This window comes from Netta rufina (assembly GCF_964035555.1).
Source record: "Netta rufina genome assembly, chromosome: 9".
NCBI classification, from domain to species: Eukaryota; Metazoa; Chordata; class Aves; order Anseriformes; family Anatidae; genus Netta; species Netta rufina.
The window spans coordinates 23,624,680-23,696,768 of NC_140132.1; the positions used below are offsets into that span (position 1 = coordinate 23,624,680).

The 72,089-nt window shown below is 36.5% G+C and overlaps 1 protein-coding gene across 1 annotated transcript; it reads left to right on the forward strand.

Moving 5' to 3' along the window:
* Positions 1–9,084: 9,084 nt before the first annotated feature.
* On the forward strand, positions 9,085–56,854 carry SI (sucrase-isomaltase; the record flags this gene model as incomplete). The annotated part of the gene is made up of 47 exons (XM_084291897.1): positions 9,085–9,205; positions 9,989–10,068; positions 14,348–14,468; positions 14,555–14,664; positions 15,287–15,438; positions 18,263–18,434; positions 19,563–19,662; positions 20,467–20,579; positions 21,467–21,592; positions 22,451–22,582; positions 22,766–22,885; positions 24,357–24,470; positions 25,530–25,614; positions 27,007–27,124; positions 27,488–27,659; positions 28,376–28,492; positions 29,011–29,165; positions 29,657–29,741; positions 30,653–30,709; positions 31,357–31,481; positions 31,885–31,973; positions 34,217–34,266; positions 35,251–35,421; positions 36,373–36,522; positions 38,123–38,332; positions 39,194–39,348; positions 39,796–39,964; positions 40,799–40,895; positions 41,007–41,119; positions 41,214–41,339; positions 42,176–42,304; positions 42,419–42,526; positions 42,803–42,865; positions 43,108–43,242; positions 43,428–43,512; positions 44,510–44,648; positions 48,405–48,538; positions 48,994–49,028; positions 49,120–49,236; positions 50,640–50,788; positions 51,887–51,971; positions 52,075–52,131; positions 53,038–53,162; positions 53,464–53,552; positions 54,559–54,608; positions 55,313–55,483; positions 56,792–56,854. 47 exons carry the CDS (start codon positions 9,085–9,087, stop codon positions 56,852–56,854), a joined length of 5,439 nt encoding a protein of 1,812 aa, XP_084148023.1.
* Between the last annotated feature and the right edge of the window lie 15,235 nt (positions 56,855–72,089).

Consider the following 72,089-nt stretch of genomic DNA (forward strand, 5'->3'; position numbering starts at 1 on the left):
AGCTCTTGCCATTAATGTAATCAATCTGGGAGGAAAATATCTTGGTGAGTCCATCTGGGCCAGCAAAAACTACAACAGCCAATACTCTCCTCTTTAAGGCTGCTGGGGAATGGAGCCTTCAGTCCAGCCTCCAGCTAAATGATCTTGGCACTTAAGTGACCCTTTGCTGCACATGAGGGCCTGAACAGAGTTGTGATGTGGGGAGAACTGTGCACTTCTGTGTCCCACATGACCAGTAGTACACAGTGCCTCTTGAAAGAGAAAACTGCAGGTAAGACATGGAGAGAGAATGGAAAGGCAGGAGCAAGGGAACCAGGAAAACCGAGGAAAATACTCAATCCCATCATTTTTGCTGTGCTGTTTCCAGACTCCAGACCTTTGCTTAAAATCTTGCACTATTTGATGTTTTCATTCAGACTCCCACATGAGATTACAAGCAACTGTAAAATATCAGGTGTTAGGCTTTTAAAAATAAAAAAGGGGGGAGGGTGGGGGAGGAGTGGGAAACTTTCAGCTGTTGTGATCAGAGAGATCACCTTGGAACTGGTTTAAACAGAATCTTTAAAGGTTTGTAAAGATTCATGCATAAAGCAAAAGCATCAGATGGATTATTCATTTCAGGATTTTAATCCTTCATCACAGAGACAAAAAAATTACCACTAGGTGCAAGGCTGCAGCTTAGAGGTTATTGTGCAGGTTAAAAGACACAAATGGAGCTATGCTAATAGAGATCATAAGCACTTTGAACTTTGAAGTTTCCTGTATCCTGAACGATGTGAGTATGAGCTGATCCATCCTCTCTGCATGAGCCCTCGTGTCACTTCTGCAGACCGGCCTGACCACTGAGTGCTTACTAAATGCCATATAGAAACAGAGGCTGAAGGCAATGAGATTCTTGGCGCTGATGTAATGCACATTTTGAAGTTATTTTTATAAATATGCGGAATATTAACTTTTCACCTTTTTAAATAAAGCTCCTAAGCATTTAATCATTTTTTATTATTATTATGAACTTCTATTATTTTTATTTAAAAAAAAAAAAAAGAAAACAAAAAACCCAAAGCTGAATAATAAACTAATAAAATGTCTAAATAAGTAAAAAAGTTGGCTAGGAATCAGTATATAATAATGGTGGGTTTGCTTTGTTTCCTGCTCAGTAGCAGCAAGAAGCACAGGCACTGGCTGGAGGACCATCTGCAGCAAGGGCAAGGAAAGTCAGTAGACAAGCTTTAACAAAAAAAAAAAAAAAATGCAAAGGGTCAGAACAGTGATTTCATTAAGCAGTTGTTTTCAGAATTATTTTTTCCAAACTCTGAAAGCAGGGAGACAATCTGTCATTTCAGCTTTTATTCGATAATGACCTGAAAAAATATAATAGGTTAGGAATTACAAATAATTAAGTTAGAACTTATTAAAGTGTGTTTGGAGTGTTATTTACTAACTGATTTTTGCTGTTAGGTTATTGTCAGTATTGCATCTTCTTTATTTAATCATTATTGTGTATGTTTTTATTTATTTATTTACTTACTTTAAATTAAGTTAAAGTACCAACATCCATTTAAAGAGAATAACCAAAGTTTCTGGCCTTCATACTTGCAGAAAAACTTTTCATGTGCAAATTCATAATCTAAGAAGGTCAGAAAAAGTCCCCATCTTTTTGCCTTTGTTTTTGCTGTTTGTTTTCAGATTGCATTAGAAAACTATAAAAATTGCTATTTTGCATCTGCCTAACAAATGACTGAAAAATTTTAAGAGTTTGTAGACTCTTGGGCTTCCTAGTGGTTTGTGCATATGCGTCTTCAAAGTGCCACAAATAGGTAGTCATATAAGTATTTATTTTACATTAATGTGCATTTTGATTGCCAAAATGCAGAATGGGTTGATCAGAGTTCTTAAATCCAGACTAATTTTTGCCTTTGTTTTACTTGCTAGGCTATACATACTTTATTTAAGCACATATGTGTATTTGCCATATTCTAGAGAGAAAAAGATCATGACATCATGACATCAAAAACATCAGGAGGTTTAAGAGGCAGTTTCACCTCTTTTGTAGAGATTCAGAAAAGGGAGAAGGCCTATCTTTTTGAAGAGATTTAATACATGATACATGCATTTTTATTTTTGTGAAACTAGTCCATGATTTTCTCACTAATAGATTTCATATGAAGCCATATATTTTTTATTCAAAGTAATAAACTGTACTTTGAATGTTAACCTTGACATGTCCTCATTCAGAAAGTGTTTCCAGTGTCTCCAGATCTGTTAACAGAAGTGAAGCTTTCTTTCTGCAGGTACATTTGAGATAGGAAGGAATACAAAAGTAAATAAATAAATAAATAAATAAATAAATAAATAAAATTACACAAGGCTGAAGAACTTGAGAAAACGAAGACTAGAGAGTAAAACTAACAGCCCTTCCCAGTAATGACTCCAGAACAAGCAACTACAATGGGCTCAGTCTGTCAGCTTGTGACATGTCTCATGAATAAATCTGATCTAACATGCCGCCAAGTTTCCACTTTCAATAATGCCTTCTTTTTCCAAAGTCAGCATTTCTTGAAAAAAGCATCTAAGCTGTGTTAGGTTGGTTCTGCTCTGTGACTCAAACTGCAGATTCAGATATTTGAGGAGAGGTGGGGGACCCAAAGAAGTTGGAGAGGATGGCACAGGGGTGGCCTTACATGCCTGTGAATACCATCAGTATTCCCTTTGGATGACAGAGCAGAGACGTGAGAATGCGTATCTGAGAATTACTGGTGGTGTATTTTTGAGTATTATGTACTATCAGGAGCTAGCAATTAGCTGGAAAAAAATACTTATCGTTTTTCACCCTCATTTATAGGCAGCAAAGTATATCCTAAAGTTAACATTGTCAGCTACAAATAAAAGGTCTGAATCATTTGCTTGTAGAACCTTTTACAATTCCAAATATCCCTAATACAATCTCATTACAGTTTGAAGAAAAAAACAAAAAACAAAAAACAAAAAAAAGACAATAGATTTTGATCAAATAACTCTGTAAAACACATTTTGATATTTCCATGTCTTGAATCATGAATAGCCATATTTTTTAATTTTTTATTTTTATTTTTTCCAAGCAAGCTTGTATTTCCTTTCTCAGCTGAAAGGACAGATAATAAATATTTGCAATATATAAGATTTGGCTCTACTAGCACCTACCATTTGCTAGCTTGAAGAACAGCAGTTACAGATATGATCAGGTAATTTACATTCATGATTATGATTCAAGCTCTCATGATGCCTCTTCTTTGGACACCTTCTCAGTTTCTGCTTTCTGTGTTCATTAACTATAAAAGAAAAAAAGGAAATGTTAAAATATTTTTTCCCTGATTTCAGTTCTTAACAGCTATCAGATCATCTCAACCATCTAAGAAACATGTACTGCCCTGTCTACAGTAAAACTTTCAGTGGTGATTGTTATATTGGTGTATTTTACAGATCCACAAGTATTTTCCTCAATTGCCCTAAGAGCTGTGGAATTTCTTCCTCTTTCTACAGTATATGTTCAGTTGGAAATGTTATTATTGCAGTCATCATCATGGCTTTTACTGGGCTGTAACTTGAAATAATAACTTATAAATAACATTTGGATTCAGTTTTATACCATGTTCATTATCTTTGCCATACTTTCTTGGCTCAGAAGTATTATTTGAACCAGGATAAAGGCCCATGGTTTAGGTACACAGAAAGTAATTTAGCTATGAGAAGATAGAGTTTATACAATGTCTAATTGCATTTCTCTTAGAAAAACTACACATACTTTGAAAATGAACTTCAAACATATTCTGGTTTTCCATGAAAATTAAATTATTCAGTTGAACTTATTTCTGTATCTGGTTAATAAAAAAAAAAAAAAAAATCAAAATCTTTTGGCTGTCATTTACTATGAAATGAAAACTACTTCTGTTTGAGACTAAGCTCACGTGATCTGGTCTTGAACTGTGAGGCACTTTGTGCAAATGAGATTGCTTTGAATGAATTCAAATCCATTGTCTCCAAAGTCCCACTGGGGAAATAAATGTTTGTGATACATTTTGTGAGGCTTTCCCAGTTCTTTTACTTGCTTGGTTGAATTTTCATTAATTGTTCAATGTATGAATGAGACTCATGGGCAAGTATACATTTTTATTTATTTATTTATTTTTCTCCATTAGAAGTTTTCTTGCTCAGTTTCTCTTTAAAAATGTTTTATATATACATATATATTTGTCCTAATCTGTAGGAATTTTCTATGTCCTTTAGAGAAACCATTCTCAGGTCCAGAGGTCCAGTAAAATCTTCCCTGCTCTGGTAAGGCTTCTGCCTAGAAATTTCCACTGAAGAGCTGCCTAACACAGGTTTTCAACAGTCTATGCTCATCACTGTGCTTATTGAAGCTTAAAAGATCAAAAAGATGTCTATGGCATGGCATGCATTTACTTTGTTATAGGCATTAATGAACTTTCTGAAAATGTTTTCTTTGCAGTCCTCCACACAGAGCTCATGGGTGCCGGTAGAACCCTGGAGGCTGGTGATGCAGTAGGCAAAGCTATTCTGTGAACCACATCACTTGTTCCATGTGTTTGCTGAGGTCTTAGCAAAGTGCTGAAGATTAAGATGTGCAGTGAACCTTTTTGGGGTTGAATTCCACCAAACTCGTAACACTTTGTTTGGTAGTTTTCTGCAAAAGTCTGAGTTTCTATTTACACATCTGATAAAGACAATAAGGTACAATCTATAAAAATAAAAGGAAGGTATAAACCTAAATATTCATTTGCTTTTGTTTAAACACTGCCGTAGTCATTTAATATTTCCATGCCAATCAAGCTAGAGAGAACACTAAATGATTTGAGCTCAAAGGCTAAAATACTGAGATACTGTTTTCTAAATAAGGAGTCCTAGTCTCCAGCCTCTGCTTTAGCACCACATATTTTCTTCATTGTTTATGTGAAGTCAACGGTATAAACCAATTTACAGCAGCAGAGTTACAACAGGAAGAGATCAGGTCTCCTGTCAATAACCTGTTCTGTCACCAAACTGTCACCAAAATGTTGATTTTACCAAATTATTTTGTTCAATTTTTGCCTTTTGCTCAACAAGGATATCTGTTTTGTCTAAAGAAAAGCAAGCAGTTACTCAAAGTAAGCAGAGTCTGTAATGGTCAGATAGTATGTAGACATATTTAGATACAAACCATAGTACAACTGTACCTTTACTGTCATGATGGGACCTGCACATAGCCCTCTTGTCCCTGTGCCTAGGAGAGGAGCCCAAGCAGCAATGCCAATGGGACACTCCTACCAGAGCAGGTGCTTGGGGACCAGCACCTCAGGGAACAGTCCATAAGACCTTTGTTCAATGGGGTACTGCAGCCAGAATTTTCAGGGTGTGTATGGTTTCCTGAGATAGCAATTCAGCGACTTCTTGGAAAGGCTGGACACTATTCTGTTCTCTAGGTAAAACGCTGTATACATTGTAACCAAACCGTTTGAAGCATTTGAAGAACTATCATCATCTTCCTTATCCAGATGGAAAAAATCATGAAGCATGCAGATGAGTGTAGGAAAATCACCACCTGACACTCAGCTAATGAGTAACTGAGCTGGGAGTGGGGCACAGGCATATGGGTCTTTGCTCTGAACAGGCATGTGTGCTTCAGTACACAGAATGGTGATAAGGGCACATATCTCGTCCTGAAGGAACAAGGGCTGCATCTTTCAGATCTCCTTTCAGAGAAGGGAGGCATCTGCCTTATCACATGCAGAAGGTAAATCAAGCTAGTTTCTTTTCCTAGTCTTGAGGGATGTCTTTGAGCACAGGATTCCCCACAACTGCCTCTAAAAAGTGCTCAGACTTCCTCCTTCTTTCTGTATGACCATGGCTGCACTGAAGAGCTCCCTTCTTGCTGAACTGAGATTGCAGAGTGCTTTCAGCCATGCAAATGCAGCATGTGGGGAATACAGGAGGGCCAGCATGTTCCCATTGGATCTTTGGTAGATGTTCTTCCATGGCAGTTAATCATTATGTTCTCGCCTGAAGTGGTGATCTACAAGCAGCTTCTTGTAGGAATTAAGGGCTCCAAACTGTAACTTAAAGTAAATGTTTGATAATGGAGCACTGGGGGGGGAAAATAAAAATCTTGTGAAGGTGTAGAAAAGAACTTGCTCATTAGCACTACTCTCAGGGAGCCACCTATGACTGCCTAACAAGTTTTTTTCAAGTTATATGTGATTTAATTAAAAATGGTCCTGTTAAAAGCTGATAAATGAATGTTTCTTTCTAAATGACTACATTTTGAACAGTACCTAATTTCCTAGTTTTTTTCCTAGACTCTAGTCTAACCTATACTCCTGAGCTTCTAGTAATTCTTCTTACTGGCTGTCAGAAATGAATCGGCTCTTAATTCCTGGAAACTAAAGCAGGACACAGCAGAGACCATGCTGTTCCAGCTCTTGATTTAATAGAATTCTTGGTTTTCTTTATGGTCCCTTGGTGTCCCCGATTGAAGAGCCTTCTCCGTTCCTGCTTCTTAGAGTTCAATATCACATCTTGACCTGAAAGCCCCATTGTTGACATCCTTTGTAGGTAAATTAAAATATACTCAGCTGGGAAACCTGCTGGTTAACCCTCTTGTGAGACCTTTTTGTTCAGTGCTTTCATGCTCTCAAGTTGCATAGAAAATATGTGCTAGGTGATTGATAATATGAGATTGCAGCATTGTGAATTCAGGAAAGCACTTAAGCAAATGGTTATATTGATGGTAATGTGATTGCAGACATGCTTAAACGAAACTCATGGCCATATGCTTTGCCAAACTGAGTACTTTCTTGGAACAGCTAAATGAAGATATAAAACTTAGAAAACAGACATGCACAAAAAGCCCCTCCCCCCCCAGACCTCCAGAACCACTGGTATCTTCATAATTCACGTGAATTTGATATGTCTCAATATGCGCTCATAAAGCAGCATACTTAGCAATGTTAAGAGGGATGTTAGAATTAGATTTCAAGAGCTTGTTTGCACACATGCAGACATGCATGATGTTGTTACAGTGAAATGGAGAGGATGAGATAGCTAAATACCAGGGTGTGTCAGAAATGGTCAGTGAGAGTGGTGGCATTCAAAGATGAATGGTTCCAGGAGAGCCCTGTGTATGATTGATTTTGTGTCTTTTTAAGTACTGACTAAGGAGAAAGGAACCACTCACTTGGTGCTTAGAGGGGTCGCCAGTGGGAGGGGAAATATTCAGGAAATTGAATAAATTTGTGAAAAATTCAAACTACAAGTGACACTTCTCAGCCATCTCCTTATTAATGAAAAATAGGTTATAAGTACTGTAACAATATGAACTAAAAGTTTTCCTTTGGAAAATAGAGATTTAAGGTTATGATTAGATCTGTTGTAAGGAGAAGGCAAAACCTAATCCCACGTTAAGATTTCATATTAAGATTATGATTGAAGACTCTTCCATGTAAGCTCTTTTTCATGCTAATCTTTCATTGTTCTCTTATGATTTTGACATTTCTTGTTAGAATCCCATGAAATCTGTTTATATTAATATTAGAATTAATAATTCATGGTTCATTCCTGAAAAAGTTTCAGTGATCATAAATCTGATTCTTTCTTACAATTATTTTAATAAGTCTTTTCCTCATTTGGGAACATTTAATGACTTCATGGGGTGATTAAAGCAGAAATGATAGACAATGAGAAGGTTGCATGAAGGTTCTAGAAATAATGATATGGGAAAAGAACAGAATAAAACCACTAAGTCATGCAACACGGACAAACATATTGTCATTTTATTGCTGTTTTTGTCTTATTTGGAGAACATGCTGAGTAAAACTGAACCAAAATATTATTAATTAACTAGCCATTCCTTGGCTACAATAACCATAGTAACTATTTTTAGCCCAAAGAGTTTCTACAATCTGCCTGTAATTATGTATGGACCTGCTATTGGTAGATTGGTTAGCAAACAACGCAATGAGCTGATAAGAACAGAGAATAAAGCATTGATTTTGAGTTTGAGCTTTACAGCTAGGAGCAGCAGATGAAGGAAGCAGAGGGGCTTTAAGGTATGTCATCCCATTTATTGCATCCAAGTTACTGGAGACCTTTACTTCACTGCTGAGTACAAGTCATGCAGTAGAACTTTTATAAATTAGAACTGTTATAAATTATAAATCCATGTTTTTTAAGTCTCAGGTCTTGCGGGAGACCATGAAAATGAAAAAGCTGAAATAGAATGCTATGTTTGTGGGTGGTGGGAAGAGTTTGATGACAAGGACTTTAATAATATTCTAGTTTTCAGAAAAATAACTGTCACTTGTTAGGGCTCCTAGTGGACCTGTATTCTGACAATGTTAAAGGAAACTCAGGAGAGGAACTGTTGGAGTATCGTTTCTTCATTATAAAGAAAAGGCCTTAAATATATACTTCCCAATATACAGTGTAGTTTCAGACTTTAAATATGGTATTCCCTGACGAAGTAACAATAATCATAAAAATGGCTACCAATTTAGATATCACTAGAGAAAATATGAACAGCACTATGATATTTAGAAAAGCTTTTTAAATAATTTAAATCTTTTTAATATAATTATTTGTAATTAAGGAAAAGCACTTGTATCTAAGTATTGCCTTCACTATTCTGGGGATTGTTGGTGTTTCAGTATTGCTTTTCCTCTCCATTCATTCCTGTGGCTGTGGGATTTCCAGGAATAGGGATGCTGGTGGGGTGATAGTATATATTTGTAGGAAATGAGAGGTGATGAAGTGCAACAGATTTAGTGTTATTTCACACACACACACACACACACGCACATCACACAACTTTTACTAAAGTGGTATACAGTTGAATAAAACACATTTCTCAGTGATTTCCCATGAGTGTAATAATGTGGTACTCTCTGCTGTGTGAATCATCCTGAATAGGAGATTTATTTTTAACCCCAGTATTAGGGTTTTAAAACCTAAAGAATGTGTAAACATATATTAATTAAAATCAATAACGTAATTTGTAGAGTTTTCAAAGCTATTACTTTTGTTTTACTTATGTCAATGGTGTTACTCTGAGCCTAGATGGGCAAGAGGAAGTTCAGTGGTCTGGAAACCACCCTGATTGCCCTGTTCTGTCTGGTGACTGTGGTGGCCATTGTCCTCATTGCACTGTTGGCATCAGGAGAACCTGGAGTCAAAATAAGTACTGAACAAAATGGTAAGTACTTGCCATTTGTATTACCAGATGGAAACTCTTCATCAGGGGGCTGCTCAGCTCTCCTTGCCGAGGTGATCATGAATCCCATGCAGCTCCAGGAGCTGCCTATTGGCATCATTTAAATCACCAGTGAGTCAGAGTTTTCAAAAAACATGGACGTTCGAATGAAAACCAAAACAAAACAACAAAAAACAAGCAAACAAACAAAACAACGAAAAAAAAAGGAAACATTGTTCTGCTCTTCTTTTTAAAACCAACATATTTCCTGTGGCTTTCAGTGTTACAGTTATATTCTTAATGGAGGCTTAAGGTGCTTTTGTTTGATGCTCTAATTCAAGCTGCCTGGATGAGCAGTATTTCATGGGAAGAAGCATACATAAAAGCAGTTACACACCACCATATAAAAAAACAAAACATATCCTTCTGATTTTAATTTGGTGTAAATTTTTTACAAGAAGCGATGCATATTGAGTTATATGACTTACCAAAAAATAGGATTACTCAATATCTTAAGAAATAAATTTATCAGTGTTGCCCATATGTGCAGAAATTGAAAGTGAAGCTTTCCTATCTTTATCTGGAATGTGCAATGTTTCAAATATAAGGTAAATCACAGTAGCAATATATTAAATTCATCTGAGTCTATTTTAATAGCTAGAGTTTCCAGATAGTGTGAAATATTTAGCAGAAGCACTTAATGATTTAAGAGGTAATACAGATATTCCTAATTTTTGGAAATCCTTTTAATAACCCCTTATTTTATTTCAGTAACAGAATTTACACCAGTATGTCCGAACATATTAATAGAAGAGAGAATTGACTGCATCCCAGATCAACTAGCTACAAAGGTCTGAAAACATTATAGAAAAAATTACAAAATAGAATTTCTCACAAAAAGATTCATGTTTAATTATGAAAATTTACTTTGTCTCTACTATATTGGCGGTTTTATAACTTTTTTTTTGCTGTTTTTGTCTCTGAACATCTAAATGCTTTGTGGGGAAGCTTAACTCCTGTATAACCAATTTTAGCTCTTCGTCAGAAGGTCTATTTTTTCTAGTCACTGTGGCAGTATACTGTGAGGGGTTGAAGACCTCTGCCAATATACTTCCCAGCAGTTTGGCTTTGTGATAAGCAGGAACAAAATTAGGCAAACAAGATATGGTTAGAAAAATTGTTTTCAACAATATTGCCTAAGCAATTTATTTGTCTGGTAGTCAACCAGCATTTACAATAAAGCATATTTTAGAAATAGGTCAAGATGCACTTTACACAGATGAACATGATTTTTATAATGCAATGAACACTTCCAATTTCCTTTCAGAACTGATTTGAATCTCACTTTCTCTCTTTCTTGGTTGTTGTCTCTCATCTGAGCAAGCACAGAGTTTAGAAATGACCTTCTTGCTTAAGAATCCATGACTTTAGTTTTCCAGTGAAAAATAACATCTTAATATTTTAGTCCTCTCACATTCAGAACATTTTTATGGTGGCTGTTATAGGAAGGCTATTACTGAGGCTATTATTGTTATTTTTATAATCATTATTATTATTCAGTTTATGATGGATGTTCTTAATTTCTGATGGAATCTGATGGGTGCCTACCATCTTTCTTTTCTTCGTGGGGTGCAGTTTATAAGAAAAGACAGAGAGTATATTATGATATGTGATACGTACATCATTCACAGCGGTATAAAAAATGATTAATCAACTGTCTCAGTCTCTCAGTGAATTCCCAATCCAATTCCAGAAAATACAGTTGTTAATGCTACTGTCATGCCATGGTTTGTATTATGATATATAGTTCAATAAAGTCTGCAGGTTAACAGATTAGTAAAGGCTCAACTCACAGCACGTTCCTCTTCTCTTTTGGTTCCATGCCCCAGGAACAAGCACGCCATGATAGATGTCATGCAGATCACTTTAATCTTTAATTACAACCTTTGAACCAGTCACCCCACATTAAGTGCTGCACTTATCAGAACAGAGGAAAATAGTTTTCCTCTGGTTGTAACTGCAAGCCTTTTTGTAAATCTGACCTTGTCTTTTGCCCTCGGTGATTAGGAATAATTAAAAATAATCAAAATACAGTTACCAGAAAAAAAATGGAAGGCCAGGTGCAGATTAGAACACAGGGGCACTTGCTCTGGAATTAGAGGTAAAATAAATGATTCCTAAATCTGCACTTTCCTTGGAGAATACTAGGCAGCAGATTTCAGAGGATTAGAGTTAAGGATCACCTTTAATCTGTGCCCTGAGCAACGCTGAAGAAAGCCTGACAGAACCCAAAGTCCCACCCCGGTGTCTCTTCATTCCTTTATAAATTTTCTCCTGCAAGAATTGTCCTGCTTTAGACTTATCCTAATACTGTAACCAGCAGAGCTTTAAATCTACAGGTATCTGCTTAGGATAGAACCCTTCTGTAGTGGTTTCCATTAGTGGTTTTCAGAATAACAAGCATCTGGGAACATTAGGCTTTCCCTAAGCTCATGTAGCAGGTTAGTGTCTGTCTTGATTTCTTTATTCACTGACGGTGTCCTAGATGAAGCTGGGATTGCAGAATAGAAAGACAGGAGTATAGAAAGCTAGTAGATATTGATTAACCAGCCACAGGATTGCTGAAGATATAAATGCTGAAAGAAAGGAGACATTTATTAACTATGTACTGCTGTGGAAAATTGTTGCAAAGTTTTATTAGACAAGGAAAAAAAAAAAAAAAACAACAAAACTTTAAGCAGAGCTAGTATTGTTCAGTCTTAGATTGATCCCTCTGAAAGCTTGAAGGGAGACTGTACTGCTTGTTGTATCTTGTTTGCACAGGTTTGTTTTGATGCTCAGAAAAGAAATGTTTTAGTTCAGCACATAGCTTAAATATTCTTTTAGTCCTTGGTGCTGAGATCAGAAACCATCTCATTGAGTACTCCACCATAAAACATCTCCCTGTATCCAGGATTTGAAGAAAGCTTTGACTTTCTTTCTGATTTTATTGCATTGGTTTCTATTATGCTGTTTATAGCTCAAAGGCTGTGATAACCTCCCATCTTTGTTTATAGTAATGATAACTTTTATAACAGCCTCAACAGTATCTTTGTTTGAACTCTGTTCCTTCCCCTGTGCCAGGTGTAACCAATCTATTACTTCTGAATTTACTTCCTTATGCAGCAAGTTTGGCGTGCCACAAAATACAGAAATGTAGTTTACACATCTGTTAGAATAAGATCTAGCTAGAAGGCCATCACTGCACTGTAAAATAACTGCAGAAGATATTCAAATGGGTGTTCATGAGAAGTAGCTGGGAAAAAGAAAAGTGTATTTATGAAGTTGGAGAAGGAGATGCTTGAACTACCAGGCTTCAGGTTAATCTGTTGTTCAAGCTATTCTGTGTTGCAGGGGGTACCCACAGGTCTAGAAAGGGATAAGAAAATTCAGGTAGTAACTCTGTTGCTTTGTGTTTAGGATATTTCCCCTAACTACAACGGAAATTAGGTAAATAAAGCTTCTTTGTTTTGAAGAACAAAGCTGCAATCTCTGCAGTTGTGGAAGGGATGGGTGCTTCTTCTCATTTACTTTGAAATAGTTCATAACCTGGGAAGTAGGGAACTCTCATGGTGGGAGCTGAGAAGGTGGAAAATGAGCATGGTGTTTTACACAGATTTAGAAAGTGCATTGATTTGTGGATCATGGGGAAGAAATCGAGTCACTGTATCTCTCTTCCAACCATGCTTTTGTTTAAAAACTAATGAAAGTGACAGCATGCATGTTTTCTAATGTCAAAAGTCCATGACAGAGAGACAGACATTTATCTCTGTGGTGTATCTAGGTTTACCTTGAGTGGTTTTGTGGAGATTACTGTGCTCAGTGCAATCACTACGGAATAAATGCATAACAATGTCTCAGGCCAGTGAATCTGTGAGCTGTGATTTCTTTAGCACTTGTATTATTTCTGCACTGAACCTGGCTTATTTTTCTCTATTCAGAGACTGTATTTGACCTGTGCTGACTAAATTGGGCTCTATAACCCAAAAAAGAGTGGCACATGCACCAGCAGCAATAGTGATTTTCACACATCTCCACCTATATCATGCTGCAGAATATTTTAAGTAAATATGGCATAAAAAATATAAAAAAAATATTTGAGCACAAACAAACAGCTTCTGCTAGCACACAAGTGGAGACAGAGGTCTTGAAGACCTACATGTTGGATTTGGGTGCCTGAGATCACTCATGGACATGGCCCTTTGCCCTCAGTGGAGCTTCTTTTATCACTGCTGCACTTCGCCCCAAGTAATTTGTTGTTGTTCTAACATGAGAAAATGTGTGAATACTTATAGTAATCTATTACTCAGATGTTATCTTCAAACATAAAACTCATGCAGGCAATCTGTGAATAAGTTAATTTATAACAGCAAAGCAAAGGTATTCTAGTTTATTGGAATGCTGAGAGATAGTGTAAAGGTTGATGCCACTACACTGAAATACATGCTTTGAACAATAGGTTTAATTGCTCAGTCATTTTATTTTTATTTTTATTTTTATTTTTATTTTTATTTTTATTTTTATTTTTATTTTTATTTTTATTTTTATTTTTATTTTTATTTTTATTTTTATTTTTTAAGTTGATTTATCTCAATATAACGTTCCGCAGAAGCAATCTTTACATTTCTATAATTGGAGAATTATGTTAAAATATTTATTCTGTACCTGATTATCAATGGTGCATACGTGGTGCATTTTTTTTTTCCAACCAGATGTTTACTAGACCATAAATTTTATTGAGTTTCCAGTGTCTGTTGGTTTGTCTATACCACATCTGTCACAGCTCAAAGCTTTCAGTAGTTTTTTACAGGTTCTTTTGTCTGTGGTTATTCTGGTTTTAAGAAAAAATAATGTCTAATAAGCCTGTTTCTACCCTGAATACAGAAGAAAAAATGTTTGTTCTGTTCCATTCAAATTGACAATAGAATTTCAGAGAAAATAATAGATTTTCAGTTGGTCTGATTGCACATGTTACTAAGGTTTCTGGTGTTTGGGGCCAAATATGCTTCATGTGCGTTTTAACTGTTTTAGTATAGAAAGATTTATTTGTGTAAAATCAATTAATTTGTGCCCTTTGTGTCCTTGAATCAGAGCATCTGCACCTCTCGTGGCTGCTGCTGGAATCCCCAGAATGATACCAGTGTGCCCTGGTGTTTTTTCCCTAGTAACCATGGGTACAAAGTGGATGGGTCTGTAAGATCAACCGAGACAGGTAAACTGTGATCAGAGTTCCCTGGCTTTATGCACTTGTGGATATCTGATTTCACACAATAATGTTGCAACATGTTTTTTCTCAAGGATTTGAGGCCACATTAACAAGGCTGCCATCACCTTCCCTCTTTGGAAATGATATCAACACTGTCCTTCTTAAAGGAGAGTATCAGACATCAAATCGCTTCCGGTTCAAGGTTAATCTTTTTCATATGCTGTTTTAAGGTTTATGTTTTGTGCAAGATTTTAGGCTGGCTGTTATTGTGCAGTAAGTTTAGGAAGGCTGATTTAATCCCTCTGATGTACCCTCATGACTTACTGAGAAGAGCTCAGCTTTGCCTTTCTTTGTCCTCTCTGCTGTTACAATGCATAGGGTTAGCATTGTAAAAGCAGAGAGGACAAAGATTTTGGGGCCAGATGTATTTATTTCCTTTTTATATACGGCCTGGCCATATCTCTCAATATCTTTGTCAGACATCTTTAGGTCTTCCAAAGCTTTCTGTTCTTCATGGAAAATTCATCAGTTTGTGTAGTGAATGTGGGGTATTGATGGGATCTGGGGTCAAGCAGGGCTCCTGTGGGAGACCTTTCTCTTGTGGTGGGTTTCCCTGGAAACCAGGGAAAAACAGGGTCAAGTATAGTAGGGAACCAGTTGAAAATGTATAATGAAAGAGGGAAGAGAATAATGAAGGAAGATGGAGGAGACTGGGACAGGGGTGGGAATATGCTAAATCAGAGCCATATGTTAATGCTGGAAAATGTTTAAATCAGACATTAGTTTTTAAAGGCCTTACACTATTATTATTTAAATATGTGCAGATTACTGATCCTAATACAACAAGATTTGAAGTCCCCCATGAGCATGTGGGATCTTTCAATGGATCTGCCGCCTCCAATTTAAACTACAAAGTGGAAGTGAAGAATAATCCATTTGGTATTGTGGTGACCAGAGTGAGCAATGGAAAGGTTCTGTAAGTAACATTGGTATTTTTTTCTGGGTAACACTGATGTCACTGGTTTTCTCTGAAAGTTCATGTTGCCATATAAGTAAGGTATTCCCCAGATGTCGTGTGTAAAGTGCCCTCTTGGAGATGTAGTCTACTTCTGTTCTTTTGACGAATGGACGTTGTGCAAGGGCTCTTGTGAGGACTTTTGAAATAAATACTGTGATATGGAGAGATCTGTCATAAAGGTTTTAGGTTTGGCTACCTGTTCTCTTTCCACCAGCACTAGGGAAATCTTTACAGCTATTTTGTTCCATCAACACAGGGAATCACTACTATCCGAAGACAAGACCTTCTCAGTTCTTCAAATGACATGTGAATACTCTTCATTGCATCTTTTATCTTAGTTGTTACAATCGTGCTGAATCTTTGAATCACCAAAACCAGGTTGCTCTTTAGACCTATGACACAAGAGTAGCTGTTGCAAGACAGTGATAAGTTGATCATGTAATTCTGTAAAATATTTGATGTACTTATATATTGAAAGTTTTCATTCCATTTGTTTCCTAAGAATAAACAAACTTAGCTCTGAACTAACCGCATAGCTCAAAGAATGATTACCTGTCAGAGTTCTAAGATAGTTAAATTATCAGTGCTTCAAGTTTAATTAATTACCAATTAGTTTTATGCTATTATCAGTATTGCTTTCTTATATAGAATCCTCTATAATGGTTAATTTGCAATTCTATGGAGCACAAAAGATGGACATGGTATTCACTAGTCCGTGACTGATTAAGCAGGTATATGAAGGGAAATAAGCATTCTGGTTCAAAAGAACCATGTTGAAACATGGACATTTTTCTATATCCTCCCCTCTCCTTCCTCCCCCCCCCCCCCCCCCCTTTCTCTCCCCCCCCTTTTTTTTCTTTAAAGATAGACAATTCAACCACTTTTATGAAATTTAATAAATTATAATGATGCTCGAGTCCAAGTTGATGAGTATCTCAAAGTAAGCCAGTGTTAGTATGAGCTAAGAGCAGTCCCTCAGATGTAAATCCTTGATAAGGTGAGTGCTTTTCCCTAACACTTAAACAAGCAACTAAAAGAGAAAGATTTTTTGGAAAGGAAAGAGTGAGGATCATTGTCATTGGAAATCACTACAAAAATCCTGGTCATCCAAATAATTATAAAGCCTACTAGCCTGCATTATCATTTGTTACATTAGAGCACCCCCCTTCCCCCCCCCCCCCCCCCCCCGCCCCCCCGCAAAGATTTAGAGCTCAAATGAACTAATTACCATCATTATTTGCAAGACAATGTGAATGACTGCTATAGCTTCACTGGAAATACAGACAGACTTTCTCTCCCCAGAGTATTAGGTTCAGTAGAAAGCAAGCAGTTGGGCAAAATGGTGCTTATAGTCATTAAAAATGGACAGAAATATATCACATGAAGTCTTGACCTATCAAGGCTCTGTCAAACATAAATATTTTTAACTTTGTAAAAGAGAAATGGTAACATGGGAAATTAAAATTATAGCAAGCCTGAATTCCCCCTTTTCTGTCATTTGTTTGTGCAATGTTTGTAACTGATAGTAGGCTGTATATTTATTTTATAGGTTTTAATGGTAATTTAATATTTTTAAATTAAAATATTTTAATAGATTTTAATGATGGTAATATACTTATTCATGGTGATAAATACAGTGTATGAATACATCTGAAGTGATAAAGTTCCTGAAAATCAATGCAGTTGTGTTTGCATAAAGCTGAGAAAAAGTTGTCCTTTGACTCCTTCTTCATATGAATATCATGATTGTTAAATGGCACAGATATCACATGAAAATATAACTTTTAAAAATTTGTAATTAAAACTAGAGTGTGTAGGTAAAAGCATATTACTTTGAAACTGTGTATGATGTTAAAACTTATTGATATACTTTGCTTCCTCAAAGTAAGTCATTTTCTCTGCTTTTGGTGAAAATCTGTATTTCTGCATATCCCTGTAAACTCATGTTTTAATGAAGCTGAAGATAACCTTCAGATCTCAGGATCAGCTTCTTTCCAATTGCTTTGTGATATAAATCTAGGTTAACTCGTCATTGTTACAATTAAAAAAAATGATGAAAAGGTAAAGCTACTTCTGGGTAGGGGTCAATTTCCATCCATTTGCCAGGTGTAAATATTTAGAGTCTTAGAACAATAAAAGAAGAAAATGACTAAGTTTAAGATCAATATTAATGAAATTCAATCTTTCAATTGATTAAAGGACTATTGTCTGACAGTAGGAATTGCTTTTTACTGTAGTAAAATGCCTTGCATTTTACTCCTTTCTGATTCAACAGATTTCCTCAGTTTCCTGAGCCCCTCTGTAGAAAAAAGGAATAAATTTAGCTTTAGCTTAAGACTTTAAAGCTCTCCTAATCTTCATTTGGGATAAGAATTGTTTCTAATGAAAGGTATTGGTGAAAGATACAAAATTAAATTAACAGAAGAAACTTTATTAATGAAATTGACTTTTACTGAGCAGATTCACAATTCAGTGCAAAAGATGCAGGGTGGAAAGCTTTGGTGGAAGACGTGATGGTGAATGTATGTCCAAAAATAGATGGGACACTTGTATGAGAAGTTTCTATAGATCAGTTGGTACTGCTCTTCTCATCCTGTGTGCAAGGACATCTCTGTCTGCTGCAGCCGCACATTGTCCCCCTCCATGTGTGTCCCCTTCGGGCCTCTGGATGCCTATCCATCTCTAGCTAAAAGGAGTAGAAACAATTATTCTATCAATTCTTGGTGAAATCTCTCTTTTTTCCTTTTTTTTTTTTTTTTTTTTGTGTTAATTGTTTCACCAGGTTTAATACTAGCATAGGACCACTGCAGTATGCTGACCAGTTTTTGCAGCTATCAATCAAGCTACCTAGCAGCAACATTTATGGGGTGGGAGAGCATGTACATAAACAGTACCGACATGATGTCAACTGGAAAACCTGGCCCATGTTCAGCAGGGATATTGGCCCCTCTGGAGTAAGGACTTATTTCATTTTTCTCTATTCTTTGCAAATTAATTCTGGAATCCAAAACTGTTATGCAGTAGACATTATATATATATGTGCATATTTCATTACATATATAATATCTATATATTTATATTATATATTATATAAATATATATACACATATATTCATATTTATATAAAAATATATTTCATATTATATATATTTTACATTATATATTATTTTATTTTATATATAAGTATATTTTTATATAAATATAAATTTATATATAAATTTATATATTATAAATAATATATATATTTATAATATATTTATAAATATATATAATATATATTTATATAATATATATATAATATATATATTATATAATATATAATATCACTACTACACATTCAGCTTATAAACTGCCTGTTGTTAATGATTAGTACTTGAAAGTTTGAAGATAGTTCTTATCCAAATGGCTCTATTGAGTGTACGCTGATTAAGTTAAACTTAACAGTGAGCAAAATCAAGTTAGGGTAATTTCACATTGCTCAGGTTCTGTTCCTCTTTCATCATGTGTTCTGAGTTTTCAGCTGCAGGGGTGAAACACAGCTATGACAACAGCTGTGATCATTTTTATTTTATTTTTTTGTTGTTGTTGCTAGTAATAATGGAAAAAACAACAGAATGGAAATAAGGTGCTAATAAATAATATTTACATACATTAAATGTAAAAAATGGTTGTCTTGAAGGATTCATAGTGTCATACATGAGAGGTAAAATCTTGTACCACCTGTCAAGTTATATTGTTACTCAATGTGCACATATGCTACACAGAAATAGTACTGCAATGTATACAGACTTGCCCAAAGTTCTATCATATCTGCTTGTTTATGTTACCTCTGTATTTCAGGAAAGCTTAGTTGTAATTGAAAACATTCTCATAAAGGAGAAAAATGCCAGGCAATAGAAAATAAAACTTCAGGAAAAGTGTTGTGATTTTTCTTTCTGTTGTTTGCTATATTTTAAACAGTTTCAAGTTCTACATGTAATATTTTGAAATATGTCCAAAACAGTGTTACAGTGTTATTAGATTTTAACTCCTCTTTTATTATTATTTATTTATTTATTTATTTATTTATTTTCTCCTTGAAGTCAATGCATAACTTGTATGGAGTTCAAACTTTCTTCCTGTGTTTGGAAGACAGCTCTGGAGCCTCTTTTGGTGTTTTCCTGATGAACAGCAATGCCATGGGTAAGAAAACTTTCTCTGTAACTCTAAGTATTGCAACCAAGTATCTCTTTAAGTGATATGCAGGATTGAGATCAAAACTGCGTTAATGTAAATATCCCTTTTAAAATCCTATTGCATAAAATCCTAATGAGTGTTGTCTCCAATTATCTGATGTTAGTCATTGTAAGCATTTAGTAGTTTAGCAAATATGCAGTGTTAGCAGTGAGTGGCTCAAAGTTACATGCAGGTTCTGCTGGACACCCGAGTGTCAGAAACCTCTCTGAAACCTTGCACAGCTCTGAGCAGATGTGCAGGACAGCAGAATCAGAGCATAAACTTGGAGTGAGCATTACTTGAAAGTAAACAACACCCTTTTGTATTTGAAATAAACATGCATACATGCATACTTTAAGAAAACTATTCATTTCTCTTGAGTCTGGACAGTTGTACTGAGAAGTTAAAGAGAAAAGGTCATGCCATTGGATTTTTTTCTGATTATTTTCTCTTTGTGGGATATAAAGAAATGCAAACATGAGCATCTAAAAGAGTCTTCTAAATACATTTCCCTTTCACTACCAGTTCATGTAATGGTTTTGAGTTCCTTAGGTATTTCTGTTCTGTGTTTCTGTTGTTCTTATTGTTTTGTGTTTTTATTACTATCATTATTAAATAATCAATTAAATAATAATAATAATAATAATAGTAATAATAATAATAATTTTATTTGTCCTTAAAGTAAATTTTCTTGTCTTCAGTATTAGTATGACAAACTTATTTATATTTAGCTGGAATTCAGAATTGGGTTTGTACGTTCTTCTCTGGCAGAATTTGCAGTGCAGCCTGCACCAGCAGTGACCTATAGAACCATTGGTGGCATCCTTGATTTCTATATCCTCTTGGGGAACACTCCAGAGCAAGTAGTCCAGGAGTACCTGCAGGTACCTTTATATAGAGAGACTACACAGCGAACAGATCCTTAAAAGTTTTTGTTGTGTTGTATTATTTTATTTTATTTTATATTTTATTTTATTTTATTTTATTTTATTTTATTTTATTTTATTTTATTTTATTTTATTTTATTTTATTTTATTTTATTTTATTCCCTTCTTTATGTCTTTGCTATGTTATCTATTAATTGAAAATATGATTCACTATGTATTTATCTAAGAATAACTGTTATTATGTTGCTAATGTGACCGCTGCCCTTAGTAATAGCCAGCTGGGGTTAAACTGGGTTGTAGATGTTCTTAGCTGGCCTGTTACAGCCAGCTTAAACCAGAGCACTACTTTTGCTGGAGATACTGTTGCAGAGAGGATGTATCTGAGGCACAAGAAGTCTGTAGCTGCTAGATTGATTAGTCTGTACACCCTGACTGATCTCCACAGTGAGATAGAGGTGGTCTACACAGAACAATTTATGCTTCTGTGCTGAGGCTTACCCTTGCTATAAGGACAAATTCTTGTTCATATGGCAGCATTATAGGGTTGATATCATGCTTGCTGATACGTCATGAACTTCTGGTCATTAGATATCACAGACATAATTTATTGTGATCTGATCAGGTTTCAGTGACACCTTAAAGAAGAGACAAATGACAATGAACCCAACTTTATTGTCACAATATATTTGCCTTTCTTAAAAGGAAACATATATGTATATATATATATATATGTATGTATGCATACAAATATAGTTGAAGGCAGATAAATATATATATGTTTTGGAGTGCACTGCTTATCTTACACACTCAAGCTTAGTGTTCAAATGGTTTGGGGCACTGAGGTGACACACATGGCCACTAATCATTTTACTCTCAACTTGCAGCTTGTGGGACTGCCATTGTTGCCCTCCTACTGGAGCCTGGGCTTCCAGCTCAGCCGCTGGAATTACGGGTCCTTGGATGAAGTGAAGAAAGTTGTGGAGAGGAACCATCTGATTGACCTCCCTTATGTAAGTTCAGGGTTTGAGGAAGGCAACAACCTATCAAAGCAGAGTCCTGTGGGAGAAATTACCCAGAGATTATGACTGTGGTGTTCTACTGCGAGTTAATTTCACATAAATTCAGATGGGTAAATTTCTAATAAAATACCAAACATAGACTTCTGGTGTCAAAAGTTTTTATGTTTTTTAATGGCAGAGTCATTATCATAATGGGACACCAGGGGAGGCTTAATTACAATAAGTTTTATCTGTCCACTTTATTGTAATATCTTTTCAGTTATATTTTCAAACTACCCCTACTTATTTTTTAGTGTTAGCTAGAGCACTGAAATATTTTTTCAATGTACTGTGGACAGCTATGGAACCAGAGATTATTTTTAGTTGATAAGCAAAGGTAAGTAACAAATAAATTTTAATGAGATTCCAGATTATAGTAGCCTGATGGTGTACAAAAGATGAATACACCTTATTTTTAAGATAGGAGTTGAGGAAGAAATGTTTGGATTTAAAGGATAAGTCTAGAAGTCAGGCAATTGCAAAGAAATATTCACCCATCCAGGGGATAGTAGAAAGGATGCCATTACACATTCATTTGAATTCTGATAATGTGAAATACAGTTTCTTTAAGGCACAAAAGATGTGTCAGTACAATACATTTGGAGTATAAGTGTGAGATGAGATGCACATATTGCAGATGGTCCTGACTGCATGTTTTCTGACAGGCTTCAGTAAAGTCCCAAAAGTGAATTCACTTCAGGATGAACAGGAATTGTCGTAAGAAATTAAATTGTAAAAATATATATATATAAAAAAAAAAGTCTTTACATGTTACTTCACATGTTTAAACTGAAATTTCTTATCTTTCAGGATGCTCAGATCACTGATATTGACTACATGGAGAACAGGAAAGATTTTACATATGACAAAGTGCTGTTTAAAGATCTCCCTACTTTTGCATCTTATCTGCATGGCTTTGGAAAAAAATATATTATCATATTGGTAAGAATTTAAGTATTTCTTTTTGCCTTGTAAATACTATCATTATAGCTATATATCATCATACTTTGCATGTTTTTATGCAATTATTACACTTCCTGCTTAACATTCCACTATAAGTCATGGAGTGTATCTTGTTTTCTTATTATTGTATTGTATTTTATTTTATTTTTTTAACTGTTTTAGGATCCTGCTATTAGCACAGAAAATCTATCTGGCAATATTGAATATAAAACCTACACCAGGGGACAGTCTAAACAAGTCTGGGTTAATCAATCAGATGGAATAACACCATTAATTGGAGAGGTAAACATATTTTTATAAATTTTTAAACATGGTCAGTTTGGCTTAATTTGGTCAGAGGGTTCATTTTAAACTCTCTTCTTCCAGTGAAATTACCAGCCAGTGAGAACCAAGTTTATAAGATCCTACTTAGAATATGGTACATTTCAACCCTTCTTGATTAATTTTTATACATTTTTTTTTTTTTACATTATGTGTGTCTAATTTTGGTACAATCCTGTTTTATATTATACAGCTTTTAAGGAAAAATAAAAGTACATACCCTTTATAGTAGGGGAAAAAAAAGCACTTAGCCCTGCCAACCCACTGAAAATTTATGCAAGAAAAATGATATTGTAATATGCCACTGCTTCATTTGATTTTATCAGGCATATCACAATGAGAAGAACAAAACAGATTATTTATATCTATCTATCTATCTATATGTATGTATGTATGTATGTATGTGTATATATATATATAATTATGGACTTCAGTTAATGTAAATCTGGGATCTGCGGGCTCCAGCTGACAGTAGGCTCACCATGAGCCAACAGTGCAACTTGGTAGTGAAGAGGGCAAACTGTATTCTGGGGTGCATTAAACATGTTATAGACAGCCTGTCAAAAGAGATGATTATCCCACCATATTTAGCATCATCCGAAATACAGTGTACAGTTCTGGGCTCTACAGTTTTGCAAGGATGTTAAGGTATTTGAATGCATCCAGAGAAGAACAAGAACTATGTTTAAAAGATGAAAGAAAATGAAAAGCATGTCCTCTGAGAAGGGGTTGAGGACATTGGGTTTGTTAAGCTTGGATAAGAGGAGGTTGAAGTGTGACCTCACTGCTCTTTATAGCTCGAGTGATGGAAGTGGAGAGGTAGGTGTACTTCTTGTCTCCATGGTGTCTATTGACAAGACACATGGGAATGAGTAAAAGCTGAATGGGGGGAGGTTCATACTAGATATTAGGAAAATCTCCAATTTCCTAATAAAATACCAAGAGGGTTGTGTTACTCTGGAACAGGCTTCCTATGGAGGTGGTTGATATGCAGTGCCTGTCCGTGTTTCAGAGTCACTTGGATGCACTTTGGGTCAGACCCAAAGTAGTCTGACAGTTGGGCTTGATGATCTTTGTAGGTCCCTTCCAACTGCAACTACTCTACTCTACTCTACTCTAGACAACTCTAGACTACTCTACTCTAGACTACTCTAGACTACTTTGATACATATCCTCATATTCTGCCATGTACCGTAAAAGGCATTGAAGAAAAGGCTTAAAAGTGGAAAAAAGGCAGAGAAAATCTAAATAAAAGAATTAAAGAATTTTGGTTTTGTTCACATTTTTTCAATGTTTGGCCTAGACCTGGTTCAAATTATTATCTGGAAAACAGAACAAAACAAAAAAAAAGGAATTTTACTATATTATAAATTTTAATCTTCTTCTAATGCAATAAACAATGTAATCAATTATTTCCTTTTTAATGTTATAGGTGTGGCCAGGGAACACTGTATTTCCAGACTACACCAACCCAGACTGTACCAGCTGGTGGGTGGAAGAATGTAGTTTATTTTATAAAACAGTGCCATATGATGGGATCTGGATTGTAAGTAATTCAGAACTTTCATTTTAAGATAAATGTTTATCAAATTCAGTTTGCATTGAATTTGAAAGGAAAGTTTACTGTTAGTAACCTGAAATCATTGCAGGATGTTCACACCTTTTGCTGTTGGATTTGCAATTCAAATTTGATATCAATTCAAATTTGATATTCAAACTTTCTTCCCTATAGTCTTTTTCTGCTTTTCTGACTTCCTTTTACATAAAAATAAAGAATGTTTTTGAAAGAAAGCAAGAATCTACTGAATATTTGGACATATAGCAAGCTATAACAATTTTAAATTACCCTCTGTGGCAAAGTTATAGTCCTTTAGCTGCTACATGATTGAATGTGTAGCTCTCACTTGTTTTGCTGTGGTTACACCAGGTCAAGCTTTCAAGTGTAGACTGCACAGCTGTCTCACAGAAAGCAAACAATTTGAGTGAAGGAAAATGGTCACTAGACTACAGTGCTTTCCATCCTGACTTTGCTCTCTTCTTTCATTTATGGTTCTCCTTCAGTTAGTGCTGCAGGGTGAAATATGCGTGGAAGAAAGACAGCTAAGTTGGAAAGCATAATGGTTTGGAAAATCTTCTAAAGGAGATGTTTAAGAACATCTAGTCAACTTGTGTATTTTGACAGAAATCACAGCACACATTTGCTGGTTCTGCATTTCTCTTCACACACTCCCTACTTAGGACATTAACTTGACCAATGAGTCGGTCACAGGAACAATGTATACATGAGCACCTCATGTATATGGAGCTTCTTGGAGTTTCATGGAGCTTCTTCTGGAGGGATAAGGTATAGCTCTCACAAAATGATGTTCAACAGAACACAGAATTCCACCCAACAGTGAGACCTGTATAATACAGGAACAGATCGGTTCAATATCCAAGTGCTATCCAAGTGCTATCATTATTACCTAAATGTATGGTACTAGTACTAAGTATTCCTTAAAGGATAACAGAATAGTACATGAAATTTTCTGTTAGGAATACATGGTTGAGGAAACTTTATTACAATCTGAATCTGCGTCTTACTGTCTGCATCTTACCTTTTCAGGACATGAATGAAATATCCAACTTTGTTCAAGGCTCCAATAATGGTTGTGCACAGAATGACTTAAACTATCCTCCATTTACTCCCAGTAAGTCTATCTTTAATCATAGAGAAAAATATTTAAAAGAATGAATTACAAATTACTGTGCAATTGCCTACAAGGAAGCAAAGTGAATTTACTCTAGTTCTTATGGATGGTGTATGAACATTCCAAATGAGAGAAAACATACATATGTCTTGGCTTGATTCAAAAGAGCAGTTTATATGAATCAGGAGAAAATAATGTGTTTTTACCACTTTTCAAATTATTACCGAATATTTTTGCTGCCTTAATTATCCCTGAAAATATATTGATGTTCTTTCACTCAATAGTTTTACATTTATACACAACACTTATATGGAATTCATATTTGCTATTAAGTACTAACTTCAAGAAACCATTGCCATCATATTGTCCAATCATGATTCAGAAATTTAGGGTGCAGCTGTACAGTTCTTCTTTGCATGGGTAAACAGTCAGTTGCAGGACAAATGCAGATGGACCAAGGTTGAATTGTCAGTTTGAGCCAGTGTTTAGTGTGTCATTTTACTGTCAAATTTGGAAGTAAAATATTACTTTCTCTGACCTCAAATACAGATGAATGATTCAAATTAAACAAAAAGTGTTTCCATCTGTTCTATATTGCAACGATTTAGTATCCCCAGTTCTAATTTAAGATGGAAAATAGGCAATGATTACCTGTTAGTTGACTGAAAGTTAAAACTTTAAGTAATTAATTAGCTTTTGGGAGTCTCTTCAGCATTCGCAGGCCCCAGGTAGCTCACAGAGAAAATATGGGTCACTTGTGACCTTACAGGCATAGTCCGCTACCTTACAGTAAAGCGAATATTCAATACAGAGAATGCAGAGTCTGCTTACACCATCTTGTTGCTCTCAGACATATGCTTGGGCTCACAATAAAGCTGACAGTGAGTCCACTTGGGCATAGGTTAATTAAGAAAGGTGCCAGCAGAAAGCACTGGCATGGAAGGGATTAACTGTGGCTACCATTTAATCACACCTATGCAAAGATAAAGTGTTTGAGTTAACTATTTTATGTACTGAACAAATTGATACACATTTTCCATAAGTCTACTAAATTTCAGTCCCTCAGCAAAGCTGCATTTCAGGAGCTGTTTGCAGTAATGCATTATTTTTTTTTTCCTATTTGTTTGTTGATTGTAATGTGGTACACAAAGCTCAAGAGCAGAAAACAGCACAGTTAGAGCAAAGCTGAATAAAACCAGCAGCCAACAAAATAATTGTGTTCTTGTAGTAGTAATAGTGATATTTGTTTAATGCAAACAGTGAATTTGTTTAACAGAAACATTAAAGAAAGAAAGAAAGGCTTTAGTGTCATGAATGTGCACTAAATAAAAGGTTGGAATATTCAGAACCAAAACATGCTTTAAAACTAAAATCTATGTTTCTTTATTGAAGGTATTCTTGATAAACTCATGTTTTCCAAGACACTTTGTATGGATGCAGTACAGAAGTGGGGCAAACACTATGATGTCCACAGTCTTTATGGATATTCAATGGCCATATCAACAAACGAGTAAGGAATGCATCCTAATATCTTTACAAAAAGGTTTCAGGCTCGCATCTTCCAAAATAGCAACTTCTAAATGAACATGATTTCTGGACAAAATTAGACATTATTTAAGCCACTGCAACAAAAGCAAAATCTACTAACTAAAGTTCTGGGTCAGGCATTGGTAGTCAAAGACTTACAGAAGGGTTGTTCAAATTTAACATCTTGAACTTTGCTAAAGGATGCCTGTTTAACGGTAAAGGAGTCCAGGTCTCTGGGATGACCAATTATAGTAAATTAGTCAGTATAAATCTTCTTTATATAAAACTACTGAAACTTCTGTTATCTTTATTCTGTTGTATAGTTCCAGTCTTGTTTCTTTTTCAGGGCCATCAAGACAGTGTTTCCTGGAAAACGAAGCTTCCTGATTTCGAGGTCTACTTTTGTGGGATCTGGAAAGCACACAGGACACTGGCTGGGAGATAACGCAGCAACATGGGAACACATAAAATGGGCGATACCTGGAATGCTGGAATTTAACCTCTTTGGAATTCCTTATGTATGAAATTCTAGTTTGTGACTTCCTTTCAAAACCAATGGAAAAACATTACCTCTTACCTCTGTGACAATGGATTGCCTAATGAAAGGCTATTTATATAACCATCTTAACTCTTCAGCCATGCCTTAATCCTCTTTAGGGATCTTTTTTTTTAACATTTTTATTTTTTTTTTCCAATGACTGATTTTTGGTTTAGGCCATGTATTTTGGTTTCTGTGACTATATGTGTATGGTGAGACGTGCAGGTAACAAACATATATGCCAAGCTACTTGTTACCTCTAGTATTATTATATCCATTAGTGATTCATGTGAAATACTTTGGTGTTTTCCTTTCCATTTTTGAATGAAATGGAAGCATCCATTTATAAGTGAAATGACCAAATTGCTCTTCAAGGTTTAAATTTGTATGATTTGGCGTTGTTTTCCTATTATATGCCTATGAGTACCAAACAGGAAGGTAAGGGTTAGAAAGAAAAAAAGAATGATGGACTGTGCTAGGAGCCAATCAGTTGACCGATTGATTGATTTATTGATTGATTTTGTACAAAGCGTAGTTAAAGGAAGAAAGGTACAAATGTTTTCAATGCATTAGTCACCCTAGCAAAAAAAAAAAAAAAAAAAGGATGAATTGATACGTCCCTTAAATGTTATGTCTTGTGTAGAGATTAGAGGTGTGGTGTACTCTCTATGCAACAAATTCTGCTTTTATTTAAAGATTGGAGCAGATATCTGTGGTTTCTTTGATGACACGACTGAAGAACTTTGCAGGCGGTGGATGCAAGTAGGAGCCTTTTACCCATTTTCCCGGAATCACAATGCTGAAGGATACATAGTAAGTTGTACCTCCTCTTACAAACTGATTTGGATTCCACTGCCACACTTCCTTTGATAGTATCCCTAACGATCATTACCATCACTGGCAATTAGATAGCAGAGCAGTCTGAAACTGGCAGAACCCTGAGCTCCCTTTATAAAATCTTGCCTTCAAAAGATTAAGAGGTTCTGCTTCAGAAGGGTTAGTTTTATGTCCTTGAGGCTTCACAGATTTGGCAGCAGTTTCAGCACCATCAACATCTTCCAGTGAGGGCAAGCACTCACCATCACCCTGATTCTTGGGAGCACCCTTTAGTGTGCACTGGTGTGTGTGCCCAATGAAACCTGGGCTGACCCTGATGTGCTCTCCTCACAGATGGACAAGGAGGGACTGACAGTGCTAAGGGAGACTGGAGCAAGACCTCAAATCCCACCATCTGAAAGGCAGATACTGTGCAGACGCACACCACTGAATTTCAGCTCCCGAATTTCAGGGTATTTCCTGCACAATGCAAATAATGTAATATTTATTTTCAGCCTCAGGATCCAGCTGTGTTTGGAGCTGATTCACTTTTGGTGAAAACCTCCAAACATTACTTGAACATTCGCTACACCTTGCTGCCCTACCTCTACACCCTCTTTTACAAAGCTCATACTCAAGGGAACACGGTTGTACGTCCAGTTTTGCATGAGTAAGTGTACCAAACAGCCTTTGTGATGTTTTTATTAGGAAGAAAGGATTCAGACAGCTTGAATGTTGATAGGAACTATCCAAATAAGTATATAATTTGTGAAAATGCATGTTGGAATATATATAGAGAGAGACAACTTCTGAATTCATGAAATACCATTTTGGAGTAATCAGAAGAGTAATCAGAAACCATCTGTAATTTCTGTATATATGCATATATTATTGTCAGTCACTCTTAAGAGGTGTTATGAAATGTTATTGCCAGCTAATCAAATCACTCTGGGCCATGATCTGTATATTAGAATGTACATTTCCTTACCTGGAAAACTCTTGAACATAACTAGGTCAAGAATATGTCAAGAAAAAGAAGGAATTTTCACCTGACACTTTTCAGTCATGATTCTAGGCAAACAGTACTTTGAAATACTAGGATTACTGATGATGGTCTAGTTCTTCAAAACCAGTTAGTGCTCTGTCTTTCCCAACTCCCAGGTTCTACTCGGATGAAGTGACGTGGGAAGTTGATAGGCAGTTCCTGTGGGGTCCTGGTCTACTTATTTCTGCTGTCCTTGACCCGGTAGGTTTGGCTGTTTGGTGTGTGTCTCATAACCACCTCATGGGGAAGGGGGACTCCTGAAGTCACAAGTTACAACTCCTTTCTCTGGTGGGAGACTACAGCGTAAAATGCCGAAGTTATGTTATTGCTGTTCCTTTATTCTTCTGGTTAGAAAACACCTTCCATTTTTTTTTTTTTTTTGAGCTTTTGTAGTTTGTTTGTCTGACATCTTTGTTATTCAGCTTGAAGATTATAGCTCCTCTGCTGTGTATGTGTATTTCCTCCTGAAATCACATTCGCATTCCCATTTTTTGCTGAACAAGGTGAACCACAAAAATGGGCTCTTCCTATTTCCCAGAGGAGCTCAGGAAATGCCCTCTAGTCCTATTCTGGTCTGAACTCTTCTGGCTTGAGCAGACCTTAAGTGAAGTCATTTCACAAGAAAAATGCAGAGGGACTTGTCTATTAGCTGTAACACAGTTTGTTCTCTAGGGGAAGTATGTTTTTTGCTAGATGATTGTACATATTATTCATTGGTACACCACATTACTGACTGTCTTTGGACTCCTTGCAATTGTAAATTTGTTAGTCTTCTTTCCCTCCCCCTCCTCCCCTTCACTTATCACTTCCAGTGAGAGAGCACACAACATATTTTTGTCACCATTAAAATGGAAAATCTTACACTTTATGTATTAAATCCCATATAACCTATTACATTTTCCATCTCTCGTTTTCCTGGGGAATCAATCATCTGGAGAACCAGTCATCTGGTCTGATACACTGATTCAACTCATCTTTGCATCATCTCAGAATTTCACTCAAAATCAGAGCTTTTCTCATGTCACTTTATATTGTCTTACACCACACAGAAAGTTTAGTCTATTAATTAATTAATTTCAAATATGAGAGATGTTTCTTTATTCATGTTTCAGGGTGTGGATGTAATTCAAGCATATATTCCTGATGCAGTGTGGTATGAGTATGAAACGGTGAGTAAATGCCCAGGATACTAGGGGGTGATTGTCTAAAGGTCTATGAGGTAGAATAAGTTTGTCAGGCCTGCTTCAGTGACAGAGACCTGAAAGAAAGCCTGCAGGGAGGAAATGGTGAGACAAAGGATGAAGTATGGAGGAGGTAAACGCATGAGTCAAAACCTCAAAGAAAGGACATGGAGGCATGGAATATAGTGCAGGGGATGAGAAGGCAGATTGAATAGAAACTTCAGCAAAGACATGCTTGAAGTAAAGTAAAACATTATGATGCATGAGCATTTGTGATTTTTCTTTATTAATCTCATTTCTGCAAATAAGTTTCCCACTGCTGTAATGATCCTTTGATCCTTTTGGCGGGTGTAAAAAAAAAAAAAAAAAAAAAAAAAGGCTTTGCTCACATCTGATGTCCCGACAGCCCAACAGGAGCTGCTGTCTGTGTTGACTGACCCAAAACTAAGCACTGTGAGGTGTTGATTTATATAACATATTGATATATGGTTATTTTATTTTTTGGGCCCAGTGTCACATAGATATTTACCTAAATTCAACCTCCTCTGAAAGGAAAAGTTAGAATGAATGCTGTCTTAAATCATGAGTTTAATAGCAGTGAGTAATGCCCGTTCTTTTACATCCCTGTCAATAAGGGGGCAAAAATACCAATCAGAAAACAGTGGACTGATTTGTACCTGCCAGCAGACAAACTGGGGCTCCATTTGAGAGGAGGCTACATTTACCCTACACAACAACCAGCTCCCACGACATCTGAGAGGTATGCTTCCAAACCAAATGCTTTCACCATTAGATTAATTTGAAGTATAATTTCAAGAATGGGCTCAGGACTGTCAAGTTACAAATCAGTAGCAGCCCATCCAATTTAGCACTCTTACTTTGAGACTTAGAAACAACAGTGAACAACAACTCACTTCTGCTACTGTTTACATATATAGGGAATGATTTATTAATGGTTTATTTGCATAATATTTTGTCAACTTGTCATGTATTTTAATCCATTTCCCTGAAAATAAAGATGACCAAGGACTAATCTAAGACAACTCCCCAAACATTGTAACTCTTCCAATTACTGCATTCTTAGCATGAACAGGAAGGATTTGTTAAGACTGTCTCGGTAGCTGTCTAGATACATGTAAGACAGAATGCCTTTCTTTTGATAGTCGCAAGAATCCAATGGGACTTATAATTGCCCTGGATGATGACAATAAAGCTTACGGGGACTTGTTCTGGGATGATGGAGAATCTACAGGTGAGCAGCTATCAATACTGAAATAAGTACGATAAACCAAACTTAAATACACTTACAGACTTCAATCCTCCAGCTCATTTTATGGAGCAAGAATAAGCTATTGTGGACATTGTTACAACCTATTAATAGTTACTCATATATCATGACTTTTTGATCATTTTTAAGTGAAAAAAAATGTTATTTAGTTAGTCTTCCTTTTTTATTTTTTCTATTATTTTCACCCCATGTTTTCACTGTGGCCACAAATATGTTAAGGTTTGGTACATTAGCACGCTGACTGTTAAACTGCAGTGTCAAGATTGATATATATTCTGGTATAGATCCAAATTAGTTTCAATGGGTGCAAGAATGTACATAATTAGTGTTGGACACTACAAACAGGTAGAAAATTAAAAAGTAGTAATTTTTTTAACTCTCTGGAGTTATTTAAATTACTTGTGAAAACAGTCAAGATTCTGTCAACTCAAAGATACAGTACTGAAGCCAAAATATTTCATGCCATCTGGTTCCCACAGCACACCGGTGCACGAGCACACAAGTAAGCATGTACAGGCTATATTTGACATGTTGCCAACCTCGCCTTTGCAAAAGCAATCAGGGAAGTTGTTTCCCCTGGGACAGTCACTATAATTATGCCAAAGCCTGTCAACTTCATCTCTTGTGGTGAACTGGCATTGATAAATCTTACCTACAGAAAATGCCAGAAAGTAATCTATTTGTGCTCCACAGGTAAATGTGATGGCAATCCTAGAAAATCTGTTGGAATGAGAAAAACTTCATGCATTCGAATTGTAGGACTCCCTTCTATTATTTTAACTGTGCCAATTGTATCTCAGAAAAAAAACTTCGAAGCATCTAGTTTTCTTTAGATTTTTGTGAAAGTTTGGGATGCTTTTAAGAAATAGAGCTTTGATTTGGCTGATTATTGCAGCAGTAAATATTGAAGGCCTTGGGTGGCTGCTGATATGACAGCCGTATGTACTGCTTTGTCAAGATCTAAAATAACAAAGCTGTTATTGTACTCTCTTCTGTTGAGAAACAAAACAATAAAACATCTTGTGATTCTATTTCCTGGCCAAAACTTTCAGGTTGCAGAGAAACAGTTTACAATTTGCTCACAGTTACGTTTTCTCATATGGAAAAATGTAACAGATTGTTGTGGTCAATTTTTGTATTTATTTATTTTTTCCTGGTGGTGTGGTGTTTCCTCTTTTATGTTTCCATGGCATACATTATTAACATTACAGTCATTTTCTGCACAAAATACTTACTTTGTATATTTTGATGGATTCACTTTGAACCATAAATCTACATTTAAGAAGATACATACGAATAATAAAAAAAAAAAAAAAAAAATTATCCGTACATTTTAGAGACATTTAATTAAAAGTTTTTGGAAAATTTTGTAAATTAGATCTCCTGGCCTAATCCAAAGAAGTTTAGGAGAACTGTCTCATCATCAAAGAGATGATAGTAAGGTCAAAATGGAAATCTGTTGGATGGAGCTTGTAGTGAACATTTCACTTGGCTAACTTGTTTTTACCTGCAAAATGAGAATGTGCAGAGAAAGCATAGCAAGTCATGTTACTTTGGCATACACTTATTCTATAGTCATATTAATGTATATATAGTTTACATTCCTTCATTCCTATGGAGAGAGAGTTGTTGGCCAGCGTATGATTTCCTGGTGTTATAGCAGATCTGCAGCGAGTAATCATGCACTTTGTAGCTTTGGTGCCCTACAATCTGCCTACAAATTTCACTCTTCTGGGCAAATGTAGAAAAATAGGATACCATAAGACAGCAGCAAGAAAAATTACAAGTCTAGAAAATAGGTCTCATGGAAAAAGTTATGTGATCTAAATAGAAAGATGAGAGGAAGTACTAAATACTATAGAGATTTTGAAGATGATAAACACTTTTTCAAGGGCAAAAAAACTCCCACTTGGACAATAAACAGAAATAGTGAATGTTTCTATTGTTTCCTGTTAGAAACAGGAATCCTCTACAGCAATGGTTAAAATAATGAATCTTCAATTCTGAGCTATATGCAGGTTTTTAAAGAATACAAAATAAGTGTAAGGTCTTCAAAACAAGGTGAAACCAACAGTAATTTGTACATGATTTGTTCAGAGCATCTTCTGAATGTCTTTATGATAATTAGTAATTGATTGGTGACACAGTCTTGGTTCATATGCATTCTTTTCTGGACTGCAAGTGTAACTTATTTCCTTTCCTAACAGGCACACTTGACAATAAAAACTACATTTACTATGAGTTTAACGTTTCTGATGTAAGTATTCTCTTTTAAATGATTATATTTTCATCTGTTGTTATTATCAGAAAGTATTGTCAAAGGGCATTCTTTTCTCCCTCCTTATTCTCCTGTAATATTTGCTGAGAAGTAAAGTGTTTGACAAAGTCACAGAGGAGTCATTTCAAAAATAATGTAATTTAAATGGGATGAAAGTCTTTTAGTTGTCTTTTCCTCCCCTAATTAACTTCAGTGTCTAAAGAACTCTTAATTCCCTTCACTTCATAAACTCAACACTAATGTTTATTGAGTGAGAGAACTATAAAACATCGGAGGCAGTTAAAACAGTGCCAGGAAGGAGGTGGATATGTTTGTGATTCTGAAAAATTGTGAAATGGAAAAAAAAATAAATCTGGGATACTGAAAAAGTGTAGCTGAATGTCTCTAAAAGAGGGAGAAGACCTATATCCTGTTTGAACCTACACCATCTGCTTCATGATTAATTTTCTATTCCATTTTGTCCAGAGATATCATATGATCAGGATGTCAAGTAATATGCTAAAGTATTCTTTTGTATAATGATAATAATATCTCTGAAATGTATTCTTTCCCTTACCATGGTGAAACAACAAGGTAACAAGTGAGAGAAGATGCATAGGCACAATGCATAGGGTAGAAGCACAGGAACAGAAGTGAGAACCATGTCTTTATATATGCCTATATATCTATTATATTTAATCGTATAGAATCATAGAATCAGTTGTAGGTAAGAAACTTTAGTTACTCTAGGAGTTTGAAAGTCTTGTAGCCAAAAGCATTAGTTTCTTCCTGTAACAAAGAAGAAAGAAGTATGATGATAACAACAAGCAGGATAATAGTTAATATGTTAAGAAAACAGTATTGGCTTTCTTTATACCATGCTATGAAGAGCTAATGAGAAAAATGAATTGGTAGGTCAGGAGAACCTTGGACCATTTTTATTTTATTTTTTTATAATAGGCTGATGACTACCTTATTTTTCAGAATATTCTACAAATGAATGTCATAAACAATGGTTATGTTGATCCAAACAACCTGAAGTTTGAAGAAATCAAAATTCTGGGAGTGCTCCAGGAAATAACAGAACTTAAAGTCACTCAGAACAATGTTCTGCAACCTTCTTTACATAATATCACCTACTATCCTTCAGATAAGGTAAATTATAACAGTTAAATGTTATAGTGGAAGTGCATCAATTGGATTTTATACATTGTAAAGGATAGTCCTCTGTACTAATACTGTTTCACCAGAATTCATTGTATGCCTGAATGCATGTGCAATTACATTAAACTAAGCTGTATAGGAAGAGCATCTAAGTTATGCTCTCAGACCCTCAAAATGACATGATGTTTAGTTGTGCGCTTATTCCCACAACAACATTTCATGTGTCAGAGGAATACCTTTGTGATTTGGTTTGACGTTGAAGGAGGGTGAAAATTCTTACCTTCTTGCCATTGAGCATTAGTTTATTGATTTTTATGTATTTATCTTTGAACAAAATAAAGTGCCCTTTTTGAACCTCCTGTATCTATCTGTACAGCATTTTTCACAGCATGAGTAGTGGTAGTCAGCAATACAGTGCATTTATGTAGTAAGTGAATATGCTGCTGGTAGTGGGGAGCTTTCATAGAAGTGCTTTTGCGCACTAAGGATTGCACTGACATTGATTTGAATCTGCTTTGAACATGCATTGTATACACTCTTTAATTATTACATGCACTTGTGTTACCTGTTATCTAAGTAACTGACTCAAAATCAAAATATTTTAACCTTTTCTGACCTCTTGCAATCATATTTCAAAAGGTGAGGGAGCTGTGCCCTTGTCTTTATTCCTGTGTGCTTCCAGAGAAACCATGAGATTGGATCCATTTTCAATTTATTTATTTATTTATTTTTAGGTTTATCTTCTTATTTTCAGATGTCATTTGTAAGAATTTCAGCTGTGTACATTTATAAAAGTAAGATTATATCAAACGTCATGGGACAGTTTTTTGTGAGATGCCATGTGCAAAATGCATTGTTTCTGAGGAATGGTTTCTCTACTAACTGAAGGAAAGATTGATCTGATGTAAGCTTTAATAAGTATTTATTCTGTAATATTTGTAGGTTGTTCATATAACAGGACTTCAGCTTGAACTGGGAAAATCCTACACACTGCAATGGACTCAACAAGCAAGTATCAATGAAAGGTTTGATTGTTATCCCAATCAGAATTCAACAAAAGAAAAATGTGAACAACTTGGCTGTGTCTGGGAGGTAAGCAAAAATGATTTCTCTTAAATGGTCATGACAGAAACATTTCCAGAATCACACCTTTCTCTCCATTGTGGTTACAGTGGAAAAAGTAGTCAGGCAGATTTGTCAGACATAATTAGTATGGGGGCACTGCCATCAACTGACCTGTACTAGGAATTTTATTTACTTCAATGAAACTAAGGTAGTTAGCAACAATGTAAGTTCTTTCTAAGTGTATCAGTAGTTCAGGTAAAACGTGGTATTCTTTTCAAGACAGTAAGAAATAATAACAGTTGGAAAAAAAGAAGAGCAAAACAGAACAGAATAGAGCATCTTTAACTACTGCCTCTTTTGCTTCACTGGCACCTGCAAGACTCACCCCTTTTGTCTCACCTTCAGAGTCACTGAAGCACATTTTAAGCAATAAATAAATAAATAAATAAAATAATAATAATAAAAAATCCTTTAGATTGTTTGAGACAAAACCCCTGAATCCCCTGGATATTATAACTCATATGCAAACTAAATTGTTCATATCTCTGTTGATACTTATGTATCAATAATGACTGACATACAATTATTTATTACACAGTTTCATTGATAGATATCTTACGACTACAAACATGCAGGAGCTCTCTGCCTTGGTGGGGTTGATCTTTAAAGAGTATCTCCAGCTGAATTACTCCTTGGTCCTATAAATCTAAATTCTATAGCCTGGACATATCTACTAAATATGAAGACAAAATTATCTGTTAGCTGTCCCTGAAACAGCAACAGCTAAATTAGGTGAAGTTCCCTGAATCTGTGGCATTCTTAAGAAGATTCTTTTTGCAATTTTGGATATTTGGAAATGTCTTTTCATGTGAAATCAAACTCTGGTTGTGTTATGGACTCTGTATGTTTTAAACACTTGCTCAAGTTGAAAGGTGCTTTGATTTTGATAATGACAGATGAATAAATATTCATTAGCAGCTCAGATGTGAGGAGCAGGCATAGCTTCATTAGAACAACTAGACAAGATTAATGACAAGTATGCAGAGGTGGAAGTCTAATGCATTAACCTACGTCAGTTTATCTAATCTCAGAATACCTAGTCTGAGTGTTTCTGTTGAATTATAGCAGGAAACTGAAAGTAATTTTGACCTTACTATCAGGAGATCTTTGACACATAGGATGTAATTCTCAGCGGATATTTTAGGGATAATTTATACGACTAAAGATATATGCAATCCAATGGAAAGGCCTGGTCTGCTGTTACCTGAATATCTAATGTGGCTTTGGCACATCCTCTTGAAGGCTGATGGAGACTAGAGGACAACAGGATTAGGAGGGAGGAACTTCTGAGAATTTCAGTAGGCCAAGACTCAGCCATGTTTCAGGATTCAGCAGAAGATCACAGATACAGGGAATTTAAATCCATCTTCATTGTGCATGGGCTCAATTTTCTGATTGAATTATTTGTACAGGCTTCTTTATTGTTTAGTAGTTGTATTAATTTTTCCCTAAATTTCTACATTTGACAGCTACCTGATAAAAATGGTAGCTTTGGATCTCAGGCTGATAGTATGAAATACAATAGGCCAGCATCACTCACTAACCTGCAACCTATTGTCATTTGCAGCAATCACCATCAAACCCAGATAGTCCATCCTGCTATTACAACTCTGACAACGCTTACTCTGTTGATGGAGTAGAATACTCCTCATCAGGTTTGGTAGCTAACCTGACCTTAAACAGCACCAATGCCAGAGCTAATGAGAAGTACACCGAACCAATTGGTACGCTGCGCTTGGAGGTTAAATATCATAGCAACCACATGCTGCAATTTAAGGTAATTTCAGGCAAGAGTTTTGTAGTTTGTAATGTCCCATTGTTCAAAATAGTTCTGTTTACATAAATTACATAAATGTTAAGGTTTTGTAGACCAGGCCATGCTGGTTTTTTGTTTGCTTGTTTGTTTGTTTTTGTCCTATAAGTCTGTGCTAGAATTTACAATGAAGTTATATGAATCAAAGTTATAATGTCAATGTATATCTCTAATGTCAGACAGAAACTCTGGAACTAAAGACATTATTTTAGTATACAGGTAAATTATGCTGTAAGCATAATTGTGATTTTAATATTTACTTTTGCATTAATTCTTCCACCTGTGTTCTAATTTTTTTAATGCCCTACTGTTTAGACTATCATTTGCTACTTTGCATTTAATAAGACTGAAATAAACGTGATGATGTGATGCACAAAATGTGCATCAAGAAGTAAGCTGTGTGAGCTTACAGAATAAAGAAAACTTAAAAAGGAATCTCTTTTTCTGAGTTGTCTAAAAAATTACTAAAAGATTAATCAGAAAGGTATTTACCACACACATATATGTCTATATTTAAAATATTTAAAACATGTAAAATATCAATAAAATTTCAAATATAGATATAGACTTTGAATTAACAGATTTAAATAATTAACCAGACATTAATGATCTGCATTTCAATCCTTAAGCGTGTTTTTTTGTTTGTTTTTCACAAATACTGTGAAAGAATTGGAGCAAAAATATATGTTGAAAGAAAATACTCAGCTTGGCAAAAGTATTCAATAATTTACTGTTTTAATTTTAACTAATTCTCAATTCCTATACTATAGGTAAGATTTCAAACAACTCATTGAAATGAATTAATTTTCATTTTTTTCTTTCTAGATTTATGATTATCAGAATGCACGATATGAGGTTCCTGTACCATTAAATCTCCCAAGCTCCCCAGTGAATACAAACGAGAACCTACTCTATGAAGTATCAGTTCAGAGAAAACCATTTGGTATACAGGTTCGGCGCAAAAGCACAGGGACAGTCATGTAAGCCATATTCAATCTATTTTATTTCATTTATTTTTGCTAGCTTTTTTCATCCCAAACCATTTTCTTCATATTTTTAAATACCTCAAGACGAGTGTTTTTTTATCCTTCCCACAAAATGGCACTGTCTGCTAAATGCCAGGTGAAGCTCTATCAGAGATGGCTTCACCATTGCATTGTATGAGAACACTCACCAGGGAAAGGATGGAGAAGGTACCGTGAGCAATATCTATTTTCTCACCTTTACAGTTTTTCCCCCTGTCACTGTAGTCTGACATTTGCTCAGTCCTATGTCACATGAGGAAGTGCAGAACATAAGAAATTATTTTTCAGCCTAAAAGAAGTGTCTTCCAGTGAAACATGTCACTAAAGACTGCTATATTCTTTAAATTTATATTTCTTTATATTTATATATTTTAAAATATTTTTATTTTCTTTCTACTTTAGCTGGGATTCACAGCTGCCTACCTTCACATTCAGTGACATGTTCATTCAGATTTCTACCCGCTTGGCATCCCAATATATATATGGATTTGGAGAAACCGAGCACACCATGTTTCGACGCAACATGAGCTGGCACACCTGGGGAATGTTCACAAGGGACCAGGCTCCTACTGTAAGTAGAAATGAACCTAATGTGCAGAAATGTTCAACAGTACTTTAAAGTCCAGTGAATGTCTGCTGGTACTGGACACACTTATTTGCTATGAATGTATTTATTGAGACTTATAATTTGGACAGTGTTTCAATGGCAATGGTCTTCTCTAAGCCTATTTTTGCTTTGTGACCAGCAAAACCAAATGTGTAGAGCTCAGGCTCTAAGTCAGATGAATATGGCTTAGAAGTCACAGCCCAGTGCTCCTTTATTATGCTTCCTAAAAAATTATTCTGAAAGATGGAAATGTATGAGGAAGTTTTGGGGTTCAATTAGTGCTTAGAGGGGTAAATCAGAAACCTTATGTCGGTGCATATATGAGTGCTATTTCCTACAAGATAACACAATGTTGGCAATTTTCAGGGAATGACCAGTGAAATAGTGGCAGTTTATTACACCTATAACTTCTGGTTCAGATTTCAATATATTGAAATATATTGAAAAATAACATAATCTCCTGATCATATAGATAGATGTCTGCTACTGCTGGAAAAAAAGAGAAAATTTTGTCCTGGGAAAGCTCTTTCTTATTAGTGAGTTTTAAAGGCAGTAGTACCTTTGCTTTCCTTCATGCTTGGTCACTCTGAACAAGACAGACTCCAGTTGTCAAACTGAAATTGATTTTCTGTAGGTGTGTTTTGTAGGTGTGTAGGTTATAAGTGTATACTTCTGAAGCTTTTTGTTATAGATTTGGAAGTTGTGTGTCTCATCTTTTACTAATACTTTTTAAATAGATGTAAACGGGTCATTGCTTGTGATGCTTCCACTTTAGAAATTATTTTATTTTGTTTGCAGTATAAGTTGAATTCCTATGGTTATCAGCCATTTTACATGGCTCTTGAAGAAGACGGCAATGCCCATGGAGTTCTCTTGCTTAACAGCAATGCAATGGGTAAGAAAATCTTCATTTTATTTTCTCGATGTGTTTTATTTTTATGTTCAGTGGTTTGCAATAGCTGCTAATCCAGGCATCCTTTTCTCATTTCACTTTCCCCATTTCTAGATGTGACATTCCAGCCAACCCCTGCCCTGACATACCGCACCATTGGAGGAATTCTTGACTTTTACATGGTTTTGGGCCCAACACCAGAACTTGTTGTTCAAGAGTACACTGCAGTAGGATTCTTACCCTATTACAAACTAGCACTTTTTGGTGGACTGGTTGGTTGTTTTTCACCTATTCACCACAAATACTCTTTCTTATTTCTAGCTGATTGGACGACCAGTGATGCCACCCTACTGGTCCTTGGGATTCCAGTTGTGCCGCTATGGATACAGGAACGACAGTGAAATTTCCCAGCTGGTGGAGGAAATGAAGGCAGCTAACATTCCCTATGTACGCTGGTAGCACTTAACATTTGAGTTCATGTCTGAATTTCTGGCTTCAGAGTACCAGTTAAGATCCTTTAAACACACACAAAACAAAACAAACAAACAAAAAAACCCACCCCACTACTGTGGTAGAGAGGAGCAAACTCTATTTTATGCCATAGCTGAATATCTCTGCATGCTAAATGTAGAATGTTAAATGTGGTTTTGTTAAATGGTCATGTTAAATGTGTTTTTTAGGCTGCTTTATATTATCTTTTAATCATTCATAACAAAGAAGCACTCAGATGTCTCTCACCATGCTGACTATGAAGGAGCAGTGATAAACAGGAAAAGCAAGGAGGAAAGAAATAATGCAGCATCATTTCAATTGGATATTGCTCTATGTCGGGTCAGCTGTGTTTTGGCACAGTCTGTTTTTGTGAAAGGAGCAAAAACACATAGGTCAAACAAAGTTATAGAATAGAATAGTTCAGTTGGAAGTGACTTTCAAAGATCATCTAGTCCAATTGCTTGAACACTTCAGAGTTAAACAAAAGTTAAAACATTAATGAGGCCAATGCCCAATTGCCTCTTGAGCACTGACAACCCTGGGATATCAAACACCTCTCTAGGAAGCCTGCTGTCAACCAGAACCCCCAGATCCCTTTCTGCTGAGCTGCTCTCTAGCCACTTGTCTCCCAGTCTGTACCTGTGTCTGGCATTACTTTGTTGCAATAGTTTAAATTGATTGTTACTTAGCAGATGTTCTATAAATATGTATTTGAGGGAAAAAAAAAAAAAAAAAAAAAAAGGAAATAAAAAGAAAATGTTTTTTTTCTTCATTGCTTTTGTGAATTGCAGGATGTCCAATATGTAGATATTGACCATATGGAACGGCAACTGGATTTCACTCTTGGTGCACGCTTTCAGGGATTACCAGCTCTAATTAAAAAAATAAAAGCAGAAGGAATGAGATTCATCATTATCCTGGTCAGTTTGGCATACTTTTTTAAATTCGTCATTGCAGAATTAAGAATATATATAACAGCATTTCTAAACTTATTTTTTCAGCATAAAGCAAAAGTTTGTTACATTTCATTTTAGGATCCAACTATCTCTGGAAATGAAACTGATTATCTTACGTTCTCGAGAGGTGTAGAAGACGATGTCTTCATCAAGTGGCCGAATACCAGTGACATTATATATTCCAAGGTACTATTCCTAGAAAATGTATGACCGTAGAGGTATGCCATATGCAAGTGAGCATCATGTCAGCTTAGACTTCAGTGCTATTCATAGGCACAGTCTGCTAACATTATGTTCATGCCTAAATGTAAATGATACATTGAATAAATACTGGAAACTGAATTGTCTTGAGTTTATGCTGTCATTTGTAGTAGCAGGTAAGAATTGTTATATCTTTCTGTTGCTGGTGCTCAGTTATATTCAGCGTGGTTTAATTATTTCAAAATGTTCTTTGTCCTATAGGTCTGGCCATTTCTTCCCAATGTTACAGTCAATGAGTCACTTCCTGAGCAAACTCAAATACGGGTAAATATTTGTACAGTTTGGCTATTGTCTCAAATATAGAGGGAGAAGCACATTATTTAAGAAAAATAGCAGCAAACTAGTTGATAAAATCTCATGTCAGAAATAAGATGCAGAAAACGGCCAGCCTTCCTAACAAAGTAAAATCAGAAAACAAGTAATTATTTTTTGTTTTAGAAAATTCCAGCATTTTATCAATGGGATGCTTCCAGTGCTCTATCTTTTCTATTTTCCTATTTTTACAGCTCTATGGAGCACATGCAGCTTTCCCAGACTTCTTACGCAATTCCACAGTGGAGTGGTGGAAGAGAGAAATCATGGAGTTCTACGACAATCCCCGTAACAACTCACTAAGTGTTAAGTTTGATGGCCTGTGGATTGTAAGTGTAGAAATGTGTCTGATTTTTGGTGTGAATGTGTGTCAAGCATGTGTGGTGCTGCAGACTGAGACTGCAGCTGCAAGGGTTCTCAAGGGCATCTACAATACAGCTTGTTTGTAATTTAGAATTTAGTGTATCTTGTATGATTGAAGAAAATACAATCAGGTTTTGCTCTATATTTTTAGGACATGAATGAACCGGCAACTTTTTATAATGGCGCCCTTGAAGGCTGTAGAGATGACCTCCTTAATTACCCACCATACATTCCTCGTAAGTCTGATTAGTCCATGAAATGGCGTTAGGACATTCTCACTACTATGAAATTTCTTACATATTGGTACACGTGGCATGAATTCCTATATTTAGGTATATTAAACCACAACTAAACTCCTAACTGAAAGTGTCCCTTCTTTTCCAAGAATATAAGCACACAAATAATATATTTTTTAGAATGAGCAGTAATGGCACTTCTAAAAACTAAAGTTATTCATAGTTATGTGACTACATATAGATTTTGATCCCTATTTTATATGTAGGTGCTTTGTTTTAGACACGGTAGAGAATGTAGTCTCTCTTCTGCAGTTCTCTCTGATGAATAACGCGATTAACTGAAAATTCAAAAACTATTCCTGTCTCTCCTCTCATTAGCATTTTTCTATACAGTAAAATACCTGAAACACTTGACTAGCATTTATCTATACATAAAAATAATTGACATTCTTAACTTGGCTTTACTCAAGTGCTGGTATAAGGCAGTACAACTCAGTAAATATTAACATTCATCATTCATTGCTCTGCTATTCTGCTATTAGAGTTGCTTACTGTTGCTTACTGTGGTCTTCAGATATAAATAGGTTCTCAGAATCATCAGGAAGTTAATATTCAGGCATAGGCCTTAACCAGCACATTCACTACCCAACCCAATTTATGTTTATATAGATGATAGGCCAGGGTTTACAAAGATTTGCAATATCTGCTGAATTAGGTTATATCCAGTTTATTCTTTGAGCTGCTCCAGAAAAAGCATCTATAACAGAGCTATCAAAACACTTAGAAACCCGGATGCCTGAACAGGACTATTGGAGCTATCCCATTTGATAAAGATGGAAATGTTCTTTCATAAGAAGTCACAGATGACAGTATAGATGCCCAAAAGAGAGTGAACACAAAAGAAATCATGAAAATTAACAAAAATTAACAATATTTGTTATAGAATATCTCTCATTAAAAAGAAAATAAAATGTCTTTCTTCTTCCCTTATCACTAGATTTGGGATACCGGTCAGACGGTTTAATTGTCAAAACTCCGTGCATGGAAGGTGAGCAGCGTCTTCCGGATGGTACCCCAGTTAGACACTATGATGTCCACAGTCTTTACGGATGGTCACAAACAAAACCTACCCACGAGTAAGTGAGATTTGCATAGTTTCTTGCTATCTCCAAAATGTGTTGCCAAGAACAGCTGGTATCCATAACTATTGGCACAAACCTGCCTGAGTCCCTTTAAGATGGCTGCAAAATCTTCCTTTTTATCCAGTAGTGTTGATTCTGCCATTCTGTTCAAAGTGGAGTTTGGTGTTCAGTGTTCATTGGTGTTCACCAATGCTCTGGGTTTTGCAGCTGGCAGTATTTTAGTCACGTTCCTTCTCAGCTCACGCTGTGATCTCACCGGTGGTACAAGCAAGGTGGTAGGAACCTGAGCAAGGACGTGCAGGAGAAGGCCCAGTGGGTGTGTGCAGGTCTGAGCTGAAGCTGTGCTTCCACTGTTGCAGTGCAATAAAGGCATTCTGCTGTTGGAGCCAAGCAGAAAAGAACTAGCTCAAGCATGTCTACACCAGCAGCTGCATCACTCACTGTCTCAGGACAGGCAAAGCCTTTATTTCACTGACCCTGAGCAGATGCAATTTTCAAGGTACCTTTTAACAGCAGTTTACCCAAGTCTGATATTAAAGAAAGCTACTCTTCACCTAGCTGCAGAGCAAGTCTTTGTATAGCAGTTCTAAGGGTTTCATCCACACACATTTTACATTGTGCAAGCCCAACTACTGACCTGCATTATGAAATAAGTTGGTCACGGTGCTATTTCTCATACAGTTTAATTGGGATGTAATAACTTGCCACCAATCGTTGCCCTGTCCCAGTGTGTTCACACATAACACGTTGACTTTTCAGCAGAGGTTTCTGTTAACAGTCAGCCTGCAAGGCCATCCTGGGGCGATGCTCAGCATTGTAAATGGGAGCAGTCAATCAAAAGGCATAGCTCTGCTATTCTGTTACAAGGCAGAACAGAGAACAGGTCTGAACATTTGGATCAGCTGTTGTTAACAGTAATTACTCAATGACAGTCTCACCTAATTACTGCAATTAAAATATAAAACACTTTTTGTTTCTAGCTAGTGCTAGGATAGCCTCTTTTATTTCTAGCATTGATACCATTTTAGCCTCATACATGTAGTGAGGGAAAATGAATATATTTTTTTAAGAACATTAATTTCAGAAGGGCTCTGTAATCTTGGGTATTCAAAAATACTTGAGTATGGGTGAAAAGAGAAAACAGTGACATTTAAAACACACATTCTGTTCATAAAGCTTTCCTTTTAGGAATTTATTTTTTCAGTTCCAAGGCAGATGTCATTACCTGTTCCTTAGTGAATAGGATCCCAGCTGACTTTAGATAACGTCTGATCTAATGATAGTATATTTGTGCTGTTTCATTTCCAATTCAATGAGTAAGCAAGGCACAGCATTTTATTATAGGTCTTAATAATCTTAAAGTCCTTGGTAACTTTGATGTTGCCATTAGACAAGAAAATACCAAGGCTACTTGATTTTTTGACTGGGTGGATGCTACTGCCAGAAGCATGCATGGCAGTGCTGTCGGTCAAGTAACACGTGAGCCTGCTGGCAGGACAGGAAGGAAACTGATACCTCTGCTGTCAGCCAAATCACATGCCATTTGGATATTGTAAATAGGCAATAATTTAACACTGGGAGCAATATTGCTCTCATTCCTGCACATCAGGTGTGAACTGAAATGGAGTGAAATATTTTCTTCTCTGTTGAGAGGTACTGTAACAGAAATGAGTACGATAAATTACACAGCCTATACAGATATTCTCACAGTTGAAACAAACAGAAAACTGTTGTTTAAAAAAAAAATAAATAAGAGAGAGAGGTGACAACTAAGAGATCTCTCTAATTAGATCTCTCTCTAATACTCCTTACTAAAGGAGTCATTGTGATACAGAAGATGTGTAGTAATAATAACTTATTCTAAGACTAAACCATCCAAACAAGAAGATTGTTTGTATGCAAAAGATACAATATGGAAAAAAAAAAAAAAAAAGCCAGCGTAATGTGTAATGGAAAAGTAAGCAGCAATATTTTTTTTCCCAATTTGATACAATTTCTGTTCTGTATGAATTAGAAAGAGGAACCTTCTTTGTATCGGCTCAAGGCTATTCTTTTGTAACAAGGCTTTTGCACAGATGCGATAGCCAGAACCTTTAAGAGTGAATCTAGGAACCATTTTGAGGTAAAGGTTTAGAGGGCTTGACACAAGGAATTGCTTTTCAAGAATCCGGTTTTGGCTCAGTCCTGAAGCAGATAGCTGGCACCCCAGGTCAGGAAAACACTCAGGCCCTGGGCAGTTCTGTGGGCAACGTACACCTTCTTTGGATTTCAAATTTTAGCAGGACCTTCCAAAGACTGTTGAAGGAGGGTAAACGAAGCAGAGGCTGAAAATGTTTGGTAATACATTACAAAGAAAGAAAAGGTAGTAGAAAACTTACTGTTTGTCTTGGAAGAAATAATTACAGCACATTAGTCTAGTTTAATTACTATGGTAATTTAAGTGACTTGTGTATTTTTGTTGTAATTATAGCATCACTAAAGCTGCAAATCCTGTCAAAAAATAAATAAATAGTGCCTTATTGAAGCAGCTGTTTAGGCAATTATTGTGGAGTTAGCATTGGAGAGCAGTGCAATTCAATCAGTGCAGCTTTCTAACTAGTATTGTAGTTCAGTTTTCTGCTGTAATGATTCACAGTATGAGTGCATGCCTGCAAAGGGATTCTTCGAAGAAGCCAAGGCAGTTATGCATCCACACTAGGCACACAGCATAGTCCAGCAGTGGCAAGGTATGAGTGTCCTCTGCGGGACAATTAGGAAGCACGAATTCCTCTCAGCTCCACAACTTTTTGTCATAAAGCCTGTTTGGTTACCTTTGGAGGTATTTTGTGGCAATTGCCAAGGCTTTATTTAAGAAAATGAATCATTTTTCTTTATCTTATTTGCAGAATGGACCTAGCTGGTGAATTATTTTTCCATCCTGCTCTTTTAGAGTCACAACTTGGTGGCCTTAGGAGCTCCTGTCCAGCAAGCCACTGTCTCCCCTTCCAGCAGCAATGAATGAAGCCATCTGGGTTCTGTGACAGAGCTCCTGAATAGCCCATGACAGTCCTAAACTGGTGCTTGCTGTTTCCCTTTAACTCCTGACCCCAAAGGCTTTAGGTGCTGGTGATGCACAGCAAGGCCATGAGCTGGGAATCTTGAAGGGTACATTTGGTTTCTCCCTCCACATGGCTGATCTACACCATCCTGCCAGGAGCAGTCTCTGGCTTCTACTGTTGGTCACTTCACATCAATTTCTTACCGTGTTGGTGTTTCTGATGTGATCACAGGTCCATGCCTTGCTTTTTGCTCAGGTATCTTTCTGGCAACTGGAGTTATGTTGACAGATCTAGTATTCTAGACCCCTTTTTATCTTCTTGGTTTTAGTTTTCTTCAGATTATTTTCAGCTGGTTCTGCAAGTTTTCTACAATAAAGGAATGATATACCACATTGCGTAGCCCTATAAAATGTGCAAGTTGGACTATATTCGTGTTTTCCCACAGAGTAATTTCCCTCAACTGGAAGTTAGCATTTTAGCACCTCCTTGTTTTCACAGGTTTGCTGACACTTAATTTTGACTTTCTGCTTCTGTGCAAATCACTGTGCACTAGCATCAAAAGTACATTTGGACTGTATGGATCCATAACAATCTGTACAACAAAAATTCTGCCCTTTGTTAGGAAAGTATAAGATGCTATATTTATTTTCAAAGACGATCTTATGCAATAAGTTCTCATGTAATTTATTTCTTCATCTGTTTTCAATGTCAGCGCTGTGCAGAATGCCACAAAGGAGCGTGGGATCGTCATCACCCGCTCAACATATCCCAGCAGTGGAAAATGGGCTGGACATTGGCTGGGCGATAACAAGGCAGATTGGGATCAGCTGGCTAAATCGATTATTGGTATGTAGAAGAAAGAAGGTCTCTAATCAGTATATTCTGTGCAGTAATTCCTTTTCCTTGACTTACCTGCATTTAGAATTTATTGGTTTTAACAGGAATACACTCTTTGTTCAACAACCAGAATCCATGGTCAATTCCTTTGTGACTTCTTCTTTACTTCTTCCTTGGTTGTTGGGAGCTCCTTTATTCTCCTGGGACCGGCCACCTTCCCACCTTGTGTTCTGTCACATCAGTTCTCATCATCTGCTGCTGTGCAACATATCTTTGTTTCTGACAAATCATCTCCCAACTCTTTCTTCTTTCTGTAGAAGGAAAACGTGAGAAATTAGAGAAGTTGTGAAACTTTTTTTTTTTTTTCTCATTCAGCACTATAATATATGTTATCTAGCACAACCATTAGCATATGAAAGGGGGAAGAAAAACAGCTGGTAACAATGAATTATTTCTCCTTTCAGGTATGATGGAGTTCAGTCTCTTTGGAATATCTTATGTAAGCTATTCAGTTATTATATTTTAATTAATTATCTTGACACTGTACAAGAATTTATAATATTCCAACTGGATTGTTTGTCAACTTTCAGACAGGAGCTGATATCTGTGGCTTCTTTAATGACTCACAGTATGAGTTGTGTCTTCGCTGGATGCAGCTGGGTGCATTTTACCCATATTCGAGGAATCACAACGAGAAAGGAACAAGAGTGAGTTTTAGATTTTTAATGGTTGTTACTGGATAGACCTTTGCAATGTAGAGAATGCACATGTAGAGAACAGCTGGGGCATCACACAAGCCAGATAGTGTCAAAAAGAAGTACATTCCAAGCAAAATGGGCATGAAAAGAACATGTTTCACTCTTCATCAAAAAAAAAAAAAAAAAAAAAAAAGTCTTTGTATGCTAGCTCTGTTGTAATCCTACCTCCTTGCATGGTAGGTATTATGCCTGAAAAGGGGCTGCTCTGGGATTTAGACCACTTGAAGGAAGCATATAATATGTTTGATTTGACTGAATCCAACTCCTACCTATTTTTCCCTGTAGGCCGTTTTGATTTAAAGTCACTACAATAAAGTACAGTGCTTTTATGGCAAATGCTGTTAAAGGAGCAAAACTGACATTGGAGTTTGAAGCCATAGTTGTCCATAATTATTACAAGAAATGAGAAAATGGAACAGTGTAACATGACTCTGGAATAAGAGTCAGGAATTTATGTACTTTACACATTTGCCACCATCAGATATTGTATTTCCTTTAGGAATAAAGGAAAATAATTGCTTAAATGTAGGCCTGTGCTGGCCAAGGACTATATTGTAGAAAGCTGTAAAACTAGATAAGTGGAAAAATAAAAATTGAAACAGCACGTAGATTCCAATTAGAGCTTCAAGTCTAGCCGAGTAGTGCTATTTGTGTGGCACATGTCTAATGAATCCGAGTCTCCTTTTCAAAAACTATGCGCTTATCTTGCCACGGCACACCTTTCGATAGGACTTTGAAAGCCTTTAAAAATGCAGATGCAGGGTTATCATGTTGCTTGCAGTCTTAGCCAATTTGCCAAGGTATTGTTCAATACATTTAGTAAAGATTGGAAGTGCTCCCTGACATCAGTCATTAGTGCTTTGGTCTCTTTTTCCAAGTCCTGAGTGCTGCCCTGCAGAAGAGAGGGATAATAAATTATGTACTCCAGGATGCATAACACCTTCAGGACAACTTGCAAGAAGTATGTTTTACAGTATTCTCCGCAGGTTTTTCTCATCTTCCTTCTTTCTAGTTCCCCTCTTAGGGCTGACAGCCATACCTACTGTTTTTACCGTCACTTATGCCTTAACTGAAGTATAAATAAATGGAGGTGCTCTAGTTTGGAGGCAGAGGAATTTGCAAGGGCCTACTGAAACTTTCACAGGTCTGTCTTGCCAGGCAGATTTTGATGCATATTTGGTAATTACTACTACTACCACTGCTACTGTTAGATTTTATGAAGTCATGAGAAAAACATAAAATGAAAGAGATGCTAAATGTGAACTCTCTTGTAAATATCAGCATTACTTTTCTCCATAGCTGTTCTAAACACAGTAAGCCAGTTTGAATAGCAACTGTCTCTTCTCTTCTAGAGGCAAGATCCTGTTTCCTGGAATGCAACATTTGAGGACATTTCCAGGAAGGTGCTGAATATAAGATACACTCTGTTACCCTATTTTTATACATTAATGTATGATGCCCATGCCCATGGCAGTACTGTGATCCGTCCTGTACTCCATGAGTAAGTGTGACTTCTTTGCTCTCCTTGTAAAGAATTTCATCTAAGAATTCTGGAGTTGGGATCCTCCTAATGATGTTTTTGATTATTTAGAGCAATTTTCTGAAAAAAAAAAAAAAAAGAAAAACAAAGAAAAAAAGAAAAAGCATGACATTGAGAATATGAGCTTTCAATATCAAGTTTTGCTTTCACAGAGAACAACAGTTCTCTGTTTTATGCTATGCAAAACTGAAAATTTGCTTAGCTAGAGTTAATGTATACATTTTAAAGCTCACCTGTAGCCTCTTTAGGGATAATCAACAATGATGTTCCATTGAAAGCTAGACATATGTAGAATTAAAAAGCAGATGTTGCAAAAAGTTTAAGCAAAGAAGAGGGATATAATTCTGCCACAAGTCATGACATAATTTTGCAGGGAAAATCATCTTTTATTTATTAATTTGTTTGTTTATTACTGGCCAGACTGATAGAATTGATAAAAAATAAAAATAATAATAATAATAATAAAAAAGATAAGTTATTAGTTGTACAAAGCCTTCTTTGTCCCTGGAAGGACAAAGTTTATTTTTATCCTTTTATTATAAGATGTGCTCTAGTATATGTACACTTGTCTTGTCTAAAAATCATAGAGCTGTTTACATGTATTGTCTTGATTTTTTTCAAATCACTTGCCCAAGAAAAAAAGTGACACAAATTAGAAAGTGATTCACAGTCTGACCACTACCTAATCTTAGTATTGCTGATATCTCCAAAGCAAAACTGATCTTTTGAGTTTTGTGATCTAAATATCCCGAAACTCAATTTGCCAAAGAATGGCAAAAAAAGAAAACTAAATAATAGCCTGCATTCCTGCAATGATTTTCACGTTAGGATCTTTATGCATTCTTGGCAAACAATAATTGATCTATTTAAAAGGAAACAGATAAATAAAAGATACATTTTAGTTACCTGTCTCAGTTATTGTTAATACTAGAGTAAAGACAGATGAGGAAATAGCAGATACTAGGAACAGTAGGTTGAATTACCGATGGAAACTTCTTAAAAGAACATTTTGGAAAAGTTCAGCATTCAATGTTTAATCAAAATTCTGTTAACTTGCAGGTTTGTGACAGACAGAGCAACATGGGATATATATGAACAATTCCTTTGGGGACCTGCACTGCTCATCAGCCCTGTAATGCAACCGGTATGTGCTTAAGCACTGAAGTTATATGAAAGTATTAATGTTACTTTAGCTAAAAATTCCCTGTTTGCTTTAACTTCCCTAAAATACGTATCTTTAATTCCAGAATGCTGTAACAGTGGATGCTTACATACCTGATGCCGTCTGGTATGATTACTACACAGTAAGTTATTTTCAAAATTGTACGTATTCCTTATAATGATGTTCAGATAGTGGCAGGGTGTGCTGAGGTGTGAAACCACTATCTCCTTTTTACAAACTTATGTTTATTATCATTTCTTGGCGTTATAACAACTACATCTTCTTGGCTGATTTCTTATAGAAATCCTTAGTTCCTTTTATTGTAATAAATACTTGAACTATGTACTCCTGTCTCCTTCTTTCCCCCCACCTTTTATTGCAAAGCATGGCTATGGAATATCCCTTTGGTCAGTCTGTGTCAGCTGTCTTGGCTGTGTCCCCTCCACAGCCTACAAACTGGCAGGGCAGCATGAGAAGCAGAAAAGTCTGTGACTCTGTATAAGCACTGCTCAGCAACCACTAAAACACCAGTGTGTTTTCAACACAATTTCCATCATAAATTTGACATTTAGCACCACACAAGCTTCTATGAAGAAAATTAACACTATCTCAGCCAAATATAGCATAAGAATGCTGCAATGGAGAAAAACAAACAGGGTTAGCTGCACCAGCCTTTCATGGAAGGTAGGAAAGGACTAGTAAGAAGGAGTAGGCATTAAATATCACTTCATTAACCACACGTTTGTATTTCACCTGAATGGTCACTTTGATTCAGCTGTTCTCCCCTGAGGTTGATAAACACTTTTTTAGATACATAGCTTTATGGTTTCTCTTATGTAGAGAGAGAAATGTGGAGCATAATGTAGTTACTCCTGTGTTAACATCAGGATTTTAAGAAAAAACTCCTAAGGAATCTGCCTAGCAAAATAAATAAATAAATAAATAAATAAATAAATAAATTGTTATTATTTCTTTCTAAAATAACTGTAGAGGGAGATCGATTCAACAGAAGACATTTTGTTTTATTTTTTATTTTTTTCATAAATAGGATAAAAATATTGGTGTTAGGGGAAAATCAGTGACTCTATCGGCACCTTTGGACCATATCAATCTTCATATCCGAGGCGGTTACATCCTCGCGTGGCAACAACCTGCTAATACAACTTTTTACAGGTACAATAAGAATAACTGGAATATTAAAATTTAGTTGTAATTATCATATTAATTAATAATATCATATTATTACCAGTCTTTAAAGAATACATTTATAATAGCACCTGAGATTTGTGGATGCTTTTTTTCTTCAGTTTCCTCTTAACAGTCTCCTTTGAATATAATACTTTGGGGTCAAGAAAGTGAGTATCAGAGACCAGGCAAATGGCTGACAGTATTTCTAGAACAAGTTCTAACACTTGAGAGAGACAAAATGTAATTAGCTGAGGATATTAAGGAAAACATATTCTGTTTTTCACAGCCGGAAAAACCCAATGGGACTTATTGTTGCTTTGAATGAGTCTCAGTTGGCAGAAGGACAGCTTTATTGGGATGATGGTGTTCGCATTGGTATGTATAATGTTTTCTTGCCATCCTAAAAAACCTTTCCAGCTGTGAGGTGGTAGAACACTGCAACAGGCTGCCAAGAGAGGCTGTGGAGCCTCCATCTTTGGAACTATTCAAAGCCCAAATTAAAACAGAGAAGCAAAAACCAATGAAATGAACTGGAAAGAGATGAAACAAATTACAGCAGTCCATGAGCAGCAAATAATGCTCAGCAGCTAGCTAACCACTTTTTGTCTGCAGTTCTAATAATAACATTGTTGTCCAAGTGGAAACATGAACCTATAAGAAATTGCAACCCTTAGCCATCACTTTGGAAAAAAGGCTTTTGTGGTTTATTCTGCCTTAGAAGTCCTCAGTGTAGTAATGGGTGTTAGAGCATATGGCAGACTGCTGGCCAAAGCAAGCCCAATTCTGGAGCATGCCCTTACCTGAGCATGCCCTCAGAGACAAAAGTTAAAGCTCCAGATTAACAAAGTGATTTCTACTGATTGAGACCACAGAATGCTACAATTTGTAGAATTAATCTTTGGTATCAAAGAAAGGGTGTCCTGGACCTAAGGGAGCAAATATAACAAAGACTTGTCCTCAAACCTATGGGAGCCATAACCATAGGAAATGTGGGAAACTCACTAATTTCCTCAGCATTAGTAAATCTAAATTGCCTTCAGACGAGATATTTGCATGCTGTTTATCCTTCCTATGCAGAGCCTATTACCCTTGTAATAACAATAAGCCATTACCTGATATTATGACAAATAATGCAGAAAACTGTTATGTTACACAGTGATGTGTAGGTAAGTTTGCTGTAGAGCAGAAAGGCAGTACCTTCAATGGTAAACTGGTAAATTGGTAAAATATACAACAGTGATTTCAAAGAAGCACCAACATATATGATAATCATGTGTACATACACACATACATACACACTTCTTCAATTGAATGTTTTATAATATTTTAACTGAACAGCTAAATAGCAAACACATTTGATTGTATCCTTTCTTTCTAACAGATGCATATGAAGATGGTGCATATCTGCTAACATCATTTACTGCTAAGCAGGTAGGTAATGCTAGCTAACATTCAGTTTCTGAAAAATCACTTGAGGTGATCATCGTCATATTTTTAACTATTCGTATTTTAGTTTGTCCCTTTCCAAAGTTTAGATATTCCTCTTTCAGACTGATTCTGGATGACAGAGTAATTGTTATTCAGTAGGGTGAAGACTGTTGTAGGTCTCTAAATGTTGCTTTAAAAACTTCTTTGAGATCCCAGCAGCGTATATGTGTGCACAATAGAAAAACAAACTTGTTTGGCATTCTTTGTACTGGTATACATCAGAGTAACCTAGTTTATTTCAGTGGGGGTATTCCACAGAGGTACACATTCATTTTAAGGAGTTGGCCCGGACTGAAAGCTGCAGGATGGATGTTGGTGCACATCCTGTAACTGGAGATGGTTTCTCACAGGGCACTGGGTTTAATCCTGTATCAGGCCTCACAGCAGCTGGGATATGAGGCCTAACTGCTGTCCCAGTGATAGCAGGGAGGGTCTGTCCATGCAGCAATTAAAGACACAGCAGATTCCAGGATCTAGATAGACTAACAATGTGAAGAAAACTGAAGCCTTCGCATTTGGAAAATAAATAAAAATATACAGACATATTTTCTTTAAAATGCATGAGAAGTGAAGAAAGCAATTGAAAGGCTCAAGTAGACTTTTACCCATGTAATGATTGCATCCTATTTCATTCTTTTTCCTTTCAGAATGTTTTAGATATCACAGTTGTGCATCATGGTTACAATGATCCAAACAACTTAATGTTTACTGAAATTAAAGTGCTTGGCTTGAGCACAACTGTTGGGCAGGTGGCTGTATTGCAGAACGGTGGGACAATTCCATCAACTCATGTGCTGAGCTACAACAGCACCACCCAGGTGAGACACTGTTTTTGGCATAATGCCACCTTCACAGCTGAGTATGTCTTCTTCAGCCTTTTGGGGATTCAGCTCTCAGCTCTAATACCATATTTAGAGGATAGTTCAGCAGGACATATAACCATTAACTGACAGTCACTTTTAGAAAGTATTGTTTAATAGAGAGTAAATATTGTGCAGGAGGTGCGGTAGAGCTTTTAAATACAGAAATTACTGTAGAGGAAATCACGCTGCTCCTGACTGTGAAGAAATGTTGGGTTTTGTTTTGTGCTGGTTTCTACTCTTCCTAATAGCTTACTCACAGATTGTGATTTGAAGGAAGGAAAAGCAACAAATGTTTCTGTAGTCTCTATGTGACCCTATTGTTGTCGGTTTTGTCTGACAACTTTTTCATTTCCTACGTCTGTTTTCTAACGCCATTTCTTCTTCTGACAAGTCAGATTTGAGCTGTAGGCAAGACAGCACAGGGCCATTATGTGTACAAGTCCAATTCCATACCTCTGAAGTTATCGGCTAAGCTTCTCACCAACTTCAGAGTGCCAGGCTTTCCATCTGCACGGCTCATGTCTGTCCGGAGCATTTTTTGACATATTACATATGTCAAGCACTGCTAAAGCCAACTGAGACAAATGTGTAGAATTGTATCACCACTCAGGACAGCACTTCAATGGAGCATCTTTCAAATGCAAACTGAACTACTGGGGCACCCAGTCTTGCCAATTTTCTGGTAGAGGGAGACTGTCTAATTTATTTTGCTATTGGGATCTTACCACCCTTTCTTTGAAATTCAGTACTGAGTTAAGTCTCAGTACTTTTTGTCTTTCAGTGGAAAGCCAAAAGTATTTAACTTTTGTATATAATGAAACAGATGAATTAAAAAGAAGATTAGAAGAAGAAAGTAAGATCGTAAAACACAATGGACATATTTCATTCTGTTTCTTTTTTTTATTATTATTATTTTTAATTTTGGGTGGAAGAAAAAGAAATTGATATGCACAGCTGAGTTTGTTCTAAGTTTTGCTGCATTTTATTTATATACTTATATCCATTTATGTATATATTCCTCAGCACTAAAAGTTCTTCTGAATGAAGGGATGATAGCTTCTTGATCAGAAATAGAAAGCCTATGCTGTCTAAACTAACCAGTGATACAAACACAAAAGAAAGAATATTTTTTAATTATTATTTATATATATAAAAAATCCACTACACTCTGTTAAATCAGAAAGCAAGCAAACAAACAACACAAAACAAAACAATACAAAATTGTACCCTCAATGTATAGTTACCATTTTTGTTTTTCCACAGGTCCTGAGAATCACACAGCTTCAACTTCAATTAGGCCAAACCTACACAGTGCAATGGAGTTAAAATTCCTTCCAAATAACATTGGCCATATTGCTGATTTTTTTCTTTGTTTTAAAACAGGCTTGAAATGTTCATACTGCTACTTTGTAACCTAAAAATACTTTATTCTGTAAAAACACACAACTTACATTCAGTTCATATCAAGGTATCATGTGTATAAAAAAGACATAGTTAAGTATTGTTGAAGGCTAACTACAAGCTCTCCATCTAATGCAAAACTTATGTTTTAAATACTATGGCACTTGTGTCATATTTAAAAACTGAAATCTGAATATAAAATTCTGTTTTCTTTAAGCAGAATTTCTGGCTGACTTCATGTTTGGTAAATTTTGCAAACCAAGATGCAGTTGGTGTTACCTGCATGAATTTGGGGCCATAATTCTTCCCATATTTAATTTCTGTCATCTTAATTTTAACTCTGCCATTGTAAATCACTATTATTGAGAAGTATTTAAATGCAGATAAATTAATGTTCTTAGATTATACTTTTAGCATGAAACAGTGTTTCCACTTGTTCATCTATAAAATATTAAGGTATTTGCAGAAGTCATGCAAAATATTTTGTATGACTTCAGCCAGACATTTGTGTTCCCCAGTGCTGAAGTTGCAAAAAATAAACTTGAAGTTTTAAGGTTAACTAATAAATATTGGTCTCTGAGTTTTTATTTCACTGAAGGAATTGTCGTATGTTTACTATAATAGCAATCATGTTAACGACTTTCTGTATCCCAACAGTGCAGCATACAAACTAAACAGATTGGTAAAGCATGTTTACAATTAAATTTGATGGGAAAAAAATGCTGTCAGAAGTAGTAGTCATCTCTACTGACTGTGCTTAAAAATCATTTAAAGGCTGCTTCTCTGCTTTAAAGGTTTGTAGTAGAACAGCCAAGTAGCTAACATCTCATAGGAAGATTGGTGTAGTAATAGGACTGAATTTGCTGAAATTTGCCTATAAAGTAAGGAAATTGGAAATGAAGGGGAAACAGGTAATAGAACAGATGAATAGATTATTTAGATCATTTAAGAATGAATTTACCATTTTGATGAATATTTTTGTCCAAAGGAACAAAGTACAATCTTGAGCTAGTGATGACCAACTGCATAAACAAGCAAACACAAGGAAATTGCTTCAGAAAGGGGAGGTGCAGGTTACTAAGCCTTCAACCCATCCCCTGTCAGGTTATGTGCTACCACTTGGGGCCTACCCAACTGATGTGGGAAATATTAGGCACAGACAAAAGCTTCCAAGAACTTCTTTTCATCATTTTTGGTATTGCCATGTTTATTTGGGGAAATTCATCATTCGGTTTTCTTGGCTTTGTGAGGGCTTGTCAGAGCACAGCATGTTAGCTGAACTACTTTTATTTTGGCCGGGGGAAAGGCTTTTACTGAATCCCCAAGATAATAATTCATCAGGAACTCATTCAGACTTAGAAATCACAGCTTCCAACAGGTGTTGGCTGCCTCAGTGAGGTCCTCCCCACTGTGTCTCTTCCCAAGGGCTGAGGCAATGAGCATTCTCTCTTGCAGCTTGTACATGCACGGGGACCTGAGAAGAACACAGTCGACAACTCACTTCTGAAATACTTGTGAAGCATCACTGTTCTTAGCTGGAGACCAAGAAAGCTGTACACTGAACTTGGTGGCATTTTTCTGAGGTCAACAATAGCTCTTTGTGCAATGCTTCTCCCTGGGTCAGATGCATACATGCTATGAAACAGCTCCTGCTGCACCAAGTCCCACTGCTGCCCCTGAGCCTTGTTGAGTACTGGGATAGTCTTCAACAGAATTAAGGGAACACCAAAAACACACTACTTGTATTAAGGATAGGATTATGTGAGGGTCTCACCTCAACCAAATTGAGGAAATGGTTTCTCAACCACACAAGAGCATTTGTTCTTTTATTAAAGGATGTTTTTCTGCTCTGTGCCAACAGTTGTTTCCTTTTTGCATCTTTTCAGTTACTGCATAATCCAAAAATTACTAGCAAATTTTGAATCCATCATAAAAATACATCTTCTTTTCACTAGCATATATATATGTGTGTAGGTATGTTTATTCAAGCTACAAAGCTCCTGTTACATGATGCCTTTTTTTGGGTTTTTGAACACGTCCAACCTGTGACCAGGGTGGGTTCAGAGTCAGGTGAGGGCAAAAGCAACCTTCTGCTACATGTGCAGCTCTAAGTTTGTAAGGAGAAGTCTAGCATTTCTTGTCCTCAACTCAGGAATGATTGCATGGGGCCAGACCATGTGTTTATAAACTCTAAATCCATTATACACACAAAAATCACAAAATCTCACAAGGGTGTAGAAGAAGAGCAAGCACAAACAATTCTTTCCCCAGTTGGTTTCTGTCTACCACACATTTTCATCTTAAGGGTCCATAAACTGGGTGTATATTCCAAAATTCATTTTCTTTCTATAACTTTCTCCACCCTGCCTTTTTATTCCATTTTAACTGAGAATATAGAGCTTCTTCTGGTGAGGAGTTCAATAACGCAACTGCTCACAAAGCAGTTGCAGACCCACCACCACCCTTTACAGTAGGAACTGCCTCCTTCATTGTTCCACTTGGCAACACTGTCCCATTGAACCTGTCTAATTAACAGTGTTTGTACTTGGTTTTCACTTTAAGAAAAAAAAAAAAAAGAAAAAAAAAAAAAGTCTGCCTTGTTTTCATTACACTTATTTTTTGTTTGTTTTTAATTAGATAAATAAATAAATATCAGTTTTATAAATTAATTGATGAAAGAAGACTGTGAAAGCACTCCTAGCAGGTGGCTGAGGCATCTTTTTCCCTGTCTCAGAAGCAGGGGTTCAGAACCTGTACGTACTGGCCCCACCTGCAGCCCTTCTCTGCCACAGTTCATCTGCAAGAGATGAACCTTGAGCAACAGTTGCTGATAAACAGGAGCAGTTTCTGCTTGAGTAGAAGAGTCATATATCTTTTCTACTGAGAGTGCTAGCATTAATAAGTAGTCAGACTATATAGTGAAGTAGTGCTGGACTGGGTAAGCTCATGCACAACTAATAGTCCCTAAAGCAGTTAACAAAGAATATTTTCCCCTATCTCTTCTCCCAGCAGATCAATTTTTGACTCATTCTCTGAGTAGTTTGACTTTCTAGCACTTAAAAGTATTACTTGCAGAATACCATAGCAACACCCTGAGGTTCGAGGTAATGCTGCTGCCTATTGCACCAAATTTCACTAGAAAATTCTTACTGAAGGCACAGCATCTTCCCTGAAAGATATGAAGTTCTTCCTTCAAAACCTTTCTTAGCTTTTTTTGGCTGTTATCCTGGGCATACTTAGAAAATAAATCCAGAGAAAACTGTACTTGCTAGAAGTCCTGTATTTGTTTGCTGCATTAAAAATTTCAACTATTTCCTAGTATCAGAATAACAGAGTTATGTTATGAATAGCATATGAAGACTAAGTTTTGACTACCAAGAGAGAAGTAGTATCAGAGACCCAAAAGACTGCTGGAAGTTAAGAGAATATTGAAAACTCCACACAACATGCATCCTGGTCTGAAACCAGTACTGATCATGGCTAGAAGCAAGCTACTGGGCAATATGGCTACATGGCTCCAGTAAGAACTTTTTACCACAGAATCACAGAATGGCCAAGGTAGGAAGGGACGTCTGAAGATCATCTAGATCCAACCTCCCTGCCGAGCAGGATCACCCAGAGCACTTATTATATGGGTTGTGCACCCGTCCACATTTATTTTAATTTAATTTAATTTAATTATTTATTTATTTGTTTATTACATCTGTTGGTATCTCCAGTGTAAAATGACAAACTCCCTGTTACATTAGTGGAAGCTTTTGCTTAACACACACACACACACACATATATATATATTTAAACTGTGAGTTGTGGTAAAGATCGTAGCTCTGGGTCCACATAAATTATTACCTGTTATACTGACTCCCAGCAACCACTGAGGTGCCCTTCTCCATGCCCCCTCAGACACCTCCCTGCAAACCACCACCCAGGGCAAAGCAGACCTGGCCCTGCATGAGCAGGCACATCTTCTGGGTAAAGCGCTGCTGCTGGGGTGTAAGGCGAGGTGGGGGCTCTGTTGGGATTCCCTCTAGGCTCTTTGTGCCCTACTAAGAAACCTCTGCTTGTGGTCTTAGAAAGCAGAGAAACAGCAGAAATGGGTTTTCATTTCACTCTTTCTCCTTCCTACTTCTAAAATAGCAAGTATGCTACACCTCTGTGCACCTTTCTGTGCAATTTACGTCAGTAGCTTATCTCTGTGTTTTAAATATGGATACATGGCTGTAGTAATGCGTAGTATTCAGATCTAATTACCTTTCTAATGCTTCGAAAGTGGAAGAATCCAAGGATTCCTCAATAATAAAACACATGAAGTGCAAGCCTGGAAATAGCTTGGAGCTTTCTTTCTAGAAAGCAAAACGCAGTGAGCACTATTGGGATGACAGCTCTGTAAATTACATCCTTGCCAGACAAGTAGCTGGAGGACATTTTCAGAAGACAGCCCAGCAATAACCAGAGGGTAAGTTACCTTAAACAGATTCTGACTCAAAACCTACGGAAACAATAATAAAATACTGGTCTTTCCAGGATACTTTTGGGTCAAAACACCAATCTCCAAGCTGCAGGGTCAATTTCTGTAGCAACACACCTCACGTTACTGCTGTCTGGGAAGATGACAGAAGCTACAGATTTCAGCTATAGCATGTGCTACATAAGTAGTGGGTTTTAGAATATTTTTATGTTATAGTTTTATGAATATTTATGGCTCTCACAGATTAAATGTAGTCAGGATGCTTTTATTTTTGATTTTTTGCACTTACTTTAAAGGACTTCTCTTGGTCACAATGTGCAGAAAGTGAACGGATGGGCTGTCCAGGGGTGAAGTATCTCTGCCGAACAGCAGCAGATATTGTAGTGCTAAAGAGACTGATGCTCCTGATAATACTATTCAGTTAATGTAAAAGACAAAACAGCATCACGCTTGGCTGTGCTTGTTCTAATGAAGCTGCCACACACACACAGTGAGTTGGATTTTTCCTTGGTGTCTGGATGTAGCAGCTGGCAACACAGCAGGAGCATGGTCAGGTTTTGAAAAGTGAGCGCTGTTTCACTATTCAAATGTCTTCACTCCTCCAGCATGAGTTGCTCACCTCTGTCTCTCACACGGGAGGTAGAGTTCTTGCTTTCTGCATCCTTATATTTTATTTATCATGAGGTGGTAAGAAAATGAGCTTGCTTGGATGTTTTAAGGCTTCTCCTGTCAAATGCAGGTTTTTTTTGTTTGTTTGTTTGTTTTTTTTTTTGTACTATCAGTTGATGAATTTGGGGGGTTTGTTCATCTAAGAATATTTTGGTACAATATTTGAAGTTTGTACATTTTTCACTTTGCTGAAAATGCTAATATCTCATAGTGTTCTGAGGATTAAGACAAGTTTGATGGTGTTTTCACTGCTATTAGTAATATGTATATATTGCAATACCAATTATTACAAATTTTTGAAGAATAATGAATTGGAATTGAAATGTTAAAAATTAATCCAATGGAACATAACACTTCAGAGTGTCATATGTAGAAAGATCAAGTGTTCAAATTTACAGTTGGTGCATGCTATATAGAAGTCTTTAGTGAGTTTGCATATACTTATACACATACATGATATGTGTTATTTATTAACATTTTATATTCTCTTGTGTAAAATATTTTTTAAATTTTACTTATTATATGGTTATTCTCAAATTCAGAGTCTTTTTAGTTGAATTTTTAGTGCAGATGAGGCATTATGCACATAATAATTCTGTAATAAGCAATTTAGAAATGCTCTCTGACCAGTGTTCCCTTTTAACAATCTCATGAGACCTTTCAGGCGAATACAGTGCACAATTTACTCCCACTGATAGAAACCCTGTATTCAGGGTCAGGCCTTAAAGCAGTTGATATTAACATATTCCATTTTTTTTTTTTTTTTTTTTTTGAGTATAGGCAGTATAGCATATATGCAGTGTTGAACTTGGAGATTTTCAGTTCCTACCTCAGTAGCAGTCCTGAGGATTTTGTCCTGCTATGACCAATTCACAGTCATTGCCTTGATGGGCTCAGGACTCGGGATAACCAACCATGGATAACCAACCATGTCAGGATAATATCCCATGGATATTATCCTGACATGGCTTTATCATCCAGAAGATCCCTCCAGCCCTGATCGGCTTCACTGTGCACCTGTAGGGATGGAGGAGAGCAGAGTCTGGAGGTAAGATCTTCCAGCTCTGTGGCTTTCTTGGCTGCTTTGGGAAGAGTAGGGCTGGAACAACACAGAAAATGCTCAGCTGGGGCCAGACATGGGAGATAGAATTAAACTAAATGATGCAACATCCTTCCATTTTCCTATATTTGTGGATTCGTATACAAGATGCCATGAAGACTTTTCAAATCACTTTGAAACAGCCAAGCAAATAATAGCAAAAACAAAACAAAACAAAACAAAACAAAGAACAACTCATCTGATTCTGTTATTTGGATAAAATCTAGGACTGAGGAGTACAATCTTATGGTCTGAGCCCAGAAGCGCCGCTACCTAGAAATCACAGAACTTCAATAGCTTGTGTTATTTTTGTGAATATGGATTTTGTGAATATGGATAATGAATATTGTGAATAATGGAGAGTAACACATTGTGACTTACCATTGTAATGTTCAAAATTAGGCCAGAAAATTGAAATTTGAGAGAGTTGGTTTCAGGAACCATTTTAATTCCTTCATTTTATTATTGCTTTCATTAATATATTATATTGGTTGTTATTTTTAAAATTCATGAAAAAACAAATAGCATTTCTTAACAATAGTTAGTCAGATATATATTTAATAAAGGTTATTTTTAATGACACTTTCTGCCTCCTCTGAAAAGACTGTACAACTCAGTACGTCCATGTAAAACAACAGCTGCAAACTCTCTTTTCTCCTCTGTGTTGCCTCCTGTTTGATGTACACAATCCTTTGCTACATCCCAACGTGTATCTTCTGTTCCGGGATGTTTGGATTAGGGCAGACAGATAAACCAGCTCCAGGAGGAGCTGTGCTGTTAGAAAACACAGTTGGTCTTGTTTAATTGACGCTTTAGTTTATCATGTTGGGATCAATGCAGTCCACTCCCTCCACAGCTGGTGCCCGGTGCCATCTCCTGGGGATGAGCAATGCCAAGGAAGGACTTGGACAGCGTGAAGTGACCCAGACGTTAAAATGGGGTAAAGCTAACAGAGCTAGGGAAAGGTTTTCCTCCTGCATGAATACCTCTATGTAATATCTCCTTAGCTAATAATGTCATAACAGGGCTTGCAGCTCCTCAGGGAAAAATAGTAACCCTCATTACAATGATTATCTAGGAACTTGCAGTGAATTCAGAAACTTTTGATCTGCAACTATTTTATTTTATTTTATTTTATTTTATTTATTATTTATTTTATTTTATTTATTATTTATTTTATTTTATTATTTTTTTTTTACCTTTTCTTATGTCTTTGTGGTATAGAGAGGGTTGTGTACTTGCTGCACCCAAGTCTTTTCTGCCTCTTGACTTATGACTGTTTCTGCTTGATGGCTCCAGATGGCACCGGACTCTGAACTCCTTCAAGCCTCAGCTGAGGGCTGCAGAGATAGACATTTACTCTGTTTTCACTGATGATCCATTATTTTACAGATGGAAAGCAAACCATCGGAAGTGGGTGTAAGGGACAGTGTTGTCTGCTTGCTCCATTAGAGCACCGTTTCTCTGCCCATTTCTGCTGCTTCAGCTGTGCCACCCTCTTCAACTGGAGACCCTTTGCAATGGATGAGCTTCCTTTCTCCTCTTCCTGTGCCACCAGGTTTATCCCTCTCTCTCTCCTGACCACTCTTTCCAATTCCTGATGGTCCCTCGCAGTCCCATGCCTCACCCCACCCCAGGCCCCTGCCTCATGCCTACCTACATTCCCCTGCCCAATTCTGCAGAGGAGAGAGGAAAATGCCAATGCCGCAGTTGCCTCGCATTGAGATGCATCAGCCAACCCCAAGCGCTGCTTGGAAGAAGCTCTGGAGTCCAAAGGCTAAACCAGAGGCAGTCACTTTCTAACTGCAGGGCATAAGTCAATCCCAGGTTTTTCTGACATTTAAAAATTCTGCATTATCCCCATATTAAATAAAGAATAAAAAGAAAATAGAATTTTCTACACTGCATATATGAACTCTCAGATTAATTTGTTGTTATCCAGTATTCCCCGATTCATTTTCTATTGAAGCAAGCAGTGATGCTAAGGAGGCATGTTTTTTTATTTTTCATACCAGGCAGCTCTTGCTTCCTCTACAAGTTTTCATCTGATTCCTTTAATGAAATACCTCTCACAATTGAGCTAATCTCTTCCACAACTCCTCCTTTTCTCATTTTCACTGCCAGCCTTTGCCTTCTGTTCACTCTATGCTGCTATCAGTCTTGAAAAAATGCTTTTAAGGGTTCTACCTGTTCCATCTCTAACTTGAGAAAACGAAATATTTTCATGCCACCTCTACACACTGCAATTTTAAATGGATCTAATCAGTTCTGCCCTCTACCTTTTATAACTAGAAACATTTTCAAATGAAAATTGAGATATCCCATCCTTCAGTGATAGCCTAATCTCTCACTCTTTCCATACAACATTTCAAGCAATAAAAAGTTTCCTTGACTTTCAGAACTTAGCCACAGCACAAAAGCTTTTTCCAAAAGCTTTAATTGAAACTAAACATCTGTTTATGTTAACATGTCTTATCTTCAGCTTGAATACAATAATTTCTTTTTTGTATTTTACCTTTGATTAGCTGTGTACCTTCGAACTCTGGGATAACTACCCCCCTCTTGTATCCTTGTCCCATTTCCCTGTAACTCTTGCATAACTACACCTTATGTATGTAGAATTCTTCATAGGTTAAATATTTTTTTTTCTCTACATTTTTTTTTTTCCCAACAAGGATAGTCTCATTCACTTTGTTTTTCATTCACTAAAGAGATCTGGGATATATTATAGGATGTTCATAACAGTTTAAATTAAAATCAGCATCACAAAAAAAAAAAAAAAAATATATATATATAAGCCCCGAATCTATGTTCTATTCTATGTTGATAAGAGTCTAGACTAGACTAGGAGTAGTACAGTTAGAAGAGACCTACAAATACCAAGTCCAGCTGCTTGACCACTTCAGGGCTAACAATATCCAGATTACACATGAAAAGTCTATTTGCCAGTGATGGACGTTGTTGGCCAGCATACTCCATGGACTGCAGTCAGCTTGCCCAGATTCTTCACTTCATTTGGCCCCACTGATGAAATGAGAGGTCCAACTGGCACTGCCAGGCACTGGATTTCCTGGCAGTTTTCACAAAGAAGCATTTTTTTCATGTCACCGAGCAGTGACCCCTCTCTCAGAATACAAATATGCTCCTACACAAGTGATCAACACAGCAAGGTCCTGTTTTGCCCTCTGGGAATGCAGAGCAGGAGGGATGCCACTGCCACATCCACCCAGCTCTCCTGTGGGCTGCTCCCCAGGTCAGAGAAGAAGCAGCAGGCAGCTGCACGAGCTCCTCACAAGCTACTGGCATTGGCAAGCTTCGTTCCACACTGCAGACTAGGGCTTGCTCACAGGCATTCTTGTACATGCAGTGGCAATTAATCATATGACACATCTGCAGAACAGCTGGCTACATGGCTGCTCAGGTGCTAACTGCAGATGTGGCCTTTCCTTCCACACACGCCCAGTTTCTGAATCCTGTGTGGGTAAAGGTTTCACTTATGCCTCATCTTTCTTGTAAAGGGCTGAGTCTCTTCCCGGATTTACCTCCATCCTCCACTCAGAAATTCATTCCACATGGATGGGACACCAGGGCAGGTGTGAGAGGGATTGCTCTTCCCACTGGAAGCAGAGGGACAAAGCATCCTGCTACCTTCTGTGCTCCTGGGTTACTCCCCTAGCTGACTCAGGAACCTCAAGATAACTAAATCAGCAATAAGAACTAAAAAGAAAATGATGACAAATTGCATATTTTGATTGGCATTTTTTTTCAGAATTACACCTGCTTATGTCTTTCTTTTCCACCTCCCTCTGATCATGCAAACAATCTCTGGTGATGCAAGAGGGAAAAAAGTGACAGCCAGGTTGTTCTGGGTTTCAGCAGCCTTTATATACAAATCGAAGTGTGCTTCTCCTAGTGACAAGTGATGGGATGACTGCTATTGCAGAAAGGGCCTGTGCAGAAAAAATAGCTCTTAAATTACTCAAACAGAGCAGCCGGAGCATGGAAACATGCAACTAATTTTGTCACTTAGTCTCCCAACTTCTGATGTAGGTACCTATCCCAAACTACCTGTCCAGAATTTATAGAGACGTTCTGTTAACAAATTTAATTCCATATCAGAATATACACTTGCCAGCACATCATCAAAACCTCCCTTGTATTAAACTGGTTGCTCAAAAGAACATGTGGTTACACAAATAATTCAAGAAAAATAACATACCAACATAAAGCAAAAATTAAAATAAACTTGCAGCATGGTCCTAAGTATTTTTTGGACATCAGCAATTCATGACTTGGAATATTTTAAACTACTAACTACCTCAGGTCTAAGTGTTTGTGTTCAGTGATTACTTACTTCAGGATAGACAAAGGTAATGAAATCTTATTAATATATCTCCAAAAGAGTTCAGAACAGAGAAATGTCTCTTGTCTTTGAACTTCTATATTCATAATGTATGGACTAGTAAATAGTTTAGTTATCAGTCTCCTATTGCTCAAGGTTTCAAACTAAGTACTATGCAGATCTAAGCAATTGATAATTATTATAATATTATGGCAGTTGCATATTTGGTGCACTTAAAAGTGTTTTTTTTTTTTTTTTTTTTTCCTCTTTGTAAATGTCCTTTAACACCACAAATCCAACCCCAATTCTTTCACTATAATTTCCCAAGTGAAGACTATTTTCATACCTAGTATGCACATAAAAATAAATAAAAAGACAATTATAAAATTATTCACAAATCTTTCCACAGTGAGAATGGTCTCTCAAAAAATCAGAGAACAGAGTTGCACATAAGGGCAAGAGACATAGAAGGATGAAATGATGTGAACCAAAACTATCGAATAGAGACTTGGTTCACAGTGTATTTTGACGCTGAATTTATTACAGACATGGCTGCATATTTCATTTCAAAAAATACACTGAATACAACAAGAGATCCCACCATTTTTTCTGTACATATCTTCCCTCTTCCCCACTTATGTGAATATATATATCCGCATCTGAAATATTTCCAAGGATGATTTATTCCCTCTACATTTCTTCATTAATACAGCATTACCACTCAGACACTTCGAAGTTTCCAAACTGGAACTGGAACATGGAGAAAAAGTCTTGTCACTGGAGCAACCCAACAGTCTGGGTGGCTTTGAGGACTACTTAGCACAGGTTAATTTGATTTTCCCTCTACTGACTGGGAAATTCACAAATAAACAGTAACATTAACAAATGATGGTGAGAGACCTGGCATTAGGCTGAGGTTGCTTATCATCAAGGGAAGCTGTGCTGGTTCCTCCACCAGGAGGGTTCCTGAGGATGCTCAGCTTGCTGTGGGCTTTTTTCATCTCAGCATATTCTGACTGGCAGCACCTTCAAAGTAAAGCACAAACAAATGGTTTTAATAAAATAATTTGAGATTAAATTATTTCTGAAACTGAAGAACATTATCAAGATGATCATACATGAAGGAGGATCTTATTGAAACTAATATGTGGTTAATAATACTGGTGAGGAGTAAGGCGAGACTTAGGAGAGTCTGGAACTGCACAATTAGGTTAAAACTTTTTTTTGAGCATTCTTATTCTGGTTGTGTTTTACACAAAGAACTCAAGAGCCTCCTAGGTGATGTGCCATGTTCCACTGGGTCAACACGTCAGGTCCTTGTGATCAGGGCAGTATTTCATAGTGTGCCCTAAGTATGAGTCAAGTATACTAACATTGCTCAAGTACAGCAATGCTTGATGACACTTCAGTTAAGAAAAACCTACCTATGGTGACTGAAGGCTCCAAAAAATTCAGGAGAGTGTAAAGAATGACAATTTGCAATTAGACAATTCGCAATTATAAAAACACCCATAGTAAAAATATTTTGCCTGATCCAGTGATTTTTACACCTGAAGATATTATTAGAACCTTGATTTAGCCAGGCTCATTCTAAGAGAAATCACAGGCTATTTGGTGAACAAGGCTGGGAGTATCTGCATGTTGCTTTATAACAGGCAGAAGATTTCTTTTGTTGTTCTTTAAGAAGAAAAATGGCCTATTTGATGCTTTTCCTCCAAGCCATGCAGATATGTAGGAAGACAACAGGCCTGCCCACTGATCAGCATCCCATGTGGTTTCATTTACACCACAAGCCTGTGCTGCCGAAGCCTGGCAGGGCTGCGGGCAGATACTGAGAGCACAACTGTTGCGCGGAGGGTGAGAGGCTGTGCCTGTGACATGCACTGCTTCTCAGCTGAATTTCTGGGGCCTGTGGGAGCCGATGTCACTGCACTGTCCTTTGCTATCACTTGTACCAGCCGCAGAGCACCACACATAGCTCTTTGTCCTGGGAGGTGGCCAAACCAGCAAAGATGTAAAAGATTCTGGTGGCTTTCTTGCAGTGTGGGTCCTCTGGCCGCAGTAACTAATTGCCTCAAAAATAAACCATAGCACAGAGACATAGGACTTATTAGAATAATTTATAGCAGCATATATCCTGTCTATGGGAGAAAACAAACATTCGCGTAGTTCAAACTAATGAGGCAATCTAAGTCTCAGTGCATTTTATTTTCATTTGATGATTTCATTAAAAAGCTAATTTGCAAATAATTTAAAAATACGATTCATATATACATGCACACATACATCCCACATGGAGACACAAATCTCTTAGCGTTATCTCTGTGCACAGTGATGCTGACGCTATGTACCTGGTGTCATGTGCTCCTGGATTGATGGGGGTACAAATCTTTGCTCCTCGCTGCCGTCCCAGCCTGGCCAGCATGGTGGGGGGAGGCTGGCAGCGCTCCCCAGGAATCATCCCATAGACCTCAGCAAGTTTTAATCCCCTGAGTTTAATGTAATGCCGGCTACATGCATGGCCAATACAAATAGATTTTTGTTTTGTCAGCATTTTGGGGGTTTGGGGGTTCTCATATTGTAAAAGGCAGGTAGAATTACACCAAAAATCCTACCAGAAGATGCCCATGCCCTTTCTAGAAGGCAGCTCTTCCAACAGTTCCTCAGTATTTTCTGTTTCTCACCTGTACACTGAAACATGGTTCCCTCGGATCAGCGCTTCCCCCACTGGATGTCTCCTATACCACATCAGACTGACTTCCCACAAGCTGAAGTTTTTGATATTTCTTCAGACATTTTATGCTTTTGTAACTTTCAAGAAATGAGTCCTGCCATCAGCCAGTGCAGGCTTTTGCTGGCAGTACCACATGCATGACCAGAGTGATTATTTAAATACTCTCTCAGCACCTAGAAAATAGAACCATTCATTAATATCTTATGAGAAGAATTTTGGGTCAGGTTTTTTGCCTCTCATAATGCATTTTAATGCATTTCTTATTGAGTCTTCCATTACATCCTGGAGAGGTAATTCATACTTTCTTTCTATTCAATATTTCCTTGCAAGGGAAGAACAAAAGCTGGAATTATCCACCTACTGCTAGATAATTCCTAGGAGATTTTTTTTCATTTATTACTAATAGATGTTGGATAGTGAATACTTTCCAGCAGACCATAAAGCATATTTATGAGAATACACATGCATATATGGGTCAAAAAGGAAATTATTTTTCCTTAAATAAAGGCAAGAAAAACAAACAAACAAACAAAAAAAATAAGCCTTTCTTTTAATGACTACAGATTGAAAATGTCAAACTTTGAGGCTATATATTTCCAACACAGATTGTGTGAAAGTTCCGTTACATATTGGGTAATGAATCATAATGTTCTGGGTTTTGTTTTTGTTTTTGCTTTTTTTGTCATGTAGAAGCAAAATCCAGAGAGGAAATATTTCCAACTGCTAGAAATGTGGATTTCATATTCATGTGTAGCATATACCTATATAAAAAGTGTCTACGATGAAAAATATTTACTCACCGAGACATTCATCTACATATTCTGCAAAAATTGATTATGTCAGCTGGGAAATATTTAGTTACTAGGAAAAAGATGCAATTTTTCTTTCTCTGGATACATATAATGAATATAATTAAAATACCACTGTAATGTTAAGATACAAACAATACTATTTTTGTATTACGGTGTCTCTGTAAGAAGTTAACTTGTTTAAAGATTTAAACTATTATTTATTTATTTATTTATTTATTTATTATGGATATTTATGCTTAGGAAAAAAAAACTCTATCTATATACTGTGCATTCCTGTAAATAAGTTTCCAACTATCTGTTCAGTTGTGTAGATGCATGGGTACATGTCATGTGCTTCCTTTGTATTTGGGAGTTAATTTTAAGTCATCAAGAATTTTAATAAATCTGTACCTCACTAATGCAAGGCTTAAAGTAGTACATTCTTAATATTTTTGTAACTATCTTCAAGAATAATGATAAAGTAAAAACTTCAGTTCCCGTAGCCTGATATTTTATGTTTTTCTTTTAATAACTTTTGGACTTCTTGAATATGAAAAAATCCTTCAGATTGTTTAACTATCACATATAATAAAAAGTAGCAGCTATGCACTTATCACAAAATGTGTATGAGAACATCCTCCTCATGCTTAGATGCTCACAGGAGATAGTGCTAGATATCTGCCGTGAAGGAAGATATTGTTGTTCTGTAGCAAATCTGCAGCAGTTTTCAAACACACTGCAGTCAAACAGCAGAGAGGACGGCTGTACACAGTGAGAAAACGCTGCTAAGAAACTTTAGTCCCTCAGTCCCTTTACTGCAAGTACCCTGCTTTTATTCTTATTTACTTTATAGGTACCTTATAAATATTTAATTTTAACAGGACCCATGGAATAAAATGAACTTTTACTGCAAGATGACCGAGTGGTTACTTGGTTTAACTTTCAGGTACAATTAAAGTTTTTATTGCTGTGCTACCAGAAGAGCAAAGACACGGTAAAATACTCACGACGAGGAGGGTCAGCCAAGGGGAGACTTCCACAAGCACCAGCAGGGCTG